Raw genomic sequence first — 68,776 nt, forward strand, 5'->3', positions numbered from 1 at the left:
TGGATCGCGTCAGATAAAAGCTATTGTAGGTAGCCCACCATGTATCGATAATCGTGGAAAATGTGTAACACTGATCGGGGTTCGATTTCGTTACCACCATAAGTGGTGGTCAAAAGTACAGCATATTGATATGTTGATTAAAGGGCAATTGCGAATTATAGGATTATTCTATGTGTTCCAGGCGCATTCCGTCTTTTAAAACCCCACGTGATGTTGATTCCTAAATATTGCAAGCCTAGATCAGAACTGTCTGCCACGTCTACTACCCTATGATAGGCATCCCATATCATCGATTATCCGATTATTCATACGTTCCTTACGTGACGTTTAAATACCCGATTAATATACAGGTTCAGGCCACCAGGAACTCGGCCGTTGAGTTTTAAACCTTACAACAAAATGACACGTAATACAGTTTTTAAATGTTACAAGTAAATACCACGGCGAACTTAAGTTATGAAATATAACAGAACAGTAAGTCATATATATGTTACGGTTGTATGTACGTGTTTTTTCAAGCAACTTGTACATGAATCGATAAAAACAAACATTTTAAGTCGGGCTTTTCAACGTAGACCACTTGGTTACTTTACACCACTTTTATTTAATATTTGATAAACAAGTATATGTAAACAAAACGGCACTGCTAGCCAACTATATATCATAAAATAACGACCTTTATTCTTCCGGGAGCAAGTCCCAGTTCAGTAGAGATCTAAGAATAATCTATTGATTTGTTTAATACATTAATTTCATCACCAGGCTTTTCACCATAAGCCAAATGGCGATCGTTTTACCATAACTTGAAAACTGGAACTGCGTATCTACCAAGAACCGGATATTTATTTATTTACAAAGATGATCAACGGGCATTTTACCATAAGCCAATTGGCAAACCTGTATTCTCCGTAATTTCGGAAATATAGAAGCCCAATTATCATTATATATAACCACCACAAAGTTCTTCCGGGATTAGGTCCCGGTTAAAGTGGAGACCCGGGAAACGGCGTTATCTACCAAGAACTTCTTTATATTGATATTTTATTTAATATTTACTTATAGCCAAAAGTGATCACCGGACTTTTCACCATTAACCAATTTGGCGATCGTTTCAACACCATAATTTTGAAAATGAATAAGCACATTTTGTGCACCATCAACCAACCATGTACCATTATATATAACCACCACAAAGTTCTTCCGGGATTAAGTCCCGGTCCCGGTAGAGACCCGGGAACGGCGTTATCTACCAAGAACTTTATATTTATTTAATATTTACTTATAGCCAAAAGTGATCACCGAGCTTTTCATCATAAGCCAATTTGGGCGATCAATTCAACACCATATTTTTAAAAATACATAAGCACATTTTAGTGCACCACCAACCAACCATATACCATTGTATATATAAACCACCTCGTTTTTCTTTTGGGATTAAGTCCCGGTTTTAGTAGAGGCACTGGATCTGCTTATTTACCAACAACCTGATATTTGTTTATTTATAGCCAACGTTGATCATCATAAGCCTATTGGCAATCGTTTAATCACAATAATTTTGAAAATACAGAGGCGCTTTTAGCGTACCATCAACCAAACACATACCGCGCCTATTTCAATATAACCAGATTGTTTGATCTCACAGGACTAAGCCCCATTCTATTATTTACTTAGAATCAAATTTGTGTGCGTGTCTTTTAAACATTAGCCAATCGGTTATCATTTAAGCAAGTTTAAAAATTCACGAAGACGTACATTTAGGGCACCACAAACGAATGTATATTAATTCTTATTACCGCAGTTTATTGTATATATACATAATTATGTTATTGATGTGTTATATTGTGTTATTATTGTCATTATTATATGTATTTATTATTAGTATTAATTTTGTTACATGGATTATATTACAAGTGCTGCAAGATACGCACCAACGCACATCAATTAATAAAGTATGCAGATACAATTGATTGCTGGGATTTTTGAATTAAGGCTGCGATTATATTTGTTGTTTGTTTACTTAGTCTTCGTTGCAATAGGGACCCGGGAAATGCGTTTTTACCAAGGTATAATAAGCAATTTTGCTTTACAAATCGTATTGAGTATATTCACTTTAATAAATCAGACTCCAAGTGTAATGCCGGCATGCATTAATATGGCTAGAAATGAACCTAGTTTTTTTACGATATACATAAATACATCCATGGAACCATACTAAAGAAGATACGTAATGTCGCGTTCGTGTTTATTTTATTAACGTCACACTATCTAATAGTTTTGACGATTGAGTACGTAGCGAGAACAAAAATTAGCATCCACCGAGTGTTGGCGCATTATAATATCCTCTAACGAATGTACAACTTTCATGCGTCAGATTTCCACCCATACTTTGTTTGTGGACCTAAACAACCGGACTAAAATAGCATTGTTTCGATGAAGGTCTGATCAAACTGAATGCAAACGAATAAACCATAAATATAATTTTCGATGTTTGAAATTTATTGAATGAGTCGAAAATTACTTTCCCTTCAGTATGAATTTGCCGCTAGAGGCGCTCTAGAAGCACGAGGTTTTCGTGCATGGTTAAAACTTGGTCAGTTTTCGTCATTCAGCTTTGGGAACTCGCACGGTATACTTGTTATTTTTCGGCTGGGGTTTACACAATGGACGACATGGAGCGAGCCACGTGAAACAGCAAGTTAGTTTACCAGTGTCGTCTAAACAAGACCATAATGACATTAAATGGAAATATGATATGATTTCAATTGTGATTTCCATGAAGGAATCAAGCAATGCATGTGGGCAATTGAAAACCAGAAAAGCGACTACGCAAAGGAAGTTTTATCGGAGGTTGCCAAGAAAATTCACACGAGAAATAAACACATGCCGTCGATTGGTTCTTTTCGTGGCTACTCTGGATGGGGTCCCCAGCTCGGGCCATGCTTCACGTGTGGACAGGTCGGTCACATCCGGCGGACGTGCCCCACCACCAGAGGGCAGCAAGCGAGCGCTCAGGCCAGGAAGTACTGATGCCACTGAGGCGAGCCCACCCGTGACCGAAAGTGCTGTATTTAAAGATGAGTATTACATTCATGAACAAAATGACAGATTTACTAATGATTATTTTATTTACAAGCAAGGTCAGAAAGACATTATTGTTAAAAATATATTGAAAGAACATATCCAATTTTGGAAAAACATTGGCGCCAATCAATTTATTATTGATTCTATAGAACACGGTTATAAGATTCCATTTTATTCTTTACCCGAAAGCGTATTGCTTAAAAACAATAAATCAGCACGTGATAATAGGGAGTTTGTAAGGAAAGCAATTACAGATTTGTTAGATCGGGATTTGGTAGAAAAAACAGATGCCCCTCCTTGTGTTGTTAATCCACTTTCTGTATCCATTCAAAGTAATGGTAAAAAGCGTCTTATTTTGGATCTGAGATGGGTAAATAAACACGTATGGAAACAATCGGTTAAATATGAGGATTTGAGATTAGGTTTGATGTTTGTTAAAGAAGGGGGATTTATGATAAAGTTTGATATACATTCTGCTTACCATTTTGTGGATATATATTCTGAACATACAACTTACCTTGGTTTTCGTTTGAAGATGATCATGGTGTAGTTAGTTACTTTAGGTTCAAGGTTCTTGCATTCGGGTTGGGTGTAGCACCTTATTTTTTCACTAAGCTTACAAGGACACTTATAACAAAGTGGAGGGGCGAAGGTAAACGAGTTATTATGTTCTTGGATGATGGTTTTGGTACACATGATAATTATGAGGAGACGAAAAAGCTTGCGTCTGATATAAAGCAAGATTTGCTTCTCTCTGGGTTTATCCCTAATGTAAATAAATGTATCTGGGAACCAGTACAGGAAATGGAGTGGCTGGGTGTTAATATTAATATGAGAGAGTTTTCAATAATAATTCCTGAAAGAAGAATTAGCAAGGCTATGAATACCATCAATAGTTTATTGGGCTCTGTATATTTGCCAGTAAGAAAGGTAGCTAGTTTTATTGGTCAAATTATTTCTATGAGTATTGTAATTGGCCCTGTAGCTCAAATAAGGACTAGATATTTGAGTATCGATGTTGCGAAAGAGTGCACGTGGAATGCGTACGTTAAGTTGTCAATCGATAGTGTAGAGCCATTGGCATTTTGGAGAGAAACGCTCAATTTGTTTAACAAAAGATTGCTTGTTGCTACTGGCGCGTGTTCAAAAGTAGTATACAGTGATGCATCTGCTGTGTCTTATGCCGGATATGAGGTAGGGACGGTGAATGGTGTGGCGCATGGGTCATGGTCGTCAGAGGAGACTAAAATGTCTTCTACTTGGCGGGAACTTTGTGTAGTTTATAGAGTTTTAAAGTCATTAATTGATGTGCTTGCAAGTCACATCGTTAAATGGTTTACAGACAATCAGGGAGTTTGTAGTGTTATTAAAAAAGGTTCTATGAAAAAGGATCTACAAGATTTAGCTATCAAAATATTCCAATTAACAGTGAAAAATTCAATTCATTTAGAAGTTGAATGGATTCCGAGAGAAGTAAACGGTTTGGCAGATTATTTATCTAAGATTGTAGAGACGGATGACTGGGGAATTGGTTTAAATGTATTTGAAATGTTGCAAAGTAAATGGGGCCATTTAGATGCAGATGTTTTTGCGTCAGAACATAATGCTAAAGTTTTAACATTCTTTAGTAGATTTTGGTGCCCTAAATCTGCAGGTATCGATGCATTTACATTTGACTGGAGTATGTTTTTTGGGTTGTACGTTCCTCCTGTTACTCTAATTCCCAGAGTTTTGAGTAAAATGGCGTATTGTAAAGCGAAAGGCGTTTTGGTTGCGCCAGAATGGAAATCGGCTAGTTTTTGGCCACTTATATGTGATAATTCTGGCGACTTAAGTGCATTTGTTAAAGATTTTATCTTTTTGCCTACAAATAAAGATTCATATACACCATGCAGAAATGGTGTTGGAATATTTGGTACAGAAAACCTGCGGTTCAGAATGATTGCTTTTTTCGTTGAGTTTTAAAGGCTCTACTCTTCATGTGTAATTTACCATATCATGAATAAGGTGTTTCCCTATATAACTAATTCTGTTTTTGCCCTAAATTCAAAAGAGGGAGCACGAGGTTTTCGGGAGCACGAGGTTTTCGTGCATGGTTAATGAGTATGCGCTGAGGTGTACAGCGGTTATGGCGCTTGCCATTTTACAGTGACCTGTAACACACAAGGTGTGGGAACGTGAGTGTAAGCACGATACGAGGTGTCGGTATCGGCTGTAGTGGTTGTAATAGAAATTGGAATGTATTTGTCTGTTTTTTAAATGTGTGTGTTTATGTTGAATTTTTTATTAACACGAAGTTGTCGGTTTACATATGTTGTTAATTTTACTCGTGAATGAGTATGCGCTGATGTGTTCAGCGGTTAAGGCGCTTGTCTTAATTGAAGCCACAGTGGCTTGTTACACACCAGGTGTGGGAACGTGCGTTTAAGCACGGTGCGACGTGCCGGTATCGGTTGTCGTGGTTGTATTATAAATTAATGCATTTGTCTGTTGTTGTTGTTTTAATGAGTGTGTTAATGTTAAAGTTTTTATAAACACGAATTTGTGTGTTTAAATATGTTGTTAATTTTACTCGTGAATGAGTATGCGCTGATGGTTCAGCGGTTAAGGCGCTTGTCTTAATTGAAGCCACAGTGGCTTGTTACACACCAGGTGTGGGAACGTGCGTTTAAGCACGGTGCGACGTGCCGGTATCGGTTGTCGTGGTTGTATTATAAATTAATGCATTTGTCTGTTGTTGTTGTTTTAATGAGTGTGTTAATGTTAAAGTTTTTTATAAACACGAATTTGTGTGTTTAAATATTTTGTTAATTTTACTCGTGAATGAGTATGCGCTGATGTGTTCAGCGGTTAAGGCGCTTGTCTTAATTGAAGCCACATTGGCTTGTTACACACCAGGTGTGGGAACGTGCGTTTAAGCACGGTGCGACGTGCCGGTATCGGTTGTCGTGGTTGTATTATAAATTAATGCATTTGTCTGTTGTTGTTGTTTTAATGAGTGTGTTAATGTTAAAGTTTTTATAAACACGAATTTGTGTGTTTAAATATTTTGTTAATTTTACTCGTGAATGAGTATGCGCTGATGGTTCAGCGGTTAAGGCGCTTGTCTTAATAGAAGCCACATTGGCTTGTTACACACCAGGTGTGGGAATGTGCGTTTAAGCCGGTATCGGCTGTCGGGTTATTAATATACATTGGGATGTATTAGTTTGTTTTGAACTTTTGTGTGTTTACATCTGTTTTTTCAGAGACATGCAGATGACATAAACGCGCTGCCTGACGTCTTGGTGGGGGCAGTGTCCTTGCTGCCGGAGTTACTCAAAGAATCAAGAGCTATGAACACATCAGAGGCATACAGAAGGGGGTTTAAAAGGTGGTGTGATTGGGCTTTGAGTAATAACTTAACCAGTGAGGATACTTTTCCCTCCAAGGCGTTTCATGTGGCTTTATATATGACATCTTTAATTCAAACTGCTCAGTCACCAAGTCCTATTGTGAATGCTTTTTATAGTATAAAGTGGTATCATGACTTGTTGGACTTACAATCACCAACCGATTCTAATTTAGTTAAAAATGTGTTAGAGGCTGCTAAGAGGAGACTAAGCAAACATTCGAATAGAAAAGAACCAATTTCTGTATCTGTACTTGAACAAGTTTTTTCACTGTTTGTATAAAGAAATAATGTGTTTAATCAAAGGACAATTTGTGCACTGTTACTTTCCTATGCTGCATTTTTAAGAAGTAGTGAGTTGTTTAATTTAAAGAGATGTGATATTATTATTTACCCAATGTATATGAGTATTTTTATTCAGTCATCCAAGACCGACAAGTATCGGGATGGAGCATGGGTGCCTTTAGCTAGAACTGGTACTGTTTTATGCCCAGTAGTTAATCTTGAAAGATATTTTGTGTGGGCTAAGATACCAAGTGATTCAGAATGTTTTGTCTTCTCTCAACTGTCAAAAACAAAAGAAGGTTTTAAACTAAGGCAATGTTATAAACATTTATCATACAGCAATTTAAGAAAACTTTTAATTGATGCTATCAAACCTTTTGTTAGTGATATAAATGTTATGGTTTACATTCATTGAGATCGGGTGGAGCCACAGCGGCAGCTAACATGGGTATTCCTGACCGTTTGTTTAAGCGTCACGGACGATGGTCCAGTGAGTCCGCGAAGGATGGTTATGTTAAGGATTCGATAGATGACAGGCTAAGGGTGTCTAAGTGTTTAGGTTTGTAATTGTTATAATTATGTAAATATTAAGAACAATTGTTATAATATTTATTTGTTGACAATTATGTTACGTTTAGTAGCCCGTTCTTTTAATTCAGCCGATATGCGAGTCCCTGCGGCTACTACCAAAAAACAGAGTTTTTGTTTGTTTGCTATATAGGCAAAGGAGGGATGTAAGGGGAATATAATTTTCGATGTTTGAAATTAATTGAATGAGTCGAAAATTACTTTCCCTTCAGTATGAATTTGCCGCTAGAGGCGCTCTAGAAGCACGAGGATATTCGTGCATGGTTAAAACGTGGTCAGTTTTCGTCATTCAGCTTTGGGAACTCGCACGGTATACATGTTATTTTTTTAAAATAATGTGTTAATATTTCATATTATGGAAATTATATATGAAATTGAATAATTGATATATGTATTGAACTAAATTTACATAGAATGTCACTGTATGATGACTGTTAGAAAGATTGTTTTATGTGATGTATGTTTGACGTTTTGATGATGGTTATTATGTTAAGTATAATAATAAATGGACAGCCGGTTTGCGAGTCCCTGCGGCTAGTACCAAAAAACAGAGTTTTTGTTTGTTTGCTATATAGGCAAAGGAGGGATGTAAGGGAACGGCATTGATCAGTTTTTGACGCATGATGCATACTAGTACGCAAGTATTTCCCATTATACTGAAACACGTAAAACATAATATTAACCTTTAAACAAACAGAGAATAAATTAATAAAACGATTTGAATTACGTCTACGCTCTACACTACAAATCGGTGCACGTGGAAATCTTGATTTCCGCTCCATTGGAAATGTATCACCTTACCGATAATAAATACATTTATATCTTTCGAGCAGCATTTAAACGGATTGAGATATGGGACACTTGAGATTTCTTCTGACGTGACTACGTTTTAAACCTTCCAGAATTGTACGCACTATGCATGTTCGCGTATAGCATTGGAAGTTGTTTATTTTGTGTTGCCCTACTGTTGGATGAGCGTATTGACAGATTAAAAGCAATATATTCGGAAATCTTATTGACTGATATTTATTAAAATAATATATTCGGGAATCGTATTCGTGATTTGAAAGAACGCCACAAACATTTCTTATGTACGCTGATATGATTTATGCGCTTTTACAGCTAGTTCGTAATTAATTTATTACAGAATTAATGTGTTGACACTATTGCGGAATGGCGCTCGGCGCCCTTTGTATATTTAAAGAGATATTATGGGCATTTTTCACTGTTGAATTGGGATTAAAAGAATTATCAGGTCAAAAGAGTTAGCTAAAATATGGTTACTGACCAATTATCTGCAACTTATCTTGCTTCCAGTTGTTTGTAAAAATATATATTATATTCGATATTTTACATGGTGAGTCCTCTAATCCGAAATGATCCGTAAAACAAAATAGTGTCTTTGTGTCGTATGAATGAATCCGCACTAAAACCAAATTTAGATTCACATAGTAAATCGAATTATTGCTGTCGCCAGTTGTCAAAACGAAAGTAAGGTTGATGTTCAAATGCATTATTTTTCTCTTTCCGGGATATTGTTTTGATATGTTGATTCTGCATTAGCAAATATAAGTGTATATGAAGTGAAAACACAAAAATAAACACCGGTTGCGATAGACACCTATCAACTGATAGATGCCCATAATATCACTTTAAATTAAAGATCTCAACGTTCTCTGCACTTCTGAGTTTTTATACAGCAATCAAGTATTAAAACCAACGATTTCCACGAGAATGACGCGACCTTGTCAGCCGATTCGATTGTAAACAGGTAATTAAATTGACCAACTATTTGTGATTTTAGCATTACTTAATTTTCATTCTTCGTGGTGCAGTTAGGAATTGCGCATATAGAAAGGGTAATGCGAACTTTGTTTTAAATGATTATCTTTCACCAAAACAAACCAACGTCAAATTCCGTTGATCTTAGTGAAGATATTTCTTGTTATTTCTTAGCGTGACTGCCCATAAACAAAATAAAGATACAATTATTGTTTCTACCTCCATAAGTTGTACGTTGTATCGCCATATAAATCATTAACAGGTTAAACAAAACGTCTACACGTTCAATGTTTTAAATGACGCCGGAAGCGCACCCAATAATTTCTCTATTGCAGACTATTTGCTGCGTTATTTCTAGGCATATTTGTTAAAGAGACACCTAGGAAACAAATTCTCCGTTTGAAATGTTTGTCTCGTCTGTAATGATAAATAAAACAACATGTTTAACCGACCTTAAAATCCTCTCAGACGATTCCACATTTCGTTTTATATAACCGATGCCGTTACTTCCGGTTCGGTTTCAAGTCTATTCTCCGTGCCCATGAAACTTTGATTTGTTTGTTTGTTGAGAATTTATTTACAGGTCCCATGCCCCTTCACGGAGTCATTTAAGCTGGACCTGCCCCTGTAACCTTTCAGGGGATAAAGGTTAATTTTGAGCTAGAGTAGGTCAAATTTACCCCGGCTACCCGGGTATTCAATCCAAATGATTTTTATTTTTATTTTGATAAAGTTCAGTGCACGTTGGTCAATGAGACCTTACTGTGCCCTGTATCTAGTGGTGATGTTGGGATGCGGATCACGTGGGGCGTCCCGCATACGATTCAAATGAAAGACACCCAACCCGACCCCCACCACTTCATCACCAAGGATGTGAGGTCCAGAACACCCACATATAGCACCAGCACGCGCATCACTCATATTGAGCGATGCACGTGCGAGCACCACACATGTGCGTTCCGGGTCTCACGGTGGTGATATGTAGATGGTGATGTGAAGTATGTGTACTGTGGTTGTTGTGTATTTGTCTGGAGCGGAAGAGGAGGAGTTTGTCGGTTGCTTGTGTCCGTCAGTCAGTCGTGGTGGGCCGTATCTCGTTGCAGTTCCCAGAGCGCAGAACACGCCGCCACGCACGAGCGCACCCACGCCGAGCGAGCCCGAGACCCCCCGCGCCCGTATACGGCCCCAGCCCCGACCCCCCAACCGCCGAAGCCCCTCGAGACAAGCACCCTCATCTACCCTCTTGCTGCGCGCGACGGTTGAAACTTTGAAACTAGATTCTACCATTTTAATGCATAGCACAACTTAAACAATATATTTTATCCGGCGATTTTGAGTTAAAGTTCATCTTAAGCATCTTTAACTTTAAGCAAATGATTTGTAAAATTAAAAAAATTGAATTTCTAAAATTTACAAGAAGTCATATTTTTATTGATGCTATGCGTGAACTGTATTATTATAAAGAACGATTCCTAATTGGGGAGCGTTTCATTATCCCCTCTATAGACACCAAGTACTTGTTCTTTCTAGGAAACGGACTCGACAGTGTGAATATCTGCCAATAATACTCGAAAGGGCGGTTGGCAGTAAATAGTTTTTATTTTTATATCATTTAAAAAAAGAATTAAAAAATACTACGTTTGAATGCAACCTAAATACAACGTTGCAGCAACGTTTGGAAAAAACGTCGGGAAAACTTTCATATACACCATTGTGACAACCAAACTGTAACGTTTGAATGCAACCTAAATACAACGTTGCAGCAACGTTTGGAAAAAAAACATCGGGAAAACTTTCATATACACCATTGTGACAACCAAACTGCAACGTTTGAATGCAAACTAAATACAACGTTGCAGCAACGTTTGGAAAAAAACGTCGGGAAAACTTTCAACCAAACTGCAACGTTTGAATGCAACCTAAATACAACGTTGCAGCAACGTTTGGAAAAAAACGTCGGGGAAACTTTCATATACACCATTGTGACAACCAAACTGCAACGTTTGAATGCAACCTAAATACAACGTTTCAGCAACGTTTGGAAAAAAAAACGTCGGGAAAACTTTCATATACACCATTGTGACAACCAAACTGCAACGTTTGAATGCAACCTAAATACAACGTTTCAGCAAAGTTTGGAAAAAAAAACGTCGGGAAAACTTTCATATACACCATTGTGACAATCAAACTGCAACGGTTGAATGCAACCTAAATACGACTTTGCAACAACGTTTGGGTTCCCACTTGGAAGAGCGCACAATTACCTAGAAGCAACGTTGTTGCAACTGGTTCTCAAACGTTCGACCGACGTTTTGCGTGCAACGTTGCAGAAACGTTCGGAAGTGGTTACTAATGTAGAGATCAGAATGCAACGTTTTTGAAACGTCCTTTCAACGTTATGATGAAACGTGCGGGTAATGTTTTGTATGCAACGTTGTGGCAAGGTTCGGTAATGGTTGCCGACGTTGCGACCTAAATATTACGTTGCAGCAACGTTCGTAAAACGTTTGATGCCCACTGGGTGGTCGGTCTTTCTTAAATAAAAAAAATACAACAACAACACAAAAACACTTATGCAATATATTTTCCCAGAATTTATAATGATTTTTATGTTATACATATACATTTCACTAAATCTCTAAAGTGATTCAACTGCTCATAATTATACAAGTTCTCCATTTAAATTTATGAAACCACGTGCTCGGTGTAACCGAATTCTAACAAGAGTGCCAAACTGTCACAAGATACGCCCGTTCGAAAGTTTTGGACACCATGCTCAATGCTTGAAATGCACTAAGTGACCTCGAGACCTAGTTATTGACCCGGCATGATCCATATTTGAACTTCACCTACATATCATTTAGATGTAACATCTGACTAAATTTGGTGAAGATCAGATGAAAACTACTTCAATTAGAGAGGGTACACCATGCTAAATGCTTGAAATGCACTATGTGACCTCGTGACCTCGTTTTTGACCCGGCATGACCCATATTCGAACTTGACCTACATATCATTTAGACACAACTTCTGACCAAATTAGGTGAAGATAAGATAAAAACTACTTCAATTAGAGAGCGGACACCATACTAAATGCTTGAAATGCACTAAGTAACCTCGTGACCTAGTTTTTGACCCGGCATGACCCATATTTGAACTTGACCTACATATCATCTAGACACAACTTCTGACCAAATTTGGTGAAGATCGGGTGCAAACTACTTCAATTAGAGAGCGGACACCATGCTTAATCCTTGAAATGCACTAAGTGACCCCGTGACCTAGTTTATGACCCGGCATGACCCATATTCGAACTTTACCAAGATATTGTCTAGACACAACTTCTGACCAAGTTTGGTGAATATCGGATAAAAACTATTTGAATTAGAGAGCGGACACTGCTGTGGACGCCGCCCGCCGCCCGCCGCCCGCCGCCCGCCGCCCGCCGCCCGTCAAGGGTGAAACTATAATACGTCCCATTTTTAAAAAACGGGCGTATAAAAATGCAAAATAATTAATATCTTCCCCCAAAATATATACTATATGTTATATTCTAAATGTAAATACGCCTAACAAGATACAATTGTCTATAATTAAATAAGTTCTCCTTTGAAAAGAAAGAGTTATAGCGGGATCAAATGGTGCTTGTATTCGGTGGAATTGTTCACTTTTTGATAAAAGCAACAAACTTGGCACATTTGTAGATAAAAGTATTTTATTCAATTTTAGCTATGGACCCATCTCCAATTTTCAAGATGGCCGCCATTTTCAAGATGGCCGCCAAAATTTAGGAAATTATATGTTACTGCCATATTTGATTAAAATTTTGGCATTGAAATTAGCTGTTTTATGTTATAAATTAATTAAAATATGTTTCTACATGAAAAAAAATGAAAAAATATTGCATATAAGTCAAAATGGCTTCCAAAATGGCCGCCTAAAGTACCAAAAATAGGATTTTCCTACTCCAATCTATAATTTCAATATTAATTGAACATATGTTATATAAGCAAGTGTTTTTCTTTTTTTTTGTATTACAGATACCTTCATGTGTATAATATTCTCAACATATTGTGTCAGTCCTTAAATAAAGAAATAACTGCATTCAACGAGTTCACACTTCCAGACCTTAAAGCTGCCTTAAAATCTAACCGCGTTCACGTCCTCCATCACATATGGTGCTTGTATTCAGTGGAATTGTTCACTTTTTGATAAAAGCAACACACTTTGCTCATTGGTAGTTTAAAGTATTTAAGACAAAATAGGGTATGGACCCAATTAATATTTTTTCAAAATGGCCGCCATTTTCAAAATGGCCGCCAACCTATCAAAAAAGGAGAAAATATCGAGGTGCTGATTTTTTGTAGCGATCTTTTACAAATCAAATGAAATATTACAATACTTTATTACTATTTATGCTGATAATAGAAAATCTTTGCAAGACAAACATTTTTTATAAGTATTTTGTTAATTTTTTACTTTTTGTAAGGTCAAAAAGTCATTTTTTGGGGGAAATTATGCTTTTTTGGCAAATATTCATTTACTTTAATAATAAATAAATCCATAAAGCAGATTATCATGGTTCGAGAGCCCACTTGTGTTTATTGCAAGTTTTGAGGCCAAGAATGTTTGTGTATATTTGAAAAGAGAATTTTATATCCTTCCAGAAAACCCATTTTTTAAGAGTCACAGGCGTGCATATCTATGAATTTTTTTGGGTTAAATCACTCAAAATCGAAAGTTTTCCCTCTGATTTCTGGAATAATTAAATAAATAGACATTTTCCGTCATGAGAAATTACCCAGGGTGTCAGTTTTTGGGTATTAGATATGTATCAGAAACCTTTCTGATAATTCAGTAAAAAAATTATTTTCCATGTATTTTTATGTCCCCCACCCACTATAGTGGGGGACATATTGCTTTTGCCCTGTCTGTTGGTGTGTTTGTTTGCCCAAACTTTAACATATGCCATAACTTGTGCAAGATAGCAACTTCATATTTGGCATGCATGTGTATCTTATGGAGCTGCACATTTTGAGTGGTGAAAAGTCAAGGTCAAGGTCATCCTTCAAGGTCAAAGGTCAAATATATGGGTCAAAATTGCTCATTTAATGTACACCTTTGCAATATTGAAGATGGCAACTTGATATTTAGCATGCATGTGTATCTTATGGAGCTGCACATTTTGAGTGGTGAAAAGTCAAGGTCAAGGTCATCTTTCAAGGTCAAAGGTCAAATATATGGGTCAAAATTGCTCATTTAATGTACACTTTTGCAATATTGAAGATGGCAACTTGATATTTAGCATGGATGTGTATCTCATGGAGCTGCACATTTTTGAGTGTTGAAAGGTCAAGGTCAAGGTCATCCTTCAAGGTCAAAGGTCAAATATATGGGGACATAGTGTTTCACAAACACATCGCTTTTTTTTAGTTAAAAACCACCAAATTTCGCATTTTATTTATGCAAATTTGCCCATTTTTCAAATTTTAATTCTGCGAATTCTTTTACCAAGTTAACAATTTCTAACATTTTTGTCTAATCAGTGTTTTAAAAACACAAATATGGCCTCCTTGTTTCATTCCAACAACGACTTTTTTTATCATCATCTATAAGTGATTTTGGGTGGAAATGAATAAAATCACACACAAAACTGCTGATTTCTGGAATAATTTGATTTAATTAGATTTATAAGACATGTGATCATTATAATAATCAAATATTGTTCGTATATATACAATTGCATATAAGATCACTCTAAACAAACAATGCATATAAGATCACTCTAAACAAACAATGAAATGACCGCAGTGTTATTTTAGGTCAAAACCACTATTTGTTACAGTTTATGTAGGTTAAAAACCACTAACTTTTAATTATTTTAGCTGTTTTTTTTTTCAGGTCTTAGTTCCTCGAATTTTTACTCAACCGAAATAATTTTCAAAATAGTAGTCTAACTATTGTATTAAAACACACAAAAGGGTCTTCTGATTTAATTGAAACATAAACATTTTTGAATGACGACTTTTAGTGAGATTTCAGGAACAATATACGAAATCAAACACAAAACTGCTGATTTCTGAAATAATTTGATATAGTTTATTTAGATTTATAACACATGTGATCACGATAATAATAAAAACTGTTCGTCTTTGTACATATTTATTTTTATTTATGTGTCATGCATAAAATAGGGCTTAAAATATAATTATCGAAATTTGTATCAACGCATTAAACCAAATTTCATACATCATACATTTAAATTACATCTTCAAAAGACAATTACGCATAGATCAACATTTCATTTATATGATATTGCCTCGGGTATCACACGGCAATAAGTATCAAACACGAGTCCTTGTTTAACTTGTTTGTCAAAACTTCGGTCAATGACGTATGTATTCGTTATGTGTCCGTTGCATATTAACGTTGCAGTTGTTAGACACGTGACTCTGCACACGGCCCATAATATCTTGCACACGTTACAATCGACTGTTTCGTTGTTTGTATCTGTATTTTTGACTTAAGTAAGTAACTGTGGAGTGTCACGCACACTACTGGGCATTGCGGTCACACAACTTTTTTTGTCGCGAGCCCGGAAGGGCAAGCTTTTATTTTGCATTTCAGAGAACATTTGAAACGCTGTGTTAAAACTTAATAAGCAAAAATAAAACGCAAAGAAAACTGAAATGGACGTTTATGTTATTGTTTTCTCTACGAAATACATGACATCATTTCGTAGCACAATGTAAATTATGCAGAATATAGGGCTTAGATTCGTAGCACACTGTATATAGTGTATACCATGCATCTCAGATTCGGAACACAATGTATATCGTGTATAGCATGTATCTTAGATTCGTAGCACAATGTATATCGTGTATAGCATGTATCTTAGATTCGTAGCACAATGTATATCGTGTATAGCATGTATCTTAGATTCATAGCACAATGTATATCGTGTATACCATGCATCTCAGATTCGTAGCACAATGTATATCGTGTATAGCATGTATCTTAGATTCATAGCACAATGTATATCGTGTATACCATGCATCTCAGATTCGTAGCACAATGTATATCGTGTATGGCATGTATCTCAGATTCGTAGCACAATGTATATCGTGTATACCATGTATCTTAGATTCATAGCACAATGTATATCGTGTATACCATGCATCTCAGATTCGTAGCACAATGTATATCGTGTATAGCATGTATCTTAGATTCATAGCACAATGTATATCGTGTATACCATGTATCTCAGATTCATAGCACAATGTATATCGTGTATAGCATGTATCTTAGATTCGTAGCACAATGTATATCGTGTATAGCATGTATCTTAGATTCGTAGCACAATGTATATCGTGTATAGCATGTATCTTAGATTCATAGCACAATGTATATCGTGTATGGCATGTATCTTAGATTCGTAGCACAATGTATATCGTGTATAGCATGTATCTTAGATTCGTAGCACAATGTATATCGTGTATAGCATGTATCTTAGATTCATAGCACAATGTATATCGTGTATACCATGCATCTCAGATTCGTAGCACAATGTATATCGTGTATAGCATGTATCTTAGATTCGTAGCACAATGTATATCGTGTATAGCATGTATCTTAGATTCGTAGCACAATGTATATCGTGTATAGCATGTATCTTAGATTCATAGCACAATGTATATCGTGTATACCATGCATCTCAGATTCGTAGCACAATGTATATCGTGTATAGCATGTATCTTAGATTCGTAGCACAATGTATATCGTGTATGGCATGTATCTTAGATTCGTAGCACAATGTATATCGTGTATACCATGTATCTTAGATTCATAGCACAATGTATATCGTGTATACCATGCATCTCAGATTCGTAGCACAATGTATATCGTGTATAGCATGTATCTCAGATTCATAGCACAATGTATATCGTGTATACCATGCATCTCAGATTCGTAGCACAATGTATATCGTGTATAGCATGTATCTTAGATTCGTAGCACAATGTATATCGTGTATACCATGCATCTCAGATTCGTAGCACAATGTATATCGTGTATGGCATGTATCTCAGATTCGTAGCACAATGTATATCGTGTATACCATGTATCTTAGATTCATAGCACAATGTATATCGTGTATACCATGCATCTCAGATTCGGAACACAAGCACACAAAAGGTCTCAGATTCAACGCACAATGCAAACCGATGACCTATACAGGAAGCAAACCGTAATTAAGGCGGCATGACAGTGCAGTCATTACTCATAAATATTTTATCGAGTGACGTATATAAATTGTTTCTTTTGCTATACACGCTACTTATGAAGTATCATCGTGCATAATTGTACTCAAGAACGCAGTCATTCAACTATTTTGAGTCATTTTAATGTAGAATGACGCCTTCACATGCGGATATTACTATGAAGTTGACATTAAGTGGATCACTTAAACTCCGTTCAGCAAAGGTTACTGACTCTTGTGAAGATGTTTCCTGAGGCCCATTTCACAACCAAAGTTTTTATTTACTAATTCTTGTTTAAAACTTATATTTCTCACACCCTCAGTGTTTCGTGTGAACCTATGTTTGTTATGAAACTTGCTTTGCGTGAGGACCATATACAGTTTTGCTTTCATTGCGAAATAAAATATAATTTCGTTCATGAACTTAATAGATAGTAATATTTATTATTTACGTGTCATAATGGCCACATTTTTAATGATGGGGAAATATGGTTCTTCGCCCGTCAGGTCCTTCCTATTGTAAAGGCCAACTGGCCAGTTTCTATTCAACATCGGACGGACTAACAACAAATTACATTGTCATTGGGATTTAGCAAAATTTCAAATTGTATCTCGAATGTATTCTCAATTATAAGTTGATTTTAGCAATGCTTATAATATTCTGGGCATTTTTCAGATGTACTCTATTTAAGGATCCTATTGATGCGAAAGTATAACAGGTCCACGAAACTATTGCATACATGTACTTTTATGATATGTAATTGAAATTCCAGCATTGATACACATGGGTGCACTAAATTATCTCCCGACGACAATCTATTGTTGAGAATCGTATCGATCCATCTTATGGAAGTGGCGTCTCGACAATGCAGGACTCACCATGAGTAATGGTATCTATGAACCATAGTTCAATTGTGCATTTATATCTGAATCACTTTTACAAACAGATATTCATTGCAATTAGGATGACACAAGTCGCTACAACACTTACAAAATAGTACGTCAAGTGTATATTGTTGATCGAAGTACACATGAGCCTCATATGGCAAAACTAGGCTTAATGCATGTGCGTTAAATGTAATCCATGTCCATATGTAGTTCGAGTTTTCTTCATCAAAATAAAACGCATACTCATGTTCAAGAGCACGTAACACTTTAATGAACGAAAATCACTTTGCAATCATTCATTCGGTCGGTATAAAAACATGGACGCAACTTTGTCTGACATTTAAACTCAAAACTTTTAACAACATGTGGGGACAGATAATAATCGCTCTCGTCTGTGCTTCGGAGATTTTAGCACACGGTAAGAACTTTCTGTACTTAAAAAAGGAGCCGCGCTTTGGAAAACCAGACTTAATGCTTATACGTAAGGCTTATACGCACATGCTTATCATCACTTTCCGTAATGACCGGAGTTTCCTTAAAACGAAGGAGACAGTTCCTTCAAACGAAAAAAGTCCATGTCGACGGAACGTGTCGTCCCAGATTAACCTGTGCGCAGAGCACAGGCTAATATTGGACGACACTTTACGCACATGTATTAAGCCCGATTTTCCCAGAGCGAGGCTTAAATGAATCAGAAATCGACATAATTGTATATCAAGGTTAACTTGTTGTGCTAACTCAATCTTGCTCGAACGAACGTCGTTTACGAAGTTAATATGTTTAATTTATTGTCAAGTTAAAAAAAATGTTTTCATATACCGCAATGCTTGACAATTTAAAACACGACATGCATATTATTAAATCTTCTCAGATATTGAACCAAAGCACTAAAAAATAAGGAGTCTTGACAAAAAAAAACACGGAATGTCAGAAAGTATTTTGTCTGGTACTATGACACTTAAGCCTAAGCCATTAGTAAATAGGTCAAAACTACGTATTGCAAGTATCTCTATATAATGTTATGACAATCCATTGTCTGGTACTATGTCACTTAAGCCTATGCCATTAGTAAATAGGTTAAAACTACCTATTGCAAGTATCTCTATATAATGTTATGACAACTTCAAAGTGAACGCGGTGAATTTTATGTTAAGTATTGTGACGGCTATAGTCTCAGACACGAATGGTAAAGGCATGCATTGGCAGTGTGTATAGTAACTATTTCACACGTTTGATCATAGTTCTCATAGGGTTTCTTCTTTTTGGTGGTTTACATGAAGCTCTGTCCGGTATACTTACATATTTTACTATCATATGTACGCAGGCTTTTTGTACGTTTGCTTTTCTTTAAATTGTCTTCCAGTTTATTTTGTGCCGTTAAATGTCAATACGTGCACTGATGACTCGATTATTGTTTTTTAGATAATTAAATTATATTTCTTATCAAAATCAGCGGTTCGTAAAGGGTTGATGATACTTGTGATTGTTTTAAACGCTGGCAAGAAGTAGGTGCAGCGTGAACAAAAATGACGTAAAACGTAGTAGTTTCGGAACATTGTCGCTAGTGTCACTAATGTTTATTAACATTATTTGATTGCGCGCATGTAAGTATTGACCAGTCACTAGAAGCCAATCAATAACGAAAAACTTTGACATTGACGTTTTAATATGTGAATTTTATGTTGCTTCTCGTTTGCCTGTTCCATTTTCAGCGAAAATCAGTTCATCGCCTTCAATATACCGAATTGTTATTTTGAATATACGAGTGTTGCTCTGGGAAAAAGGTGTTCAATGCATGTGTGTCTCGTATTAATTTGTTCAGACAGAACAGGCTAATCAGGGACGACACTTTCCGTTGTTATGTTATTTTCTCGTTTTAAGGAAGTCTTTTCCTGGTGAAAGTCCAATAAAGACCGAAACTGTCGTCCCTGATTAGTCACATGCACATGCTAATCTAAGACGACATTTAGCGCACATGCATTAAACACCGTCTTCGTAGAGCGAGGCTTAATTTCTTATGTTTCCTCAGACTGTGTGATCCCATCGAGTTCGCAGTTTAGCAGGGCTTCTTATCGGCGGTATCACGGGCGGACTGCTTCCGGAAAGACTATCTACGACGCCGGAGAGCGGCTTATTGTCGGCACGTGGATCCGGGTGGTATGTAACAAGGACCGTCAAGGGGATGCTGTTTTAAAAGTCAGCAATCATTTGTGCAGCGCCGGAAATTGGAGCCCAGCACTTCCGGTTTGCCAAGGTATATATATGTTGGACAATGTGTTTTGTAAAGCATTATTTGAATAATCATTTGTGTTTTCATTTTAGATCTGTATCTTTTGGGTGGTATAAATCATTCTCGAAATAAACCAGCTAAATGGATTACAAACATCAACAATATCCACAAAAAAGCAATACAATACATAATTGTAGGTTTTTATATATAAAAATGTATTCACATAATATCATCTGTATCACTTAATTTTCACCAAGTTGTAAGTAAATATATGTGTTTACTGAAACAATATAACAATTAATAATTTAGCCTCGCTCTGGGGTTAACGGAGTTTAATGCATGTACGTCAAGTGTCGTCACAGTTTATAATAGTTCGCACATTCTAATAGGTACGAAACTGTCTGCTTTAAGTGGATTTTCGCTAAGAAATGACTTCCCTGAAGCGAAAAATACAATAAAAGCAGAAAGTGTCGTCCATGAGGAGCCTGTACGGACGACACTTTACGCACGTGAATTTAGCCCCGTTTGCACATAGCACGGCTCATTTTTAGAGTATGCACGTTGCGGAGCACCCCATAGGGTTGAGAATGCGACAGCGTCCGAAAGAATCACGCCCTACATAACCTTTCCCCACCAGACTGTTGTACATTACAAATGTAATGCAGGCTTCGATAAGCGTGGAACGATAGCGTACGTGAAGTGCGTTGACGGCGAATGGACGTCAGCCGACGTCATTTGCGTTGATAGGACAACGATAACGTCGGAGAAAAAAGAGAATACAGAAATAACTACTCAAAATAGTATGTTGATCACAATATAGGTCAAAGTGATCTAGATATCAATCAAGTTTGCTGTCAACACAAATATTGTGAAATTTCAATTTTGAGAAAGTATTGTATTTCGTAACTAGAATAAAAAAGATATATAAATCACACGAAAAAGAGAAATTTATTTATTAATTGAAAGAACAAGCGTATTTATCGTATATTTATAATACGAATATTTGAATGTTAATTTTTTAATACTGTTGTAAATAAGCACTAATGCTTTTCAAATTAGTCGATTTACTTTTAAATAACTTTTTAAAGAAAATAAAAAAAAATTCACATACAATATAGTTTGTTATTTAATTGGAAGAGTTTGTTTTGTACGTTTTAAATCAAATGCACGGTTTAACTGTATTTAGGACGAAAACATATTTTATAAATCATAACATGTATTCACAGAACAAAAATGACGTGTTTTTTTTTCAACATCATCTCAAATGCAGCATTTGTGTTGAACTATTCATTCATTGATTTATTTAATAAAGTCACTATTGTAATTATTGCATTTATCAGATGTTCGCATCCCAATAACTACCGCCAGGACGATACCATTGTGTATAGAACCAGACATCTCACACGGCAAGCTCGTGAAGAACGTCACTTCCGGTTACTATGACGTCATATGTGACGTAGGCTTTAAAGTAATATCACCGAAAAGTATCAGATGCTTGAGAGGAGTTTGGAGCGAGCCGATACCGCAGTGTGATATACGTAAGTGAAAAGTTTCGAGACCTCCTTGCAATTGTATAATCTTGTTACTGAGGTCCAGGAATGAGACAGAACAACAAACTGTTCATTCTTACTATTTCTTACAGTTTGTAGTTCAACTAAGTTTCAGAGGTAACCATGATCAGATACATTCTGTCAATAAAAACAATAATAAGCATGAAATAGCATTTCGTCACATCCGATTGTATTATCAAAGTGTTTAGCGAACATTCGTTTGTAGGTAAAGACAGAATTATCTGTACGTATTCAGTCATCTGTAAGAAAATACCAAATTGTTTCGTTTACATACATTATGCAGATCTGTTCCAGTGTTCATACGGTACAGAATCTGTAACACATAACAATAATTATTATAATAACATATAACCGCTATTATATTTTAAATAGTTTACAAAAATTATTGCTGTCACTGTCATGAATGAACACTGTTCTATATTAATTGGTTATATGATTATAAGGTATAACTTTATTATTTTTTAATTAATATACCAGTGCGCTGCCCACAGTTGAGTGCCAATTTCACACTATATCAATCACGTCGATATTCAACCAGAACAGGGTCCGGTTATGCACAGCCCGTCGGTCGGGCATTGAACTCTGGACTCCCCCATGGTGCGGCGGTGAAGATAAATTGCGGTGACGACGCATACCCAACACTCGGAGTTGAAAGGGCATGGTGTCACGAGGGCCGTTGGTTGCCAAGGGAACCTATCTGCAAAAGTAAGTAAACCATTCAATCAATGATATCATAAATATGAATGTGTGTAATTCATATTGTTAGAAGAATATTTACTTCAATTCTGAATATGGAAAGCTTACACTTTACAGTGCTGGGTAATGTATGAACGTGAATGTCATTACAATAATATGGTAGTACTGAAATACAAATATTATACATATTTGTATATGAAAAATGAGTTTGAGCTTTTGAACGATATATTCATGAAATGCCATAAATTTATTGTATTTCTTGGACGTTTATTGGATGGAAATGATTACCCCACTATTGTCTCATCTTTTAAACATTCAAATTGACAGTAATGTTTAAAGATCTTATGAATGCTTTTTTATGTTTGACTTAAACTGAATAACTCTGCATACCATAAAACCATTCTAGAACCACATGTTTGCATATTTAGAACACTATGCTCCAATTTAGAACAGTATACTCCTAAAGGACAACAATGTAGACAATTTTCACGATATATATTTTTCTGGTTGCTATTTTCATATTTCTTTTAAATGAGTCCATCTATGTTGCAGTCACTCGGATTTTGATCCGCCTGTTGTTTCATCCCAGCGTAATATATCGAAATCTGATACACTGTAAACTAGTTCGCAGGCGTATTAATGTTTCTGATAATAGCTGATAATGCTTTCTGTAAACTATATTCTCACGCAGGCTTGGAGCTTAAAATGTGTTTTAAATTCATTTCATAAATCTCATTTCATTATCGCCTGTTTCAGAGTATTGCGCCCGGCCGGCGTCTGTGAATCTCAATGATGCAAATACACAACTACTTCCGGTTCCGAAACTCGTGATGGACGGTGTCAGTGTAACACAGACTTGCGCGGACGGAAATACCCGGATGAACTATTGCGCCGACGGAAGTTGGCTCCATGGTTTCCTACCATGTCTGTAAAGTGGCTTACTACCGTACGACGATATCGCCATTGATGGAAACCGGAAATAACTGACTAACGCATTTGCTTCGAAACTGTAAACGGTAAAATATCCTCATTGAATGAGAGATTAGATTGAGTGTGAAGTATAGAAAACTCAAAGTTTTTTCCACCTCAGAAATGTCATTTTCAGATATTGTTTTTACCCTTTGTTTTCTGAAATGTAAAATAATAGACTACTGTGATGCCAGGTAAACGAAAACTCGAAGTTTAAACATGAAGAACGTTTTGAAAATAATTATTTTATACAAGCAAACACAGTATTAATAGGCAGCCACCTTAAAAATATGTATGTTCTGCACTCTGATTGTAGGTACATGAAAACAAAAGGGACAAATATGCGTTTGTTTGGTGAGACAAATTTTAGATAGTTTGTGACATCGCGTTTGTGTTTATAGGATACAGAGTCCACGGCTATAGCTATAATTCAAAACATTGTTAATTATTGCAAATAGTATGTATACTTTTCATATGATATATTCACAAAGTTTGTAATACATTTTTTATTAATACAATACGGAAAAATGTACTTTGTTTATCTTTATACTTAAGCATGAAGTGCATATTGCGAGCTTTTGTGATTAATCTATGTCCGGCGGTGGCTGCTGGCTAGAGTGTTCATCCAAAGTTCACGAAACTTAAACAGAATGATTATTTTGTAAATCTACATTCATGACTTAATATAAGTGAAACATGGTCAGATTGTTTATCTTGACATTATCTAGGTCAAGTTCAGAATAATGTTAATAGAGTTGTTTACCCTCGGGACTTCGGTTAAAAACCATTTTCCGAGCACACTGCTTAACATAAAAACTATGCGGTAAAAAGGTCGTATACGGCCATATGGTCAGCCCGATTTTATTGGGCTTAACCATGTATACATAAGGGTACTTTGCAGTGTTGGTGCGGTGCTTTTACAACAATATAATCATCTAAAAATTTAGTTACGTATAATTGTTACAAAGTTCAAATTAGGTCACCATGTTGATAAAAAATTGGTCAACCTGCCGAATGACTGGTCAGAGCGATTATTTTTTCGTATTGATGTGTTGAATTATGCGTGACAGACAAACAATTCGAAACATATATTGAATTCGTCAATGCTTATTTATTTAAAAAAATAATAATAGTTTCCGGTCGAAACAAATCATTTGGATTCATCGACCCGAAAATAAAGACAGTACAGCTTCAACTGGTTCGTCTAATCAAAGAATTTACATCACTTGAGATAAGTCATAAAATGTGCACATAGTGAACCATCAAATGCCCAATTATAGGCGCACGGCCCAGCTATGATGTATGTTTCTGACTAATTATTTATTAATCAGAATCAACTTTAATACTGAAGCAATCTTTGATTCTGCGTTATGTGGGGTCAACCTCAATAGTAAAGCAATCTTTGATTCTGGGTCAAGTGGGGTCAACCTTATTTACAATGTATAATATTGAAGCAATCTTTGATTCTGTGTCAAGTCGAGCCAACCTTACTATTGAAGCAATCGTTGAGTCTCTGTCACGTGGGGTCAACCTTAATATTGAAGCAATATTTGATTCTGTGTCCAGTGGGTCAATCTTAATATTGTAGCAATCTTTGATTCTGTGTCAAGTGGGGTCAACCTTATATAATATTGAAGCAATGTTTGATTCTGTTCCAAGTCGTGCCAACCTTAATATTGAAGCAATCTTTGATTCTGTGTCAAGTGGGTCAACCTTGATATTGAAGCAATCTTTGATTCTGTGCCAAGTCGTGCCAACCTTAATATTGAAGCAATCTTTGATTCTGTGTCAAGTGGGGTCAACCTTAATATTGAAGCAATCGTTGATTCTGTCTCAAGTGGGGTCAATCTTATTTTCAGCGGTTGTCTCAAAAATGTTTTGAACCATCACAATCAGCGTTGCGTGCTATTCTGCTGTAAAGCATCTGTCAAGCAGGCAGTTGAAAAAAAGAAGAAATAATTACAAATTGCAGTTAGTGTGTATTTTGTGATGGTCAAATAATAGTATAAAATTCTTATTCAATTTAATTGTATTTGGAGATAAACGTCCAATAAATTATCTACAGTGTATATTTAACTAGTTCTAAATGAGCAGTCTAGAATTGAATCCGTTGTGCATGTGGATATTATCAGATTTGATTGTATGCTTTCCGGTGGTATATATAAAAAGATCAGTGAATTAAAACTGATAATTCAGTATTTCAAACAGTGAAAAATAACAGTAAACGTTATCGATAATTATCATTGTTTTCCCTGATTGTTTTTGGCAAAAATACAAAAATAATCATTTGTAGCATACAATAACAAGAGGCCCATGATGGCCTGAATCGCTCTACTGCTATAAACACAGTGCAAGTTTGGAAAGAATAAGATGGAAACTGTGTACTTAATCGCGCAAACACGGAGAATTTTCTCAAATTCAAGGGGAGATTATTGTGTACTTATCTCTCCGATACTGCTCATATTCAATAGGGTTCAAGTCCTCATTGATATAAAGATACTGTGCACATTTGGAAATAATTGGATGAAAACTGTGGAATTAATTGCGTAAACAAGTGGGATTTCAAAATTTTCTCATATTCAAGGGGAAGTCATTCTGGACTTATTGCTTCGATATCGCTCTTTTTAAACAAGAGCTGTCAGAGGACAGCGCGCTCGACTAATCGAGTGTTTGACAGTATAACGTAAGCCATCATGGGGAAATTTATGAATAATTTATGAGACGATCTTTCAAAAATAAAAAAGGATTTTTTTTTATTTATTTAGGGGTGGGGTAGGGGGTTGAGAGGAGGGTATAATGTGGGGTGTGGTCATTTATTAGATGATCTTTCAAAAATAAAAAAATAAAACAATTTTTTTTTGGGGGGGGGGGGTGGGGCACTGATTCTGGGTTGGGGCTAGGGGTATTGTTTGGGTGGAATCCATTGTAGTATTCAGGTAAGTGTTGTTTTTTCAAAGTATTAATAAAAAAAAAATAGTTTGGGGTGGGGTAAGGGGTTGAAAGGGGGGTATAATGGTATAATGTGGGGTGTGGTCATTTATAAGATTATTTTTCAAAAATAAATAAAGGAAAACACAAATATTTTTTTTTTTGGGGGGGGGGGGAGGGGATTCTGGGTTGGAGCGTTGGGTATTGTTTGAGTGGAATCCATTGTGGTATTAAGGTTAGTGTTGTTTTGTCAAAGTATTAAAAAAATCTAATCATAAATAAAATAGTTATGGCAATGTAACTAAAGTAATATGCATATTGTAAATGGAAAAGGGGCCATAATTCTTACAAAATGCTTGATACAGTTGTCTGCTCTTGTTTATAGATCGTTGTCATGTTGGTAAAGGAGTTTGCAAAATATGAAAGCAAAATGTCAAGGGACTGTGCAAGTTTGCTAAGAATTGGATGAAAATTATGGACTTTATCACATAAAAAACTGCATTTTCATTTTTCTTAAATTCAAGGGGAGACAATTCTGGAATTATTACTCCGATATTGATAATTTTCAATAGGGTTTGACTCATCATTCAGATAAAGACACTGTGCAAGTTGGGAAATAATTTGATGAAAACAGTGGACTTTATTGCGTAAACAAGCCTTTGTTCACAATTTTCTCAAATTCAAGGGGAGATAATTCTGAACTTTTTACTCTGATGTAATCCATTTTCAATAGGGTTCGAGTCCTCATTAATATTAAGACATTGAACAAGTTTGAAAAGAATAGGATCAAAACTGTGGACTTTATCGCGTAAACAAGAACAAGTCTTACGCACGGACAGACGGAAACCACGCCGTCCCATAATCTCTTCTGGCCTTTGACCAGAAGAGTTAAAAACTAATAAAATGTGTTGGATTCGTTCAAATATCGACATTGATTCACTCGCGATCGTAGAAAAATATGTTTTCACTCGTGGCTGGGTCACTCATGGAAATATTTTTTCTATGATTACTCGTGATTTAAAGGGATCTTTTCACGCTTTGGTAAATTGACAAAATTGAAAAAAGTTGTTTCAGATTCGTAAGTTTTCGTTTAAGTTATGATATTTGTGAGGAAACAGTAATACTGAACATTAACCTTGCTCTAATATAGCCATTATATGCATCTTTTGACGATTTTAAAACCTAAAAATTATAATGCGTTGCAACGCGAAACGATTGAATAATTTGGAGAGTTCTGTTTTTGTCGTTAAATTTTGTGAAACTACGAAGATTGCTTATATAAGGTATAAAATACGTCAAGACTGTGTACTCGGCGGAATAGCTCAGTAGGCTAAAGCGTTTTTACTTCAGGACTCCGGCAGGACTCCAGGGGTCACTGGTTCGAAACCTGCTCCGGGCAATGTTCTTTTCCTTTTTTTATTTTTTTTCTTGATTTTTTACTGGAGCTTTTACGATCCAATGTTTACATTTATCAATATAAAGCATTTAATAAATAAGTTAAAAAAATGCCAAAATCTGTGAAAAGGCCCCTTTAAAATCGATATTCCACCAAATCCAACAAAGATCCTCTTTATTGTTTATAGTATCAAGTGAGCCGCATTCTATTTAAACTAAGCTTAATGCGAATGCTGAAAGTGTCGTCCCAGTCAGCAGAGAAAATCAGGGACGACACTTTCCGCTTTCGCGGAATTTTTCTTTAAATTGAAATACCCTCTGAACAAAAATCCAGTGTTGTGCGGGCTGCGCAGGCTAATCTGGAATGACGCTCAGGCATTAAGCCCAGTTTACATAAAACGAGGCTCATATTATCAAGTATTTGTCTTAATTATAATTTGTTTGAAACCTTTCCCTACAGAAAATGGTTTTGCTGTGAATCAATGAAAATGCATGTCAATCGTTCAACATTATGAAGTATAATAAAAACATAATGTTGTCATAGGTCATATACCAAAAAGTATTGTTCGTATGTAATCTGCCTCATTTTATGTAATTACTTCGCATATAGTAAATATGTACATTTATTTTTGTGAGTGGTGACAAATGTGTGTTTTCTTCAATGTATCCACCCATGTTTATATTATGGAGTAGGTCATTAATATGTGAAATATGAATTGTCATCATCATCATCATCATCATCATCATCATCATCATTATCAGCAGCAGCAGTAGCAGCAGCAGCAGCTTCACAATCATCATCATCATCATCATCATCATCATCATCATCATCATCATCATAATCATCATCATCATCATCATCATCATCATCATCATCATCATCATCATCATCATCATCATCATCATCATCATCATCATCATCATCATCATCATCATCATCATCATCATCATCATCATCATCATCATCATCATCATCATCATCATCAATATCATCGTCATCATCGTCATCATCATCATCATCATCATCATCATCATCATCATCATCATCATCATCATCATCATCATCATCATCATCATCATCATCATCATCATCATCATCATCATCATCATCATCATAATCATCATCATCATCATTAGCATCATCACCGTCATCATCATTAGCATCATCATTAGCGGCAACAGCAGCAGCAGCAGCATCATTGTTATTATTAAGATTATGTTGATGTTGATGATGATTTCGCTTGGAATATCAAATCCGCTTGTTTTCTTTTCAACTGATTTCCCAGTGTGAAAGATATCTGGCGTCTTCATGTTAATGACACACGTTTGTCCTACAACATTCATTGCATTTCTGGGTTGGGGACACTAATCATTCTAATAACATTATTGTTGACTCGTTATGTATTCAATGATGTGTGTGCTTGTTAAATGCTTAATGCAGAACGCTGTTCTGGTGAATAATAAATATTCGGATAAGAATCGAGACTTAAAACAGAATCATATACATAATACAATGAAAATCCTTTTAAAGATACTTGTTGCCATATTGTCATAAAAATGTCATTTATATGGTATATGTAATTCATTATGCAATTATATATGAACCGTGCTCTGTGAAAAGGGGGTTTAATGCCTGTGCGTAAAGTGTCGTCCCATATAAGCCTGTGCAGTCCGCACAAGCTGATCAATGACGACACTTTTCGTCTGAACTAGATTTTGCTAAGAAGAGACATTCTTTAAACGAAAAATATCATACAAGCGGAAAGTGTCGTCCCTGATTAGACTGTGCGGATTGCACAGGCTAATCTGGGACAACACTTTACGCACATGCATTAAACCCCCTTTTCGCATAGGACGATTCATAAATAATTGCATAATTAATTACATATACTATATAAATACTATCAATACTAAATTTCAAAAGCTGTATAAAGAATGTACATATCATAGCTTGCCTGAGTTTGGTTCAGTTTTACGAATAACGCATTTACCGACTTTGATATTTTTCGCAGGAATAAATCAATTTTAATGATTTAATCATTATTTTGTTTAGTAATGTGTTAACAGTGCTAAATAACGTATTCACAGTGTTGTTATGTTTGTAGTGATATTGGTAGTAAGCTGATGTAGTTTACCGGTACGTATACAAGTATACGGATATCTTGATATATTCGTAAACTGGATGCCGTTATCCGAATACTGATTTCGGATACGATTCCCATACCTAAACTAAATCTTGAAATAGACTTAAAGGTCTATTAACCGATGTGCTTATCGTTATAGAAACATATTTTGAGGTAACAAGTATTTACCACAGTGACTAAGTATTTCGTAATAGAAAATAATTTAATAATTTAGGTCGCTCATATTTATAATTGAGCACATTATCTCGTAATATCAGCCAATATACACATTGTAACTCCTTTTTATAAGTGGACATTCAAGAGACTAAAAGTATTAATAGTGCAAATTAAATTATAGCTAGTGTATAATAAATGTTATTTTGAGCATGTGCATACTCTAAAATTGTAGTATGCGGAAATATGATAAAATGAGAAAATAATTGAGAAATATTAACTTGTTCGATCGGTATATCAGTCTTTCTCAATCGATAAACCTACCGAAAGCAATGTTTGTATCATTGAAATCGGAGTAATCCGACCAAGAGATATACCGCAACATTTCTGGTTCAAGAGTAAACGAAATGTTGCGAATTTCGATCTGGACTGATGGAAAAATAAATACAACAGAGACTGCTGACGAATAACACATTCATGTTCCGTTTATTAAATTATTGTATTCATGAATAAGTATGCCATAGTCAAACATCATATGACCTCTTAACAATGCCACGGTACACTGTATGAGCGCCAATCCATGATTTAACTAAAGGCATTACTTGACAGAGCCTAGGTTAATTATTAATACGCCCCTGAACTGATTAAGTCCTTGAGTCGGACAGTTTTATCTTTTAAGTTTGTAAACATGGGTTCTATTTGACTTTGAAGTTTGTAAAGATGGGTTCTATTTGACGATGCACTTGAACAGATATAAATAACTTCTGGTGATGATACATTCAGAATGTTATTATTGATTGACTTTTTACTATCGGCATTTTAGCTAGATCCTTTTCCAAAGCATTCACTAATCACTTTATATCAAAAAGTAGATTATCCTGTAATTATACACTACTATGTTCAGTGTTTATTTTATTTAAAAGGTTTCACAGTAAAATATGAGTAATAATTCAAATAGCCCTTTAGACGAACGCAATGTGTACTTATGGCGAACAATTTTTCCTACTGTAAGATGCATACGGATGGGGATTAACCGCATATTTATTCCAATTCACATAACTCAATGTATACAGAACTACTTAGCTTTTTTTTGTACTTTTCTGTGTCAATACTAATGCTACATATGGTACTATTTTTTGTAATGTTCAAAAAGACATACTAGAATAGAACTGGCCATGTAATTTGAACGCTTTTAAGAAAACTTATTTTAGTAAAAAAAATATAATCTTATAATTTCAACACATGGCTGTAACTGTAATTATTTAAATTGTTAAAAACCTAAGAAAATAAGCTTGTAACCAAACGACTTTGAACAAGAGGGCGTGGGCACTCAGATGCTCACATGAGACTTAAAACAACTCAATTATTCTGAGAAGATGGAGCTCAGAATAATGCAAGTACTTTTCTAAACATAAATATCTAATGTGCATACACATTTTCATTTTGGAACTCATTATACATGTTTGACCCCGTATCATAAAGATTCTACTTGATATTTGACTTCTGGAGTGTTACAAGCTTGTTCACGTAGTGACCTATGTTTTTACTTGACAAGACCGAGTTTGAAATAAGCCAAATTTGTCATTAGGGCAAATGTTCTGACCAAGTTTCATAAAGATTTGACTAAAGCTGTAACTTCTATAGTGTAAAAAAGGTATCACGATAGCCATACAAGACCCCATGTCACCATATTTGATCAACAGGATGGTACCATATGCGAAGTCCTCTGAAATATCAATAGAACAAATATATGAAAAAGTTTAAGATTGATTGGGAAAATAATGGCTTTTAGAGTGTTGTTAACAAGCTTTTTTAATTTGACCTGGTGACCAACTTTTGACCTTACGTAATCCAGTTTGAAACTCAGCCGATATTTCATTGGGACACATGTTCTAACTCAGTTTCATAAAGATTGGAAAAAATCGTGGCCAATAGAGTGTTAACGATGATGATACAATTAGCCAAATTAGGAAAACTGACCGGCCCCCTGGCGGACATGTTTTTCAACGCATCGGAATGAATTTCCTATTTGGCCGAGATATCATTACAACAAAATGTTAATGACGAGTTGAATAAAACTGTGGCATCTACATAGTTGACAAGGTTTCATGAAAGCCATATAAGGAAAAATAGTCCCCGTTCCCTGGTAGCCATGTTTTCGACGAACCGGAACCATTTCCACACAAAGACAATACGTTACTGGAACAAATGTTTTGATCACATTTCATGAAGATTCGATCTTAATGTTACTTTAAGTATTTGTGTTACAAACTTTGTTACTTTGACATAGTAATCTAGTTTTAACCTCGCGTGACTCATCGATCTCGGCTAAGGTATAAATTTGACAAATGCTCTGACCAACGATCATGAAGATTGTAAATTAATGTGGCATCTATAGTTTTAACAACGTAAATGGTGACGACGGACGACAGGCGATTGACGACGCACGACGATTGACGGACAAAAAACGATCACAAAAGATTACCATGAGCACGTTGTGCTCATGTGAGTTAAAATACTATGTTTGGCTATGATAATACAAGCCTGCATTAACTAAGTCCCAGTTTTGATCCAGTAACTTTCAATAAAAGACATGTATCGTTAACCTGTTGGACTCAAGGGCAGGTTAGTACTCTAATATTTTGTTAAATAAACAAACAAAACAAAGATGCAACATTAACAAAAATTAAAAAAGGTAACCGTGTAGTATATCCTTACTTTGTGAAACACGTGATACTATGGACAGGCAATAATACAAAAGCTTGTTTTGATTCATTCTATATTATGTAACCATAACAAACATCAGGTTCATACATGGCCGGTTTCTAACATAACGTATGTCAAAATTGCTGTACAATAAGTAAAAGCGTTTCTTTCCAAAATAAGGATACCTTAATAACCTAAAGTAGACCGGTACAAACATTGATCTATATGTTAAAGACGCATGACATGATGCATTTAAACAATTTTTTAATTAACCACCGAAAACTCACCCTTTAATTATGTTTAGTATACACAGTAGTCCATAGTAGTCTGACATTCTTTATATTTAACAACTGTTTGTGTTTTAGTTTTAAATAATTTAAAAAAAATCAAACAGAGTTCATTTGCAGACGGACTTTTATGTAACTATAAGGAAAAATGTGGTGATAATAAAGTAGTATTAATTTTAATTAAGTAAAATGATAAACATCACAACAGCACAAATAACAACATTAATATAGCAAAAATACAACGATTAAAATTAATTCATAATTAATTTATAAAAACTACATAATAATATTATAACGCAGTATTCAATCATATAGTGAACAACGAACGTATTAATGAAACATTCGAGCGTTCAATATGTACTTCCGTCAGACGCTTACAATACTTATCAACATAAAAGTCTGTATACTGAGCAAAAGATGGAAACATCTTTTGAGTTCATTAATCGTGTTAAACTTTTAATTAAAAAAACAACACAATAAATACCCACATAACAAACTTAACTTGCCTGATACGGAGCAATAATGTGCTGTTAAATGCAAGTTAATATTGTAGAACAATATTTTTTTCATAATCTTCCTGTTCAAGTCAACAATAGTATTTAGAAAATGTTAGCAACGCACTCACATTCGTGCAATGTACGCCTTTGTTTGGCTAAAAACAATTTAATGATTTAATGAAGCAAACTCGTCTGATGGCTAGTCTTATTTAAATTAACAGTTCCATATTCAATTCATTGCTAACGTGCATTTACCAATAAATTAATTAAACGATAATTTTCATTGACATTAAAATAATATCTATACATCATATTGTAAAACTGACGTACATTGGGAGAACAAAAGCACATATACAACTTAAGTTTTATATAAATAAGCACGTGCAATTGAAACGTATGTTAAACCGCCGGCAAGTACATTAAAATGGCGCATTGGACAATGTTTATCATTATGCGCCGTAACTATATTTGAAATATTAAAACATGTATAGAAATAAAAAAACGTTCGATCATATAACGAACTTACAACATATGATATTATTAAAAAGCGAACTGTATTGTATTGATCAAATTGCAACGTATATACAAGCCAGTAACTCAACAATTATATTAACACAAACAACACACTGAAATAATAAAATAAAACATCTACGTTTTGTTATATTTGAAGACAATTTATATTACAATTAACGTTCCGCTTGTATTTGTTAATTTAAAAAACAATCAAAACAAAAAAAGAAAGAATAGGAACATTAATTAATAATATAAGTGTGTTTAACACGACAATGTAACGCGTTAACAATACATTACTTTGAACTATAAATACATTTTTTTCACAGTTACATTATTTTGGGAGTCCAAGAACTAGTATGTATTGCGTACAAATAATAGTATAATAAGAAACGTCTCCACATACTTCAATTGATTCTTTTTATGTCATTTCTCTGAGCAAATGATATTTTACAGTATCCAAAACCGTTTCTACAGACTTGAATTGATCCTTATGTTTGCTTACAATAGTAGGTTGAAAATGAATGTCAAATGAATATAATTGCATACAGGTTACTCAAATATGTATGTACAACAATATATATGTATGAATGCATTTACAATCTATGAGATGTTATTTAGTATTAGTACAAGGTATTTACACGATCATTTGAATTGACAAAATAATAAAATAATATAGTGTAATTTACATCAAAGCACGAAGTACAAGGTATAATCTGAACTATACAAAATCAAAACCATAACCATGACGGCAACAAAGAAAAATCAAAGCGCTGTAGGCGCTGAAGGCCTGGGGCTAGGTTTAGTGTAACGTAAAATGCATTTAGGATGTTTTGTCCGAATTTCTATCATTGTCCGAATTTATACAAATTGACCCTAGCGGTTGAGTACATAAGCTCAGAGACTGCAAGAAAAGACAATAGTTGTGTATATACTAGTGTACATAGACGGTGGAGGACAACACGATACTGGTTGTGGGAACGATAACCTATTGTTCAACTCTACAGATCTGGTAGAGGTTCGTCTACATAGGCGGTGAAGGTATACAACAACAACATGGCCGCAAAAAAAACTGTTATTGTTGGCGTCAAATAAATACCTTTCTGGTTTAGCCAAAAATAGTTTTCTATTACATAATTAACAGATCAGGAAAACACTCATACTTCCTTTGTTACATGCAAAGTATTTAATTACTACGTTTAGCTTTTCGGTTATTACTAGTGTTTCATCGGTGCATTTGAAGCACAATCGTACAATCCCTTTCGGAATGATTACCAAGCATTTCAAAGAACATTTTGCTCCTGGAAATTAAACATGTCCTATCGACGTATGCTGTTCGAATTATTTATAACTGTGTACCATTTAAACCGAATTTTAACACAAATACTTAGTTGTCGACGTAATTAACAGTAGATGGGATTGTTGCGGAACAGTTATGACATGTTCATTAAAGAAAATTATGACTTTGCACGTAGACGACCGAACAAGTTGGTATAATCTATCAGATTCGCGAGTTTAATTGTTTTCAAACTTCGTGTAATCTGTCTGGTTGATTAAATGGTTACCACGAGTTATTTAAGTCGCCACCACGACTTTTTTTTCCAACGGGTAAGTTGTGGTTTCTTCCGAGATTTCTATATTGTTACGAAGGCATTACCAATACTTTTTTTAAGTTCCGATGACTTAGTTGCATCATGCACACCACCTAATAAGTCGTGTAAACGAGTTAAAATGTCATTGGAACGAAAAATATAGAAACAAGCACAATCATGTTACATCTGTGCCCTCCTAAATCACGGGTTGCAGTAGGGTTGTATGTGAGTTTTATTAAATGACCAATGGCTTTCGACCTACATTAGTTAATTTAACTTTAATGATAATCCCATAACGTATCGCAATACATTGTATATTGCCACGCTGTTTTCGGACAGTTAAACACAGTTATTTTAGAAGTATCATTAAATTAAATTTTAAACACGTGTGCAACCTTCTATTCATACTTTCTATAACACAGTCGGATGTTTTTGCCATCACGAGTAAACCTGCATGAAAGCAGAACAACATGAAATTCACAATGCACGATAACACGCTTTGTATCTATGTGGATAGCCTTTGATGAAACATATGAATGAATTATCACATGCATTACTGCATACGCTTTAGTCATTTGCTTTACAATAAATTCGCATGTACATTTGCTTCAAGCGACATAGTGGGGCGTTCTGTAGGTTTGTATCGGTCTGAAATAACGAGTTTACGTCTCACCTAACTGCAAATTCAATTCAATTTTAAGGCAAACATGGTTGCTTTTATGTTTTAACAATATGTGTGATCATGGTTAAATCACCCATGAAAATAGTAGAACATTTTTTAATTTCCATCAAGCATTGTTTTTAAACTAAAATATAAAAGTCATATTATGGACATATTATAAAATGTAAAACTTTGTAATTTTTACCATTTTAAAACAAAGGAAAGTTTATTACTTGATTGGCTAATTATGAAAGCATGACAGTAGCTTTTTTGTTTTATTTTTCGAGGGTTTATTTGTTTAAAATATATTGGTAAAATAAAAACATCATACTCTTTATGACGTGAGAAAGTCTTGTCCACTTGTCTATTTATTTCATGCAAAGGCCCATTGCCTATACTATACACAAATGACAATTCCACAGCCCAACAATTCACAAAAATGACTTAAGCTGTGGTCACAACCATGTAACGATCAGCGCAAATCATACAATAGGTGTGTAGCAAATATCCACATACTAGTACAAGACTCGGCAATTGATAAGGAATATACACAAAATTGATGTGATTTTAATTAATATAGGACATGATATAAATTATTATTGACATGAGTTTGGTTTTGTATAAAACACCACATCGATGTATGCATACTTGTTGAATCTTTTTATTGAGAAAACCCCTTTAACTTGTACCAAACGCTCTTCTTTGTTCTTAAAACGTTTTAAAAAACAATTACAAGAACACAACAACTTGAAAATTTATTTAACTAAACTTTCTCTTCCACTGACCAAGTAAGGTTTCTCCCATGCATGCATGGCTTGTTATCTTTTCTTTTTGGTCTAACATTTGCAATTTTTTGTTTCCGTTCAGCATGTTAATCTAGAACAGTCCGGGTAGCAATCACAGTACGCAGGGCATTCGCGCCCTCGAATGTTTAAGTTGACGATATTAGTGCCCATACAGTACGGTCTGGGCGTTGGACACGTGGGAAGAAGCGCCTCCACGGTGGAGCAAGACCAGTGCGTGCAGCTGTACAGACAAACGGTGCCGTTCACATTACGGTACCGGTAGGTCGACTCACAGTCGATGGACGGCTGGGGTAGACACGGGGGCCGACCAGGGCACACAGCTAACAGTGGGCAGAAACAGAAAGCTTTTTTAATGGCGGCATAATATGTAGTTTAATTCAATAGGGATAATTTCAAATACACGTTTAACAATTGATACAAACATCAGTGAAACAAGTAAACGTATCTACATAATTTTGGGTGTTGCGATTGATATAAAGTTCCGTTCTGAAAGAACTCGAATATAAAGTTCCGTTCTGAAAGAAATCGAATATTTTTTTACCAATATGTTCTTAAACGAAGAATACGTATGAGCTACTAATGAAAGTCATATTATTTCTGAATAACTAAAATTGACTAATTAAATATGCTTCTTCAAAACAAAATATTACAGTTTGTCGTACGATTTGGAGTTCGAATTGAACAATATGTGTATACAGAATATAAAACGTCAAAATTTAAGAATTTAAAATCAATAAAACAGCAGTGCGAAATCACCAATTGGTGGCACTGTTGACACTGTTGGCAGAACAGTTGTGGTCCTACGCCTGAAAATGCAAAAGAATACAATGAATTACATACATTATTGGCTAAATTAATAAAGATTGCTTTTATCAATAGCAATTTCGGTCAAGTGTTTTTTTTACTTACTTCGCTCAGTTGAAGACGGCATTTTGCATTGTTTCTGTGAATGACTCGTTACTTTTAACATTGATTTTTAGGTTTTCGACTCACAAACCCGTGAGCATAATACTTGCATCCACGTAATATTGTGTAGGTTCCCGTTCGCCTAAATTTTCACGTATTCTATCGTTCTTTTTCAGTTTGTTTTGAAATTAAATTTTTAAAAAAGTATGTTACAAATTAGGTCGTAAGATAGCATACTTAGTTACTTACCACGTCCTTCCCGTTCATAATCACCTCCTCCTGTATAAAATTAGACAGTTTAGTTAACAGTTTAAAGTCCAAACCACAGATCAATATTTCAGCCACTGCTCTTCCTGCTATGCACTGGCCGTCTTATATAAAAAAAGATCATACACATAGGAATTCTAAGATCAACCATATGTAGCGCAAAGGAAAGTTTTGAAATATAGTAATATAGAATATGTTGCTACCATTTCAATTGTTCATATATAAATAACAAAATCGTGTCAAAACACAAGTATTTTTATTCATGCACAAAAAGAACAGCACATCCTAGCATATTGACCCATACATATGGCAAGCATTTCGACGCACAATCCCAAGAAACTAGGTATTTCATGAGAACCTAGGTTCTCATTCTGAGAACCAAGGTTATTACCAGAACTTATGATCCCAAATGAAATCTTGGGTTCTCAGGAAAACTTAGGATATCCGAGATAACGACGCCAAAAACTGTCGAGAACCTAGGTTCGTCTGATAACCTTGGATATGAAACGTGAACTTTAGTTCTCAGAATGAGAACATATATTCTCATGAAAAACATAGTTTCTTGTGAAAACCTAAATTCTGTGTGTCAATGTGTGTCGTCTTGCCGAGAACTAAGGTTTTCAAATGAGAACCTATTTTCTCATGAAACACCTAGTTTCTCATGAGAAAATAGGTTCTCGAGCGTAAACTAAGGTTTTCAAATGAGAACCTATGTTCTCATGCAAAAAAACTGGTTTCTTGGGATTATACAACAGGCATAAGCCGTCGGTAACCGCCTCTTGTTCATATTACGACGTTTCCCGTGCATGGTTGTTCTGGAGGAATGAAATTTGTAAAGTAATCGGTCTATATTAGTCTGAACACATGAATACAAAATTAAACTGTTTATGAAATAGATTGTTAATTGTAAATATTATTTTGAGACTAAAAATTGAAACAAATTCAGATCAATCGTTACATAATTCATTGTTACCGCATTAAATGAGTTTCAGATATTCAGTTCCCTTGTTCGGGCCTCAAACGACTGTACGGTACAGCAATGGGCTATTTTTTTAGTTTTCTATTTTAAGTATGTCTGTGACATATTAAAGCAATCATTATGGTATAAATAAAAGTTTAATCTCTATTCATAATGTGTAATAAAAAACTTATAGACTAAATACTTTGCAAACATATTTCAATAACTTGAGATATCTGCAAAAATAAAGTTCTTATTCTTCATTCTGTCTAGCCCGTGTGTAATAATATGTATAATATGTGAACCCCATTGATCCTGCACCCTAAATAATATGTGTCCCGTATTCCAAACGAGCAAGTTTCCGCCGTCCGACGCGTAATTCTGGAAACCTAGGTCCTCATGAGAACTATGGTTCCAAAATGAAAACCACGGATTTGTTATTACAGATGAGAACTTACGGTCTCGTCATGAGAACTATGGTTTTCACTTTGTAGTTCTGGGAACCTAGGATCTCATGAGAACTATGGTTCCCAAATGAAAACCACGGTTATGGCAAGCGGTTCGACGCTTAATCCCAAGAAACTAGATTTTTTCATGAGAATCTAGGTTTTCATTCTGACAACCTATGTTCTTACCAGAACCGAGGTTCTTACCAGAACCTTGGTTTTCAAATAAGAACCTAGGCAATCGCCGTTTAATGCACATTTCATGATAACTTGGGTTCTGATGAAAAACTTGGATATTGTATTAAACCTTGGTTTCTGGAAGCCATGTGCAATCTTCAAGCGAAAACCTAAGTTCTCAGAATGAGAACCTAGGTTCTCATAAAAAAACCTAGTTCCTTGGGATTATGCGTCGAACTACTTGCCATACATAAACGACGGAAAGTTACATTTTACTTATGAAAACAATAAATATTAGATGATGGTCCTTCACTTGGAATATCTTGTTGTATTTATGCTTTCCTGTGTTTTATAGAAAAATAACAGTGAAATAAAACTGGTATTTCACTGTTTTAAACATTGATATCGATATTTTTCACTGCTTTACTGTGAAATGACGTCATTTTTCGACGAAATGTCGTTAAAAATCCAGCAAAATTATCCAGTTACACTCTTTTACAATGTATATTAACGGTAACAAAAGCATAAAATAAAAATAAAGTTTGTTGGATTTGATGGAATATCGATTTTAATTCACTCGTGATCATAAAAAATAGTTACGTATTTTCACTCGTGGCTGCGTCACTCGTGAAAATATTATTTTATATGATCACTCGTGAAATAAAATCGGTATTCCATGGAATCCAAAAAATATCCTCTATCTATGTAAAATAATTAAAACAAGTCAATTGAATCAGCAGAGCAAACGAGGAAACACAGTGCATGAACTTATATTTGCAAACAGAGTATGGTCACTATTGCAACACTAAAATACTGTGAGTGAGTCCGGCGAACAGAACTATTACAACGACGTATGCCAGTAGAAGACGAAGCATTCTGTCGATAAATCCGGCGTTTAAACTGGAAAGATAAATATGACGCATTCGGATTGTAAAACTACTTTACATCAAACAAATGTCCGGACAAAAGTAAATAACATAAAGGGACATTATTGTTATAGTTGCAATTGCACATTAATCCAAATATTTTTCGAGCTATCGTGACGAAACCAATTAAACATTTCTTTGTCGTTCTTAGACTAGGAAATAACACGCTTGATTTCATTGTTCTGCTACAATGAAATAAAACACGCATATTTATATCGTTCATAAACAATGCAATAAAATACAAAGGTTTAAGACTCTGGATCAGAAGACGATTTATTGCAACAATCGTACGGAGATTTCCGGAGATAGTGGCTGAATCACGTTTTGCGCTTTTACATCCCCGCGGTTTAATTTATTCATATCAGAAACTCAAAAGTTAGTTTTTGACCGATGAACGACCATTTCAATAATTATTTCTTAAACCTATCAATAAGAGTGTCAAAGATAATTAACCGATACGTTTCAATAACTTTGAAATTGTTCTTATTAACTTTGGATTATTGTGTATGAACCACTCGTCTATATGTTTCCTTTAAACTAATGAATGTGAATGTAACAAACGTCATCTACTGTGAATACTAGTATAATATTAATTTATAACTTCTTTTTCTTTCTTTAATAGTTTTGATAACGTCAAATCAAAACAAATTGTATCGAACATTGAGAAAATGCAATCCGAATAGACGAGCCGTTGATTTTATTCTCTGCAGAACTAAAATTATTTTATATTGCATATATATTAAATACAAAATACGAATAATGTACACTAAACACATTGAATACAGATCATGGTGTTGGTAATGTAACTTACCGGTCAAAGAAGTCTTTTTGTTATTAGACTCTTTTAACAATTAAAAACAATTAAAAAAGAGTATTTATACTGTCAACCTTGATATATGTGATGTTCTGTTACATCCTGAAGAAAACCAGTGGAGTTCGCATACATCAGGTTCGTATTCATCTTTCATTTGGCGTAATTTTTTTCCGTCTCAATTTATGCGAAGTGGTTGTCGTTCAGTTGATTAAATTGTCAGAGATTTTATTGTGCACGTTATTTTACTTTTCTTTTTGAGACCCCTAGCAGTAAACACACTCAAACATATATATATAAATATATATATAAATATATAAATATAAATATATATATATATATATATATATATATATATATATATATATATATATATATATATATATATATATATATATATACTTTGCCTGCACAATAAAATATCTGACAATAACATCAACTCAATGACAACTAATTTGCATATATATATATATATATCTGTTGTTGGCGGGAAGATTAACATGACAACTGATAAAAAAGGTGATACATGGTCACCGTGATATAAATGGTCATTGTAATGGCTATATAAATATATATATTGACCAACATAGCCATTAAAGTGATCATTTATATTTCAGCAGACAATTTACCTGAATTTTAATTAAAAAATGGTCTGATTGCAAAAAGCGATTTAAGACACCAACAACCACTCGATCAGGAAGTGTTTGTTGACAAATATCTGCAGAAATAATAAAGCGATGCCTTCCTTGATCAATGAGTGACTTAATTAGTGCTGTTTATCAAGATTAACTTCATGTACTGTTCGTCTCTACCTTAGTGTGTTATCATAAAGAATCTTTTGTGTCTAATATGCTAATGATAATTAAAAACTCATTGTTACTTAATATGCATATGCCTGCATATACTGAGTTTCTTTTTTTCATGTTGCTCCTCGTAAAATTAAATACGTTTATGTATAATTTATTATAGACTTTATATTTGAATGCAAATTATTGGGTTTTTGGCTATTTGAATTTAATTCTTAAGTCATAAACCACAAGCATCTATTGCAATGATACTTGTTGTGTCTTTATATGTATACATAAGCATTTTTACACTTTTGGTGCTTATTTACATCAAGCACTGAAACATTAAAAAAAAATATTTTAATATCCGGTTATATCATAGAGTTTGTATTATTATTTAAGTTGGATTCTTTTTTAATTTGGGCAGTGGTTAATTACGGCGTCACAAAACACAAAAGCTTTACATTTGTGTCAAAGCAACTTTTGTGAAAAAAATAAAATGTACTGTTTCCTCTTGTTGGATCTATATTAACTATGTACTTTGCTTCATTAAAAGGAAGTAGTTGTTTATGATGTTGACGACTGTATAAAAATAGCTTTAAAAACTGTCTTCGGTAGCTGTCATGCTTTTGTATTGAATACTAAAATGCAAATTCATGCGTTTTAACGCAACACTAGTCACATGAAATCTGTAAGATATTAAATATTGATAGCTGAATGAGGATAACTGTGTTTTCTGTATTACAAAAACACTACACGTGTAGAATAAATCAAGCATAAACCGCTTAAATTAATCCTCAAAGCTATGGTGCATCAATGATCCTCGTTCTGCGAAAGTCGAACTTAATGCAGGTGCGTAAAGAGTCATGCCAGGTTAGGGTGTGCAATCCGCACGGGTTACTCTGAGACGACACTTTCCGCCATAAAAAGATTTTCTCTTACGCGACATTTCATAAAAACGAAAACAATCCATAAAAGCGGACAGATTCGTCCCTTATTAGCCTGTGCGGACCGCAAGGGCTTATCTTGCTTGCCATTTTAAGCGCATTCATTAAGCCCTGATTTCACAGAAAGAGACTCCGATACTCGCTCATTGCTACACTTTAAAAGTGTTAAAGGTCAATTTTAACACTTTTGAAAACTATATAATATTAAAGATAATTGTTTGAGACGTGGAATAAAACTATTTATGCGTTGCGCCTTAAGTCATAAATCACCACGAAAATCTTCCAAAAACGCGCCGTTTCTTAAAAGTTTGACTTACTTACCTCCCTTTCTGTGACGTCATATATGTACATCCGCTATTCTTAACAGCGTTATTTCTGTCGAGACGATCAGCTGCATTGCTATTACATCAATACTTTTATGTAAAATTATGGATTTTTCTGACGAATTTGATCATTATGAAGATGAACTGAATGAACTTAGACCGTATATGTATAGTACACGCCTTTTTATCTATTTAAAAAAATCATAATTAAAACAGACTCCTTTTCTCAAAATGGCTGGAAAAAGCCCTGAAATGTTCGTTATTAGATTTTTTGTCATCTAGATCTACCCAAATTATTGTATTCTTTCTTTGTAAATAAATGCAAGTGAAAGAAATCGTATTACTGAATTACATAATTTAACTTATAACAGTAATTCTAATCATTTGCATCCATCGATGTAATTACATTGATGCTCTAACTGTTCATCGAGCATGTTTGTTCTAGTTCGTAATCTTTTCCACTTATGCATAGTGCAAATGTAAAGTTTAATACAATTTTCAAAAGACAGAAATCACACTGCCGTATTTTTCGGGGTTTAAGACGCAATTTTTCGAATGCTTCTTATATATGGATAAAAAAAATGAAAAACAGAATCCGAATTTTTGCAAAATTGCGCGACTGATAACCATAAGCCGTACTTTGATTACCTCTGAATTATCCCCGTGTCCCTATCAATCGACACTTTATTTATTGCACTTTTATGGCTTGGTTATACCTACCACACGAATCCTTATGTGTACTCCTCCACGATACAATCGTGGTCAGTTACTTAAGTGACTGATGATAGCAACCGGGTGGAAATTTTCCTGGAAATCGTGCTTTTCATTCATTGTATCATCAAAATATTTTTTCGGCACGAAAAGCGTTTTAACAAATTAATTTTGTATTCATTACAAGTAAAATTCAAATATAAATGTTTTGTTGAATTCCCCATTAAGAATACCAATTTGTAATCCGAAACACACTTCTGATTGTTTTATCTTAACGCGACGTTTACATATAGTAGCGTCAAATATACAGTCCTAGTAAACCTCGTGTTTTTCTTTTGTTCAGACAAAAAGCGCAAAAAAATATTTGCGGTAATGTATAAAATTACGCCAAAGGTCTTTGATCACGCTTAACGCAAGGAATGAGTGCGTGTACTGATTTTTAGATAAAAACTTAGTTGCGCAGATAACGCTTAGATTTGTTGATTTCGGTTACGTTGGTCTTTTAAACACAATTATATCACGAATAATTTGAAATGGAAATGTCCTCCAAAATAATTTCAAATCAAACAGGCCCTATCTTTTTCGTTACGGTCGTTATAATGTGGTACAATAAAACGATTCATAAACGATTTGTCTGTTTGTAGAACAATTCGGCATTGTAAGCAGCTATAAACGGAATCTGTCACCTTTACCAAATTTCAACATATATTTCAAACTCATGCACATACTCCGAGGATAAAGGGAAACCGTGCTAGCGCATAGTGCAAAGATAATTGCGTGATGTTTCTCAGTTTGAAGCCACGACGAACCCATAATTGATTGTAATAATTGCATCATTTATGTCTACATGTCGAATTTTATATTGAAACATTAGGCGGTGTCCATTTTAATTTGTCGGCATTTTGTTTTATTTCAGACTCCTTGCAGTTTTCAGATCATAATCTCTGTGATTTATTACTCGACCTTGTTAGTTTCTGGACACGTGTGTTTTTGAAAATAGCCATCGGGATTGTGTTTTCTGGTGTTGTTATGCCCAAACAAGCACACAGTGGCTTCGACCCGTGTTTTTTATCCCTAAATTTAAGATAAGCACGTGTACTATTAAACATTATGTTGGTCAGTACAAATGTTCTACCGAAAACCGCCAACTGCGTCTTTGTTTTATTGCCCAATCCCCAATCAAGCCCTGAACTTCCAATATACTGTGTATTTCGACACACAAATATTAGGATAAGCACGTGTCGTCTGTCAAAACAATGATATTATAAGTAAGTAAACATATCGAAGTACCTCACAGAATAAATTCCCGTAACGAAAATATCAATAAAAACAGAAAAATAAAACCCGAATCATGAACTATCGCTTATCTTCTAAGCGGACGCGAAAATGCTTGTTCAGGTGTGACGTCACAAAACAGGGGAAAATAGGGGAGGTAAGCGAATCAACGTTTGCGAGATACGATCATAAAAGTCTACACATTCATCTTTTTATATTAAACACAAACTAAAATGTAAATTGCGTTAAATATATATTGACTTAGGTATTTCTTTGAAATTGACCTTTAACTGCTTAACCCGCAACTGGTCATAGATTAAATTTGACATTTTTCCTAAAGTTTTGCATTAATGCCCAACAAGATTTCCTATAATATTAAAATGTTGCTTATAATTAATAATTAAAAATGAAAACAAAATTATCAGCATGCCAAGCTAAATGTATGCCTATGTTATTTTTACGCTTTTTTATAAACGATAATTAGCAGATTATTGAGCCGCTTTAAAGTTGCGAATGCAGATCTGTTGTTTGTTGTGTTTTATTTTTAAATTAAATTCCAGGCGCTTTTTCATTAACGATATCAACAAAAATAAAGAAAAAAGTGAATAAAATACATATTTGTTGTATAAAATATAACAACGCCGTAATAGGTGTTTAGTTAATTGCCCTTTTATTGACGATGCTGCGAAGCGGCTCGTCTAAGTTATCATACCATGAAAAAATTCTTTACAATGGCGACCTATGTAAAAGACCGAGCCAGTCCAATTGAGATAGCTGGATTTTTCTAATCGGCATACCTTGCTGATTATCATTGATAAAGGTAAAGGAAGCTCCGCTATAAATAGATAGTATATTCTGGGGAAAGATTTAATAATAGTTTGACAACGTTAATTTTAAATCAGCTATATTCAATCCATTATTTGTTTATAGATCAATGAAACAACTATGCATTTTCTGTATTGTATTTGACATTTGTCGTGATTCTATAAATAAATTGCGAATGAAAATGTGTATAATTAATGTTTAACGCGATCATGTAAAGAAAACGAATTATTTCGAACCTGCCATTTGTAAACGTAATAGTGAGTATGGTATATAAACAGCATAATAGCCGTACGCCATCTATGAAACTCGCTCTTCTGCGTACTTTATTATTTGTATATTTAATAAACTTTACAAACAGAAATTACAGAGAAATTACATCAGTGCACATACTATGTTTGATAATTCATTCGTTTGTTGGATATTGTTTGCTGTTTTAAACACATATTAGGTCATATCGCGGAGATTTAGTTAACCTTACCACGTGTTCATGGGCGAAAGCACGTATTCTAGTGTTCTTACGACTATGTGCTCATACCTACTTTCCGGAATCAGCATGAAATTATTGCCGTACTTAACGAACAAACATGCCTAAGATTATTGAATTAGAGAAAAAACAATAATCAAAAGAGAAAAATTATATGTTCATGCAAATGGGCATGTGAAATCACGTCCGTTCACATAACATCATTAACTTAGGAAATAAACAACGAAATATAAAGTTTGGTATGATATACATGTGAAATTAAAGAGCATGGTGTAATTAAAGAGCATGTCAAATTTTGAATATATCTGCTGAAACGTAATGTTATAACCCACAAACGTTTTACTGTAAAAGAACTTTTTTAAGATAAGTGGTACAGAAAATACACGTCGAATAACTTTTTAAAGATATTTCTTGTTATATTTGATCGAGAATGTAACCCGCCTCCCAGTTTCGCTGAATGGATACTTCCCCGTCCCCCCCCCCCAAAAAAAAAAAATTCGTACCCAAAATTTTACGTGCCCAATTTGTTTGGTACCCAATTTTTGTTCGTACCCAATTTTTGTCGCCATAATTTTTGTACCCAAAATTTTCGTACCCATTTTTTTTCGTACCCAAAATTTTCGTCCCACATACACAATTGTGGTGATGTAGCTGAACTTAAATTGATGCTTTTATATCCATCCTCTTCAAAAGCATCGTCACACTAGTACTGTAAGTACTTTGATTATCGTGCATATATTTGGGGTGAGGAATCGCCGGCCAATAATTTTGTTGATATTGATTTGTTTGATACAATTGAACATGATATTTCTGTATTTAATTCGCTTGGATGTGTAGTTTTATGTGGTGATTTAAATAGTAGGATTGGTAATAAATGCGATTTTATCCCTTTTGATTGTATAAATAATATATTAGATGATCCTGACTAAGATCCTGATTGTACCCCTGTACGGGCCTCGGTTGATAATGTTCAAAATAGCAACGGTATTAAATTGATAGATCTGTGTAAATCTACGTCACTGCGTATTGCGAACGGGCGTATATTTAATACTAGTAACTACACGTTTTGTTCGAATAACGGTTGTTCTGTTATTGATTACCTTTTAATGAATGAACGGCATTTTTCACTTATCAATGATTTTACTATTGATCCATTTAATGAATGGAGTGACCACGCTCCGTTGCGTTTTTCATTAGCATGCCCAAAATCTGTTCAGAACGATAATCCACAGTACGAAATTAAATGCAAGTGGAGTGATGAAAACACGGTTCTCTTTCGTTCAGGCATTATTGGACACTTACCACGTTTTAACAATATTGTTCAAAATATTGATGTATCATGTAGAGATTCTATTGATAAAACGGTTGAAGATTTTTCTGAAATTGTTAGATCCGTGGCTAATCCATTGTTTTCTAGGTGCTATTTTGTCAATAATAAGCCTTTTTTCCACAAAAATACTGTTTTAAAAAACGCAGATTGGTTTATTGATGCCTGTAACTCTGCGAGAGAATCGTATTTGCAAGCACTACGCCTTTTCAATTCAGACCAAAATAACGCAAATAGGGTACTCTTAATGGAACGCAAATCTACTTATAAAAAAAACCACAAGGAAATGTAAAAATAACAGTTATAGGGCAAAAATGAAAGAAATTGAACGTCTGAAAAAATGTAAACCAAAAGAATTTTGGAAATATTTAAAAAGTAAACCAATATCTGACAATGCTGGCATTTCTATTAATACATTTAAAGAATACTTTGCCAATTTAAGTAACGATTTATCTAATTGTTACAACGAAGAAGCAGAATATTTCTGTAGACAACATGATTTTAATAATTTATCTAGTTTTAACACTGAACTTGACCAGCCTATTACCGTAAGTGAAATACGCTGTGCAGTTAAATCGCTCAAGCGTAATAAAACCCCGGGCAATGACCAATTATTAAACGAGTATTTCGTGGAATGTATTGATATTTTAGCCAGTCATTTATGTGATATTTTTAACGGTATTTTAAATTCAGGTTACTACCCAGCAAGCTGGATGGAAGGCTTGATAATACCATTACATAAAAAAGGCGACAAAAGCGAGGTTAATAATTATCGTTGTATTACACTTTTAAGTTGTTTATCAAAACTATTTACTACAGTCCTAAATAAACGCATTGAAAAGTTTTGTACGGACAATAACAGTATTTCGGATGCGCAGTTCGGATTTCGTAAAGGGCGTTCCACAGTAGATCCAATTTTTATTTTACATTCTCTTGTTCAGAAATACCTCAATGAAAATAAGAGGCTCTATGTCATTTACGTTGACATGATGAAGTGTTTTGATTCCATTTATAGAAATGCACTGTGGTTAAAAATGTTTAAAACTGGTATTGATGGAAAATGACTTAGAATTGTTAAAGATATGTACCAAAAAGTTAAATCGTGTGTTAAGGTATGCTCTTCTTATTCTGAATATTTCAATTATGCTGTTGGCTTACGACAAGGCGAGGTGATGTCACCTCTTTTGTTTTCACTATTTGTTGAAGATCTAGAGTTATATTTGCAGTGTGACATTGATGCCGGCTTAAGTATTGATGATTTAACTTTAATTTTGTTGTTGTTTGCTGATGATATGGCTATTATAGGTAAAACTCCTGAGGTAACCCAGCGACATTTAGATCTTTTGTTTTCATATTGTAACACATTGGGTCTTACTGTAAATACATCAAAAACTAAAATAATGGTTTTCCGAAAACGTGGGGCGTTATTAGCAAACGAAAAATGGAGATTAGTCTGAGCAATTCGCAAAGGCTAATCAGGGACGGCACTTTTCACTTCTATGATATTTTTTAATTAAAGAAAGTTAACAAATATCCGTGTTTATGCGGAAAGCGTCGACCCTGATTAGCCTGTGCGGACTGCACAGGCTAATCTTGGACGACCCACTTTACACAAATATTTTAAACCTCCTTTCACCGAGCGAGGCTCATATACAGTCTAACGAAATGGTTTCGGCGGGCCAAGGACTTCTTTTAAAAAGTATAAACACGATTTATATTCCAAGAAACAACATTGGAAAAATATTATCATGACATAATTAATCCGCCTTTTTAAAGATGTACGCTTAGGCTACATGTGAAATATCTTTTTTTTTTCGTTGCATATTAAATTGTGACGAATTGGAGGGGTACGTATGAAAACTTGTAAATAAAGGTACCTCTTTTCGAACCTCACCTCTTTTCGAAGCCTCCATCTGTTTACAGTTCGTGCGCATGCGCGCACTATGTCCCCGTTTTTTTGTGTAAAAGAAATTTGTTTACGAAGACTCGCGCTTAGCCGTAAATCGACGAAAAAATGCGTCAAATACAGGTAGAATACGTAGATATATCATAAAACATGTAAAAATCATTGCATGTCTTAAAGCTTTTTACATATATAATGCTTATCATTTAAAAAAAACATGGTCTTATTTTCGTTCTCAACTTTGCTTGGCAATTTACACATTTCGGCTGCTGCGATAACTCACGTCACCATGGTCAATTCATTTGACGAATTTATTTTTAATGTTGAACACTGAAGGGTTCGAAAGTAGGTACTCGTTGTTTGGGCAGCATTGACAGTTTTACTGATATGGTGGTGCTGAAAACTTGTTAAAATATGTTATCAAAAGAGGATTTCATAGCAATTTAAGTTGCCGGCAATGTAGAAACAAGTTATTTATCAAATAGAGTACTTATAAATATGTTTCAGTATTTTCAACATTTATCGTCATCGTATTTGACGTGTCTAAAATTAAGGGGTTCGAAAGAAGGTTCGTCCATGATACATATTTTTCACACGTGTGAACAATGATATCGTTTACATGTGTGAAACGTTTTAATTTTGCGTAGTTAGGTCCAATATAGCTCAACAATACTGTGACTGAACATGCGATCGAGAGTGAAATGTTAAAGGGACTGTCCAACAGATTAAAGCGTCGTTCGACGCGAATCGATATTTTGGGAAACTACGAGGATTGCTTTTATAGCTAAAAAAATAAGAACGCATGTAACGTAAGCGTGGATGGTCGAGTGGTAAAGTCGGGAGACTTTTGCTCCAAGCTTCCATGACTCTAGGGGTAAGTGGTTCGAGCCCTGTGGAGGTTAACGTTTTTTCTTCTTTTTTTTAAATTGTATTCTTATTTTTTACTGGAGATTTTTAGTTCAAATGTTTAAATGTAAAAATATAAAGCATTTAAAGCAGTTAATGACAAGCTTTAATACATGCCAAAATCTGTTGGACAGCCCCTTTAATACGTAGGTAATACATATTTAAAGTCAGGTGTTCCTTTTAAGCTCTAAGAACTTGCCTCTTAAAACCGTTTTTGTAAAGCAACAGAAAGTTAAAGCTTCTTCAATTTAATTAACGAATAAAACATAAAAGATTTACATTTTTAGGATACAGAAATAAAATTGCAATTGTGTTCACTTGACCTCGCTCATCACAAACGCTTCGGACGCTACTGGCCGACGTAAACTCGATTTAACGTGGCGTGTTAGAAAGCTGAATCCTTCTTCAGCGACGGTAATATGTTGGAGGTTCGTTATTGACAACAGAAAATAGCACTTTCGTCGGCGTTAAGTGGCTGACTCACGAGCATTTCCCTGGTTATGTGTATTGTACACTTGTGTCATATGTGAGTTTTCATTTCGTCATAGTCGCGCGCTGCGAGAATTAGCTCTCTGTCTTTTCATTTCACCGTCGTCGCTAGTTCGACGTCTTTCCGTACGAATGTCTCGGTCGCCGTATCGTCCTAGGCGAACAGGCGTCATAACACAAAGCGCTGGGGTCTCTGATCCACTGCCCGATGTTTTAATGTCGGATGTGACATCAACATGTGGTGAATAACACCAATTTTCTTTGTTCTGAGTTGTTTGGTTGGATTTCGTTTGATATACTAGTATATTATCATGAACTTTTATAGTGTAAATAACGTTGACCAGTTTCTCGTCAGCGAATTTCACGTTTTTAAAAGGGTTCTTGTACTGCCTGCGAGATTTAAGTCTTTTCAGTTTATCCACCATAAATTTCTTTACTCCAGTTATTTTGCTATGTTTCGGCTCGAGTAACTCCTTATAACCACTGGTACACCCGGTTCTTGGTTTTCGAATTGTGCCCATGGTTTTTCTAACCGTTTTTATCTTGTTTGCAATGCCCATTTGTATTGACTCCAGTTGAATGATATTTTTTCGGACTTTAATGTCTTATATACGGGTTCTTTTTCAGACACTTTTCTGTTCATTAGATAACAGATTTTTATCAAAGCGTTACTATAGCGTGTCGCTAATTACACTCGTATGGTAGGGCGATATTCTTGTATAACGATTGTCTCGAGGTGTGACTATTATATGGGGCTTTAAACACGTTCGTAGCATATCAGATCACGTGGAATCTCGCGAAATTTTTAATGGTATCTCTCGCGATCATTTTTGATGGTATCTTTGATTATTATTGACACGTGGGAAGGAGACTGGTGCATGGGGGTCATTTTAGCTTGATTTTTCGAAGAAAAGGGAAGCTATTTTTCTCGCCCTGTTGTCGGCGTCCGAGCATTTTAAAAAGTTACTGGGTAACTGCTTTGCTCTCAGCTGTTTTGTAAGACGCTGTTGGTTTTACCTGCTTATGAACTTAAACTGTGTAAGTTTCGTTACCCAGTGAATTTCACGTGTTTAAATGGGGTTTCGTACTTCCTGCGAGATTTCTGTCTTTTCAGTCAATCCGCAATAAATTTCTTTACGCCAGTTTATTTGCTATCTTTCGGTTCCAAAAACCCTTCATAACCACTGGTACTTCCGGTTTTTTGTTTTCGATTTTTCGCATAGCTTTTGTCACGGATTTGCGCATTTTATTTTATGTCCATTTTGCTTTCAGTAAGTGAATAATGACTATTTTCTGACTTTTCTGGTTTATATACAGGTTAATGATCAGTTAAAATGTCTTTAATGAGATTACAGAGTATTATCAACGTGATCATATGATCATGATCATGCAGTCTTTATGAATGAAATCTCAAGTTGTAAAGACACACCTCCGCATTAGACCAATGAAATCACTCGTGTGTTTAAAATGTCAGTTAGTTGAAATGTATGTAAACAAAGGTTTCAAACGGCGCTGGACAGTAAGTCTTGATGCATAATGTAACGACAAGAACGGTAATAATGTTTTTTCATACGTTTTATTGAATTATGGTATCGAGGTACATGAACTTTGTAGGGAAGATGCCATTTACTCCGTGAAGATTTCAGTCTTAAAGACTGCATGATCATTGTCAACTTTGTCTTGCGAGTTGTGTATCGTGTTATTTCTTAAAAGTTGACCCAGCATTTGTAAAAATATTGCAAGAAATATACATTTTCAGAAAGGAAATTCATTTCTGCGTTGAATAAGACCAAGATCGTGAAAATCGCTGCACAATTGATGAAGATATGGCTGTTCAAAGAGATGCACCCCGTGTTGGGGTGATTTTGAGTTGCATACCTTGTTATATATATATTTGATAGTGAATTTTTTTCATAAAATTTAATTTTTCGTTATAATATGATTATTTATCATTCGTAATGATGTTTTCACTAATTTATATCATAGCCACACGCTAACCACCTGTGTTTCTAAGTATAAACATTACTAGATTTACAATTACATTGACTCTTTTGCTCAACTAGATAGTTTGTTTGCCTTTTATCAAAAGAGGTGTAGCCAATGACATCGAGAGGGCGCTTCGAACACGAGGTGTCCCCAGTACATGATTTGACAGTCGTATTTGAACATTATTCTCATATGGACTTCATTAAGAATATGATGCGCCGTGTTAATTTGATTATTCTTGGACGTTAATACGTTATCCATTTATAAACCACGATGTAAATATGTAAATAACTAATACACTAAGTCAGTTAAAGCCATTCCGACCTGAATTATGAGACTGCACGATATATCCAAAATCTGTAATACACAATGAAACCAATAACAAATTACCCAATACAATATATTTCATGCACCGTTTTGCATTTTCAGTCATACATTTTAAGGTAAAACAATTAACTACTTTCGCCTGACACGCTGATTATTTTATGCTCTTATCCAAACGCTTATTGAACTAAAGGGTACGAGTCAATCTTAATCACGTGGTTGGTAGAACACGTATAAATGACCTTCACAATTCAATTTAGCACGTGCTGTCTTGTAAGCGCATTGGTTGGTACACGCGCGTTCCACCTAAGCGATCCGGTTTCCGGGAACGTGTGAGTTTGGTTCGTGGTCACCATACCGGACAAATGGGGTTTCCTCCTGGTACATCAGTTTCCCCCCACAACACAAGACTACACCAAAATTATAAATCTTTCAGTAACAACTAGATCTACCTGGAAATTGCACTGTAATTCACAATTTTTCCCAAAGTTTGGTGGGTCTCGCAAGTTAATTAGTAGGAGTGCTGGGGCACAAAAATAGGTTGATAAATTAAAAAAATAAAAGCGAATAAGGAGCATTTAATAAGCAAACGATACCGTTTGCAACGCGCAACGTTGTGCATTGTCTTTTCGATTATAGAAACATGGTTGTTCACAAATATGACCTTGGCCTCGTTCTGAATAATTGGGCTTTATGCATGTGTAAAATGTCCTAACAGATTAGCCTGTGTAGTTCGCATATGCTTATCAGAGACGATACTTTCCTCTGTTATTGTTACTCTGTTATTGTATTTTTCGTTTAAAGGAAGTATCTTTTTTTTTGGCGAAAATCTAGTTTAGGCGGAAAGTGACGCCCCTGACTAACCTGTGCGGGCTAGACAGACTGATGTGAGACGACACTTAACGTGTACGCATTAAGTCCAGTTTTCAAAGAAAGAGGCTCAATTGTATGCTATTTAAATTTGTTATCTCAATATCTAAATTCAACGCAGATTGTCCTGCTAAAATACATTTTTGTTAACTTAAAGGGGCCTTTTCACAGATTTTGGCATTTTTTAACTTATTCATTAAATGCTTTATATTGATAAATGTAAACATTGGATCGTAAAAGCTCCAGTAAAAAATCAAGAATAAAATTAAAAAAAGGAAAAGAACATTGCCCGGAGTAGGTTTCGAACCAGTGACCCCTGGTGTCCTGCCAGAGTCCTGAAGTAAAAACTCTTTAACTTACTGAGCTATTCCGCCAAGTACACATACTTGTCGTATTTTATTCCTTATATAAGCAATCTTCGTAGTTTCACAAAATTTAACGACAAAAACAGAACTCTCCAAATTATTCAATCGTTTCGCGTTGCAACGCTTTATAATTTTTAGGTTTTAAAATCGTCAAAAGATGCATATAATGGCTATATTAGACCATGGTAAATGTTCAGTATTACTGTTTCCTCACAAATATCATAACTAAAACGAAAATTTGCGAATCTGAAACAACTTTTTTCAATTTTGTCAATTTACCAAAGCGTGAAAAGATCCCTTTAAGTTTTAAGGAGATATATTGACAACTAATGGTGGTTTGAAACGGAAAGAGTCCATACACAATAGCCCGTGACTTAATTCATCAATGGCCGATGTTTTAAATATCGTGCGCAGATTTAAAGATTTTTGGAACACCATTTAGATTTTCTATTATCTATCGATTATTTAAAGGTACCACACAACAATATCGGTTCTGTAACGATTATACGGTCACGTAAAACAGAGTACCGGTACATCTGCTGTAAAAACTTAAGTAGGTAGATACGGACACGCTTGTAGATATATAATCTGTATACATATATATACTTGTAGAAAAGGACCAGAAAAAAATAAAAATATTTGTCCCGAATATATTTCGGCTACTTGGCATTAAAATATACGAATGCGTGCCTTTAAACTAGTTTTATCTCTATCCAAAACCTTGTTTATTGATTCCACAGGTTTATGTTTTTTCAAATCTTCAAAGGGTAATGCATTAGACCTAGATGTATCTTTACTATTAATTTACGTTTTTGAACACAAGGCTTAGGAGTTAAAAGAAGATCTTTGAAAAATGTTTTCGACAGGTAAGTTCACATTAATATAATTTATTATTATAAAATAATAAAAATACTGATGATGGTGATGGTGATGGTGATGGTGGAGGGGATGATGATGATGATGATGATGATGATGATGATGATGATGATGATGATGATGATGATTATGATGATGATGATGATGATGATGATGATGATGATGATGATGATGATGATGATGATGATGATGATGATGATGATGATGATGATGATGATGATGATGATGATGGTGGTGGTGACGACGATGACGAAGACGACAACGACGATGACGATGATGATGATGGTGGTGGTGATGTTGGTGATGATGATGATGATGACAACGACAACGTCGACGAAGAGTACGACGAGGAAGATCATAATCTCAATAATAGCCAACATAAGATATGGGTAATGTAGTGTGCTAGAAACTTTAGTTATAATATATCTTATTTTCTGTGTACATTTCACATCAATGGCTCTTATTTGGTCATCCACAGTTATTTTGGCTTTGGTTGTGGCATGCCTGTCGGCGTCGGTACGTGGTAAGTACGACTGCATTTCAATGACTTTAATAATATCATAATATTGTATGTATACTTGCTTTTAACTTTTGGTTTTCTTTCGTCGTGATAATTTACTTGCTAACTGAACGGATGTGACACTTGTGGTATTCCTTCAACCAGTGATCTCTTTCATACAAGACGCTGGCATGTAGTTCAAGTAGCAAGTTCAAGTTATATTTTAAGCGACTAATGCCATGGATACAAATACACGTGTGGACATTAATGTTGAATGTTACTCTGCTATTGTTATTACTTCTCGGTGTCTTTAAATCTAAGAGGCAAGTTTGCGCATTCACAAACAAGATTTTACACTAGTTAAAATACAATTACAATGAGAATTTTTATTCTACAGGGTTTATTGTGCCAGGCGGCTTAGGTATGTATGTCGTTGCTGCTCTTTCTTTCAATTTGTTCTGCTTTCAGTAAGGGTTGCTCCTCTTTACGTAAAGTAAAATATTTATTAAATGGCTACCAAGAAGAAATATTTATATTATCACTTATATAACTAAATGTATTGTGTTGTTGGTGTTAGTGACAGGTTATGCTACCCCCGTGGTTTTCTACGCCCACCATTCGTCTGTCCCCAGCCCGGCCTCGGACAAGGTCATAGAGTACACGATCGTGGAGGTCAACGAAGGTCAAGGTCACAACGCGAGCAATGGCGTCCTCACGGCACCCTCTGGCGGACTGTACATGTTCAGCACACAAACCTGTATCTGGTAACACGAAAGCCAAAGACATTCCGATCATACCCTGATCCAAGGGCTTATATTTGTTTATATGTCCCTGTCGCGACTTATACATTTATCTGTTTATATCCGCCCGCATGTTCGTGGTTTTTTATTGCCCAAAACAACTACTGAAGTTGATCTTTAGGGTAAACTGGCTTTCTTTTATTCGTAGTTTAATAATTGTGTGACCTATTAAATGGTTGTTTTGGCATTTTGCGGCTAATGGGCTCACCACCATGCGTACTGTATACATTGATAACTATATAGAAAATTTTTGACTATACTTAGAGATAATTTTCTTCTCCAATTTCTTATGTTTAATTATTTGGTTATATATTAGTATCATTACATGTATTGTTTTAACAGTGCATACTATTTCTAAATCCTAAGCACATGTTATTTTTTTATTTTGTGCAATGTGAAATGGGGTTCCAATAAAAATGTATAGTTGTATGGCACAGTGATCACGGAATCGTACACGCATACGGCGGCCATTGAACGCGTGGATATTTGATTGTAATTTGGTCGTGGTGTACCAGCTGCTGCGCCTAAACGACAAATATTTATTATTCAAAAGTCAAACACAGATTGCCAAGTGTGTTTGTCCGAGGAGTTGGAGTCGATCGAAGTGATCAACAACCACGTGCCTTTTATTTCCCGCAGTGCAATAATAATACACTTGTCAAAGTTGGTCATTGATCGTCGAGGATCTATTGCTCAATTGTATGCCTGCATTGTATTTCTGTTCTAATGCTATTGTTGTTATTTTGTTTTATTAAATTAACTTAAGTTTACGAATGTAACCTTTTTGCATTCCAGGTCGAACACGCCCATGCTGATCGCCATCATGAAAGAGGGCGTGGTCGTACTGCCCAGCGCCCTCTACGACACTTCCCCCGGGTACGCGTGCTGCTCCAGCTCCCAGACGTCCGTCCGTCTGTCCGCGGGGCAGCGAGTGTGGGTGGAGAGCATGGTGACACACAACGGGAACATGCTGTACGAGGACGCAGGGCGCTGGACGAGCCTCTCCGGAGTTCAGCTGCGCGCTACTTTGCATTTAAATCGTCAATGGATCACAAAAATGTAAAGGTGTTTATTTATGTTTTCAATCTGCAGGTTCCTGTGCAGTATAATTGTGCCTGGTTTATAAAATAATAATGTATAAGGTTTCGGACTTTGTCATTATTTATCATCCAATAGTTTATTACCTGTTATTGCACATTTCTTCTTGTCCAAGTGTCATTATCAAGTCTTGATTTAACGATTTGAACAAAAATGAACATGTTATAATTTTTTTCATGGTCGACGTCAGAAAAAAAAAAATTTCATTTACATATTTTAAACGTTTACCTGTGTTTTCTATTTTACGATTTCGCTTGTGTGTGGAATTTAAACATGCACAACATTAATAATAATGACTAACGTCTTCAAAACGCATGTTCTACACATACAGTTGAAATATGTTAAGAATATATGCTTCCGTTTAAAATGTCACGAAGATATACTATGAATATGTACTATTGAAGAAAATCGTCACTCTACAATGTTATTGAATAACCCTCGTCAATATCGTTCTTCCGTTCTTTTTTGATTCTCATACATGAACAATAAAACAATCTGTCAATATTGAAAAATAAAAAAAACACGATTTTCCCACTATAATACCCTAAAAATCGAGTTTATAATTAAAATTTGAGAAATTAAGTATTCAAAACAACAACCCGTTAATTAAGTTCTAAGAGAAATTCGTTGTATAAAATCGGTTTCTTATATAAAAAAAAAGAATGTAATACTATGGAATAATATAATAGTGTTGTTATTTCATCCAGATCGTGAAAAATGAACAATTATCCAGTCAACAATCGGTTCCGCATCGCACGTGTAAACAGGTCCCGTATATCGCTCCGATTGAACACGTGTATCGGTTATTATCGGCACACGATACGATCGCCAAGATGAAAAGCTGATAATTCAATTATTTTTAATTTAATTTGAATTTCTTGATGACTATTATGGCATAATTATGGAATAAGTATATAAGACGCAAAACAATTCCGGAGATTCCATTCAAGATTTCTAGTTCGTTTAGCAATATCCTTGAAATGAAAATGGACATCGCTAACAGAATTGGGAAATCCGTGTCAAAAGCTTTCCATAAAAATCAAAAACAACACAAAATACATACAAATGGAAATGACGCGCGTCTAGGTCAGAAAGCTAAGAATTTGTTTTTCTGAAGACATTTCTGATAAATGCTTTGAAAAGAGAGAAATCCAAAGAAAAGAGCCTCGGTGTTGATAATAGCTTACCAGGTAAGCGTTATGGCGGCCAGAAAACGTATACAATTGAGCGGGAAATGGTGGCAAATGAATCAAATTCGAACAAACAAAATGGCAGCGAAAAATCAGCAACAAGAATCAATGACCTCAATAACAAAAGTAGAATATCTGCCGACCGAATGGAGACGCCTAAACGCTCCATCAGAACAAACTGTCGGCGTCGGATATGCTCTGAACTAGACACATTTCAAGACAGACCCAAAAGCGTCGGCTTGAACCAGACACATTTCAAGAGAGACCCAAATTACGTCGTAGCCGACGTGCCGACGAAATAATCGTTGTCGATGAGAGCAGCCATTGAAGAAGTTGTCGACGTGCGCGTCGGAGAAGTTGTTGTATGGCGACGAACCATGAAGTTACTCTAGAGACATCATTGTCCGAAATCAAACGAATCTTGGACTCAAAGCGAAGACGAGACGTGACAAATGAAAGGTTGCCGAGCGCGTTCACAAAGCTGCAGAAGGTACGATTCCTTCGGCATGTCCGACAGACGTCGACGGCCCTTGCACGCTGACGACATTGAATTCTGGGAGCTGGAAAATGACGTGCGTCATGGATTCAATTTCAGCAGAACGACACGCGTTGAAAGGGGACTTTCCGACGGACGTAGATGTGTTATTGACGTTTTAAATCGCGGGTATATCGACGCTGACAAATCGAAATCACGTCAACACGACAACGCCCTGTTTTACGTTAACATTGACGCGTTTACTAGCAAAGATTCAAAATGAGACTGACGTAAAAAAAGTGGGGAAAAACAATTTTGAAGATATCGAGTATTGGTCGAGTTTTCTTTGGGCCGACGGGAAAACGATTACAACTTGCTACCCTGGCGGCGACGGAAGAATCAACGTCGGGCACCTGTGCGAGTTTTCTGAGGTCACGTTTAACAGGGCGTACGTCGATACGTCGTCGGAAAGTGACGTCAGCAGCTACATTGACATTTAGCAAGTTTCTTACGTATAATTTGCACAGAATTACAGTTATTTTTTAACACGCCGTGTTTGTTAATTACATATTGATTGTTCTTATTCTAACAAAGCTTTATAATTTAAGATTTTATTTAAACAAATTAATACTCACAAACGTTGTTGTTTTTCTTTTTTTTATTAAGAAAGTGTTTATTAATATTCAAAAATGGTTTCTTAATGTAATTGCCATTATTATTATTATTATTATTATTATTATTATTATATATATTTTCTGTCAACAGCTACAGTCAATACGAGTTCCAAATCACTTAGTCGACTCATCTGCTTCTGAACACACGTCTTACCGATATAACAGTCCAAGTTGCAGCGGTTTGGTCAATGGTGGTTCCCTTCAAGCAAACTCTGGTGATACATCAAGACACAATCGATGATACGCTGTTGCTGCTGTTGTAGAAGCGGATATTTAACATTTATATTATCCACACGAACTCCTCTAAAGTATGATTTAAATAACTTCTTATAAAGCCGTTTGAAGAACGGGTCTTATTACGGGAAACACCCCTGGAGGGCGAGTCAGTGAGTGTGTGTGTGGGGGGGGGGGGCCGTTGGATGTTGGTTTGATATAATGGGATTTAGGCCGACGGCATGGTTTAGCGATTAGGTCAATTTTAATTTTATTAAACACTATAGGGAAATTAAATAGTAATATTAAATATCAAAAATGCGTGAATACATACCTGAATTCAAGGCACGTCGAAGAATTATTATTGGTCAGTCGTTTAAACCAGTATATTGTGTGTTAATTATAACTTTTCACCCGATTTCGCATAAAGCTTGCAAAACTTGACCTCCCACTGGCCTTTATGAACCTATTTATTGCAAAAGCGTTACGATCATCATTTTATGTGTTTCACTTCTTTATATTGGAATCCGGTCACATACATACAAATATTCCTCTATAATACTGGTATTAAAGACAAATGCCCATGCATCGACTAATATTCACAAAACCATTGTGTTCGCAGCTTTCGTGATTTCTATGACTCAGCTGTAGTAGTTCCAAAAAGATCATACACCATTTTGAGAACCGCTTGTAAAACATCTCGTCTGGTATTTGAAAAATGATTTTTTGTCTAATAAATTCAACAAATAACGAAATGAAAAACATTCTGATCGTTTCTGAGCAGACGTTTGTACATTTGTTATTAAAAAACTACGTTATGTTAACACCGAATGTCGTCCTACAAGAAAACAGATAGAGCGCGAAATTTTTACTCATAGCGTTTACGAGTCTCAGTTCACTATTTGCGAGCTATACAATTATTTTGCGGAAGTAATTCACTTCTACATGATAAAAAAATACTTCAAACATCGGGGTTATGGAATAGGTGTTGTATTCGGACCAATAAGACATGTAACGACAGTCCTGGCATACCTAATTGCAGTTAATAGGTACGTTGTAATATATACGTCGTCTAGCCCATCCTTCCAATGTTTGTGAACGCCAATTTTGTACTTAGAAATAAATGAATCAATACAGAACGTGTTGAGTAGAATTGGAAGATAGATATTCGTAACGTTATGTATCAAAGTATGACATTAAAGATGTGCCTTTAACAAACGTTGTCTACTTGCAATATTATCCCCAATGGATTTCTGTTGCTGTTGATATGAACAATAGAATGTACACGCTGTCTACTTTTTAGCCCATCCTCCAATGGATATCCGTTACTGTTAATATGAACAGTCGAATGTACACGTTGTCTACGTTTTAGCCCATCCCCCAATGGATTTCCGTTACTGTTAATATGAACAGTCGAATGTACACGTTGTCTACTTTTTAGCCCATCACCCAATTGATTTCTATTGCTGGTAATGTGATCTGTCTATCGTAAACGTGGTCTACTTTTTAGCCGATCCCCAATGTTTGTGAACGCCCCCTTTCACACACGTTGTCATCTTTTTAGCCCATCCTCAATGTTTGTGAACGCCCCCTTTCACACACGTTGTCTACTTTTTAGCTCATCCCCAATGCTTGTGAACGCCCCCTTTCAACCACGTTGTCATCTTTTTAGCCCATCCCCCAATGTTTGTGAGCGCCCCCTTTCACACACGTTGTCTACGTTTTAGCTCATCCCCAATGCTTTTGAACGTCCCCTTTCACACACGTTGTCTACTTTTTAACCCGGCCCCCAATGTTTGTGAACGTCCCCTTTACACACGTTGTCTACTTTTTAACCCATCCCCAAATGTTTGTGAACGCCCACTTTCACACACGTTGTCTACATTTTAGCTTATCCCCATATGTTTGTGACCGCCCCCTACAAGACGACCATCTTCACGCACGATATAGGCAAGGCCTTCTACACGGCGACCGTCCTTAACATTGATGGCGGGGACGTCCGTACGATATCCATGTTCGCAACGACGGGGTTCACCTTCACATTTGACGCAACAGCAATTACTGGCATTTTTTGTTCATTTGAGCCTTGCTCTATAAAAATAGAGTTTAATGAATGTGCGTAAAGTATCGTCCCAGGCTAATCTGGGACGACACTTTCCGCTTTTAATGTATTTTTCGTTTAAAGGAAGACTCTTCTTTAGGCGAATCCAGTTTAGGCGGAAAGTGACGTCCCTAATTAGCCTGTGTGGACTGCAAGGCTAACCTATAGCGACACTTTACGCACATGCATTAAACCGCCTTTTTCTAGAGCGAGGCTCATTTCATATATTAGTTGTCGCCATTGATGTTTTTTTGTATACATTGCACCAAAAATGAAACAGAACGGCAAGGCTAACGGACAAACAGTTAGCATTAAAGTGACTTGTCAACAGATGTTCGTGATGTTTTTTAATATCATAAAATTACTTCGCTGTGTCCTATTTTGAATAGTTTTAAGTAATTTTTATAAAAGGGAAAAAATGAACATTTTCCGGCCCTGGGGATTAAACACAGAACCTCTAGAAGCAAAGGCCCACTCACATTCAGGTTTTAAAACTTTCACCTAGTTCAAACCGTATTTCGGTAATACACGTTATTTGCTAAATTTTAGATGAAAAGCTTTACAGACGCTTTGCAATTTATTACGATTTCTATTGATAAGTATCCATGAACGAACATTTTTTTTTTTTTAGTCAGGGTGTTTGTTTGCTAATTTGAATACAATTCATACATTCTTTTTTTAATAGATGGCAATTTGTTTTGGATATTGTCATGAAGCCAAAGAGTAAAAAAGTTCTTTTGTAGTTGACAAAAATATCAACATAATAGTAGTTACATGAAGCCGTACTTTACACCGAAGTTATCATGGACAATGACGAAGGAGACGCTAGCAAAACAAGCCATGAAAGCTTTAGGAAGCATATATAAGTACCAGAAACATTTTGGATATTTTAGCCCAAAACAAGCGTTCATACTTTTTGACGCTATGATCACGCCGATTCTGTGCTACTCAGCCGAAATATGGGGCTTCCAGTATGCAGAGTGTATTGAACGTGTGCACATCAACCACTGTAAACGGCTTTGTGGTTTGAACAAACATGTGTAAAATGTCTTTGCTTTGTCTGAATGTGGACGGCTGCCTTTGTATGTGACATACACGGGTAAACTCATAGCATACTGGGTCAGGATTCTTCAGATGCCAACAAACAGATACCCGAGACAAATGTACATGCTTCTTCGAAACCTCGACTCATCAGGCAAAACCAATTGGGCTACACATGTGAAAAGAGTACTTTTCGAGAATGGCTTTGGCTATATTTGGTTAGCAAACGAAGTCGGAAATGCTAAAATGTTCATGTTCTTTTTCAAAAAAAGGCTTAAAGATTGTGCTATGCAAAATCTCCAAGCTCAAATGGATAGTTCTCATAAGGCGAAATAGTATCGGGAATACAAAACATAACTTAATGTTGAACGATATCTGTCAATTGAGTTGCCTTACGCATTAAAAAGATGTCTTTCAAATTTCCGATGTTCCGGACACGATCTCATGATTGAGAAAGGCCGACACTTGAACATACCGCATAATCATAGATATTGTAAAGTTTGCCTAATGCGAAATGTCTATATTGTAGAGGATGAGTACCATATGGTTATGCAGTGCCCATTGTATAACACACTTAGACACGATTTGTTTATTCCACATTGGCTGAATCAAATAGAAACTGTTCGTTTATTCAATATGCTTATGGCCGATGAAAATGACAAGCACATATTTTTGATAGCCAAATTTTTGTCTGAATGTAATAAAGTGCGAAGACAATTCAATATCACACAGCATTTATAACGTTTGGATTAGATGTCCAAAATGTAAATTCCATTAATTTAGACTGCCATAAAATATACACATATATATTTATGTGCCTGCTAATATGTAATAATTACGTAATTATCATGCAAACTAGCTTTTATTTTAATACTGCATGCTTGTATTAAATTGTTCATTCATATTTGATAATGAATAATGATTCTTAGATTACTTTAGACGTATGTTACTATTGTGCATGCTAACTTGTCATAGGTATATCATTATTAGGTAAACCATGTTTTGGTTAAAAAAACACTGCATAATTACATTGTTTGGCATAGATAATGAATCATAATCTGTGGCTTACCTTGTAAATATGTTTCTACTTGCATTTTGATATTTAAAAATTTTGAAATTATAATGTATAGCAGTATTTGTTATAGAAAAGTGCATGTGTGTGTTGCATCATATGACTTTGTATTTTTTAACTACTCAGTTTATTTTATATAATAATGCAATTACACTGTCTGTATTATGGGCTGGTGGCCTTTGACTGCAAATAAATATTCGTATTCGTATTCGTATTCAACCGATTTTGTTGAACATGATTGGTTATTGCTTTCTGTTTTCGCAATTCCATTGTTCGCTTTTTGATATAGGTTAGCAAACTCATTTTGTAAGTACCGACCGAATGATTCATTGTCAAAAGGACAAGCACGGCTAAACCGTCGCTGACTAAGTTTCACTTCTTCTTCTGTGTTCATGACCCAATCGAACACAAAAGGGCAAACTGGGCAATATATATTTCTATTTGTTACAAAATATCAAATACAACGGGAAATTGAATGTTGAAACAGCTGCTGTTTTGAAATTAATAAGTGTCAAATAACACGACACAGGAGCGTTAACAATAACAAAATACATCGCTAGGAGAATCTCGAACTGCCGTATTGATCCTCAGGTAACGGCATTGGAACATATGTTATTGCGAAGACAAACATATTTAAAGCAATACCAACGTAGCGATTACACATTTATCAAGGTAAGTTGTTTATAACATATTTTGAATCAATTTGCGTAAGAGATGAGGAAGTGTTTGTGTACTAGTGCAATAAATAAAATTTGAATAATATTATGTTTTGGTTATCTTTCAAGAACGCCTTCAGTTGAAAGAGTGTTGAGTTTAATAAACTCGTTAAGTGTTGATAGAAACAGGACTTTGCAGGAAATCATTCACACTTCGACCTTAATATGCAACTTATTATTTGCACATGTTTTTTTAAAGTTTTCAGCATTATTAATAAATTTCTCAATTTGGATAAAAACGCCACTAATTTTACCAATTTGGCCGGTACCGGCACCATTCCCAGAGTAGTGAGGAAAAGCGCTGAATATTATATAATTATTAAAGTACACTCTCATCCAGAATATGAAAACATGTTATAAAATGTACTTTTAAGACGTACCTGAGCCGACAATGACTTATTGAGCGTTACTAGATAAATATCTGCTTGAAAGGAGGGACTATGCGTTGTTTAGTTCATTTCTTATATATTGTGGGGTCGAAATTCCCCGTTAATTGTGCTATGTGCCGTATTTGCAACTTTGATAAGTACAGTGTATCTTAATAACGGTGACAAGGATTTCATAAGGTGAAAATGAGAGTTTACACTGTCTATGTACAAGTGGTTATTTTGCTTCTATAAACAGAGTCATAAAATATAGATTTTGTCTATGTCTGAATCGATTTCTATTAAGTAAACACTATTTAGAAAACCTGTATTTATTTGTGAAATATTGCTCATCAAGTACTTTTTCCGCCGTATGTTTTTTTAGCTCACTTTGTATTAATTTATGATAAATATATCCCACCACCCTTGAAAAGATTGCCACATCTGGCACGTAAATTGGTGCCACCTCCGGAGATTATATTGGTCAGGTCAGAACAGAGGCGATATGCGTTAGTGCCGACTAAATACAGAAATAACTGGATGAGTTAAAAAAAGAACAGCACAACGTCCGAAGTTTCCTGTTTATAATAACGCACATGCAAAAAAGGCTAAACCAGTGTTTCTGTTTAAACTATAAATATATAAGTTCTAGTTAAAGTTTGACTTAGCTTTTCATCACTGGTATAAATGTTGCGAAGTTATCCGGACATGTCGTTCGGTCATTTTTAGCATGCTCTGAAGTTAAGAAGCATGATTTATTTTAGATTAGTGGAATTTTGAACATATCTTGCTTCATGGACGTCATGGTCTGATGGAGACATGACAAGAAAAGGGACCGCTGACAAATAACGCACTGCTACACCCTTTATTAAATTATTGTATGAATAAACAAGTATGCCATAGTCATACACTTGTACAAACGGAAGATTTCATGTACGTTAACGGAAAATGTGGTGATTTTAATGAAGTCTAGTGCGACAAACTTAGAGAGCAAAACTAACAATCTAAACAAAGCAAAAAATACAACAATCAAAATTAATTTGGATTAACTACAATATAATATCATAACGTAATTCCAAGCATATCGTGTACAACGAACGTATTGTTGAAATGTACGAGGGTTCAATATAAACTTCAATAAGGGGTTAACACAGCGTATCAAAATAAAAGTCTGTATACTCGACAAAAGATGTGTACATCTGTTGTGTTCATTAATCGTATTAAAACAATATATATCTAAATAACGTATCTTAGACGGATAGTTTATGAACTGTTAAATGCATGCTAACTTTGTTAAACAATAATTGTATTGGGCTTCTTGCTCAAGTCACTAGCAGTGATACGAATATGTTAGCGACGCACTCACATTCATACAATATAAGACTTGGTATGGTTCAAACAATTGATCTTATAAAAACATAGTCTCAAGAAATGTTATCATTTTATCAAATGGAAGTTGGTGAATTTAATAATATATTACACTTTCATCTGCTCAAGCGGACGTAATTTTTTTTCGTGTGGTCTCAAAATTTAAGAATGATCACATGCATGTACATGTTTAATTACATAGACATATATTTCAGATAAAGGAATCATGATATTTTCTATCATTGTTTGTTTACGAATAAGCCACGGTCATGATTATGCAGGTATTAAATCACTTGTGCGAAGAACGACACATTTGATAACACGCATCTATACTAATGACCGTGGGTTATGCGACATAAAGTATGTATTGAAAAGCTCATAAGGTAAGATGCTTGGAGGTCGCCGTGAAGAACTGGATGTTGTGTCCGCTTAGCGACCGGGAGATCACGGGATCCATCCACACTGTGGGGGCGTTCGTCCCAAAGACACCAAGTACTGGTTCTACCCAGGAAACGGACTCGCGAGTTTCAATAATCATAAGGCTTTCGATGAAATCGAGCTGAAATAAATATGTTAACTCTAAAAGTTCATGCATGATAATTAAACCTTTTCTATACTCCGCCAATCTTTCTACGATTCTCAGTCACCGCTCTTATCAATGACGTCAACTTAGCATTATAAGACACTATGACGTCAAAATAATTCTTACATTATATTATGAATTATTATATTATTTACGCCATGTGATTTGTCCTTTGTCTTAAAATATGATAATTGATCACTTGCATCAAATAAAGGTCCTTGAAGTAATTATAATAAAGATATCCTGCTCATGCTACTGGAGTTTCGCTTTTTATGTT

At 35.1% G+C, this 68,776-nt stretch overlaps 2 protein-coding genes across 2 annotated transcripts; both read left to right on the forward strand.

Moving 5' to 3' along the window:
• Positions 1 to 18,632: 18,632 nt before the first annotated feature.
• On the forward strand, positions 18,633 to 24,270 carry LOC127838587 (complement factor H-like). Its single transcript, XM_052366415.1, has 6 exons — positions 18,633 to 18,690; positions 20,302 to 20,526; positions 21,054 to 21,302; positions 21,843 to 22,040; positions 22,551 to 22,778; positions 23,526 to 24,270. The coding sequence occupies exons 1-6, from the start codon at positions 18,636 to 18,638 to the stop codon at positions 23,699 to 23,701; spliced, it is 1,131 nt and encodes a 376-aa protein (XP_052222375.1). The 5' UTR covers positions 18,633 to 18,635; the 3' UTR covers positions 23,702 to 24,270.
• A 13,268-nt stretch (positions 24,271 to 37,538) lies between these two features.
• Positions 37,539 to 58,666, forward strand: LOC127839701 (uncharacterized). The gene is made up of 3 exons (XM_052368084.1): positions 37,539 to 37,675; positions 57,436 to 57,567; positions 58,399 to 58,666. Exons 1-3 carry the CDS (start codon positions 37,539 to 37,541, stop codon positions 58,664 to 58,666), a joined length of 537 nt encoding a protein of 178 aa, XP_052224044.1.
• The last annotated feature ends 10,110 nt before the right edge of the window (positions 58,667 to 68,776 follow it).

This window comes from Dreissena polymorpha, chromosome 7, assembly GCF_020536995.1.
Source record: "Dreissena polymorpha isolate Duluth1 chromosome 7, UMN_Dpol_1.0, whole genome shotgun sequence".
Taxonomy (NCBI): domain Eukaryota; kingdom Metazoa; phylum Mollusca; class Bivalvia; order Myida; family Dreissenidae; genus Dreissena; species Dreissena polymorpha.

Excerpts from the sequence above, each read along its gene's own strand:
- LOC127839701 (XM_052368084.1), top strand. The coding sequence starts at position 37,539 with ATGTTTAAGTTGACGATATTAGTGCCCATACAGTACGGTCTGGGCGTT. Across the intron at positions 37,676-57,435 it reads CCGTTCACATTACGGTACCG|CCCGGCCTCGGACAAGGTCA; the intron begins GTAGGTCGACTC and ends GTCTGTCCCCAG. Across the intron at positions 57,568-58,398 it reads AGCACACAAACCTGTATCTG|GTCGAACACGCCCATGCTGA; the intron begins GTAACACGAAAG and ends TTTGCATTCCAG.
- LOC127838587 (XM_052366415.1), top strand. The coding sequence starts at position 18,636 with ATGTGGGGACAGATAATAATCGCTCTCGTCTGTGCTTCGGAGATTTTA. Across the intron at positions 20,527-21,053 it reads AGCACTTCCGGTTTGCCAAG|AGTATGCACGTTGCGGAGCA; the intron begins GTATATATATGT and ends GCTCATTTTTAG. Across the intron at positions 21,303-21,842 it reads AGAAATAACTACTCAAAATA|ATGTTCGCATCCCAATAACT; the intron begins GTATGTTGATCA and ends TGCATTTATCAG.